Source organism: Mugil cephalus, chromosome 16 (genome assembly GCF_022458985.1).
Source record: "Mugil cephalus isolate CIBA_MC_2020 chromosome 16, CIBA_Mcephalus_1.1, whole genome shotgun sequence".
Classification (NCBI taxonomy): Eukaryota; Metazoa; Chordata; class Actinopteri; order Mugiliformes; family Mugilidae; genus Mugil; species Mugil cephalus.
This window is the reverse complement of record NC_061785.1, coordinates 8,794,737-8,865,974: the sequence shown is the minus strand read 5'-3', so window position 1 is coordinate 8,865,974 and position 71,238 is coordinate 8,794,737. Positions and strand designations below refer to the sequence as shown.

The window sequence follows — 71,238 nt, the reverse complement described above, 5'->3', positions numbered from 1 at the left end:
TCATTTACAAAAGAAAGGGGTTTTATTTCTTAAACTTGGAACACCTGATTTAACAATTCAATTTATTTATATAGCCAATAATAATACAAATTGTCTCAAGACGCTTTACAAAACCCGACCTGAAACCTCCAGAGCAAGGAAAAACTCCCTTTTAATGGGATGAAACCTTAAGCAGAACCCAGCTCATATGGAGGGAGCATCTGCTGACAGAGAAGCTAGAGAGAGGAAAAAAAGAAGAGGAGAAGAAGAAGGAAGATGAACTCACTTCTGTCATAGATAGAAACATCGAGCTGGAGGAAACACGTAGAATCTAATAATACAACATTTAGCTGATGATCTCAGGTGGATTCATGGGCAGGTTGGAGGATTATTCGTCCAGACAGGACAAGGGTGGTGATGTTAAAGGCTTACAAATAAGCCTTTAACATCACCACCCTGGTTCACCACCCTTGTTTCCAACTAAGACAAGTACATCACTTGTTGGTACCTTATTGTGAAAATCGTTTGCAACACACAGTGATTCATCTGCAGCTTCCCCTAAAGTGGACAACAAACATGAGAAACTTAAGTCTTGGCATGTGCACATTCTTATTACGAAACGAGTCCCCAGTGTTGCAGTGGCATTGGCATCTCAAAACAGCTTAGGCTTTCAAATTGTGAAAAAAAAAAAAAAAAAAGATTGCTACCATTTCAAAACACCGCCGCTGCAACGTTCTTGTGCCACGTCCGGTAAACAGCTTTGTTTTGTTTTGAGCTCAACTGAGCGACTGAAACGGACGCATCACGTGTCCATGTAGTTTTGCAGAGGAGGATAAAGTCAACGACCTTTTACGTTCATAATCGCTCATAATCTGCTCCTTTGAAGCCGCTCGTTAATTTCGTCCTGTTGCTCCGCTCCAAAAATAATCTGTTAATAATAACGGCAGCGATAATGTTATTTCCTCTGGTTGCTTCACAATGAAAGCTCCTCTGTGTTAAACCAGCTAAACCAGCTTTTAAGTGTTGTGTTTGTTGAATTAATTAAGCTTTGCCAGATTAGATGGTGAGGCTGATACCAATCAGTTATACTTCATTGTTTTCCAGTGAAGTCTTTGTGAGGGTAACCTGAGAGCGACGCATGATTTCATTAAAGTAACAAGGTTTTAATAGCATTCTTTTGGCAGCAACGCTGCATTTAAAAAATAAATGATCGTGTTAAAGGACCGATATCGATTCATAAAACGCACATCGGCTCCAGCGTCCTCTCTTTAGAAACCTCTCGCGAGGTGACAAGTTCAGGCCACGTGTGAGGGAGGGAGGAGATCCAAAACATGACGGAGGCCACAACTCTGAGATCATCGGCATCAGACCTGAAAGATGACTGAATTTCTAAAGCATTATGATGGAAAAGAGCTACTGGAAAGCAAAACCATACGAAAGATGTGAAACCAGTTATCAGAAAAATCTCTGGAACCAAGACGAGATTTGTTTTAGTGTTAACATGGTTCCCGAGCAAGTATGGGAAAAATACTCATGTCCCTCTGTTACCACTGCACTAAAACATGAAATTACAAATATGTAGAGAAAATATAAATGGATAGATCTGTTTTTGTTAAGGCGGCAACGCTAAAACATTTGCGTGAGAACACACAGTAGCTCACATAGATGATCATAGATTGATCATAGGTGGATGATTCATGTGCAACTTAGAATACAAAAACGTAATCTCCTCGAAACTATTTGGTGACATAACCGCATCTATATTCAGATTTATGAAAACACATGATGAATTCCTAAATTTATTCACTCAGACGTCATAAATTAGATTTTTTTTTTCTGGAAACGAGGGTGTGGGAAGAAGTATGTAATTTTGAATGTGTGTCCTTGTAATGCCACTGGTATTTTAAATTGTGGGACCTGGAACCAAGTTGTGACAGTACAGGTGAAACTGTTTTGTGTGTCCCCCCCTCACAGATTGTGCGCTGCCCCTCTCTGCCCTGTGAGATCTCCGCCCCCGAAGAGTGCCTGTGGACGGACCTGATGATCGAGAAGCAGGTGCACGGACGCCAGGCCAACCACTACGCCTGCGTCAAGAGGGCGGACGGCTCCTGCTCCTGGTACCGCGGCGTCGCACCGCCCAAGAAGGAGTTCCTGGATGCCGAGGACCCTTAGTCATGTGACTCGCGCGCGTGACTGCCCACTGCACAGCCTGACGGAGATAAATGTAAACGGTTCCATTGAGAGAGAAAAAAAACAAAAAAAACAAAAAACAAAACCATCATCAGGCAAAGTGATTTTGAAAAATAAAATAAATGATAATGTGACTGAAATGACCTGCTGCGTCTGAAAACAACCTTTAGCCTCTCTTTGTGTCGGTCGTCCGATTGTTTTCCCGGCGTCGCTCTGCAGAGGCTCAGATGTCGTTCTCACACACAGCATCTCTGTAAAATAAAAATAAAATGGCATAAAATAGCATCATGAGACATAGACTGGTCGAGTGATGGCGTAACTTCCTCCTGAGGCTGGCGTCAGGAGGACATAAATTCTCGGTGAGACGGAGCACTTCCTGCCCCACAAAGCTCTTTAACAGCTCCGCTCTCCGCCAATCAGTGTTCAGACGACCCTTCGCTAACCCGTTCTACTTTTATTACCTCATTCTCCATTTTTACTCCAAAGCCAAATTCCAAGTTGCCTTTTTTTCTTTCTTTTTTGTTTTTTTTTTGTTTTATTAAATGACTGTCTCCCTTCTCTCCGAACACTTATTATTAGTTGACGCTTTTCTCATTTTTTTTTTTTTTTTCCCTCTGCTGGGAACTATTTAGCTCAACCGTCCCTGACGCCCACGACATGCTTTCTTTAAAAAGAACATGATTCATCCTGTGCGGCCGATGATTGTTTTCTGGTTTCATTCGGTGAAAATCTTAACTGAGGCTAAGCTCACTGGACCAGTCTATGCTGTGTGAATAAGAGCACACTAAATTTAAACGACACCGCTTCACTGCCCTAGAGTCCAATCAGAAATACCCAAAATTTATCCTCCTCCTTCCACCACCTCCTCCTACGTCTTCTCATCTTTCATCAAATCTTCACCCCTCTCCCTTTGTTATGTAGCTGTACAGTACCTATGCATATACTTCTTTTTGTTGTTACTTGATGATTATTATTATTATTTTACTGCATTAGAACTAGATTTGCACTTTTCGAGGATGAGTTCCAGTAAAGACAAGAGCCTGAATACTCTGATGTGACAGTTATTACCGCCCAGACCGACAGATCCACCTCAGGTGCAGATTTCGCCTATTTTCCAGCGTTTTGGTTTTAATCCATACTCGCAAAAAACGAAAGATTACTCTTGCTATGTTTGTCACAAGAAATAAAGAAATAGTACTCGCAGTGGAAGAAAACAAGAAAAACGGATGCGTGAGAGGTTTGGACATAAAGGGATCTATTTTTTTTTTTTTTTTTTGATTTAACGTGTGAAAGAGAAACAAAAAGAGCTCGTGGGACGTTCTTTCAGTGTCTTTGTATTTACCTGTTGATTGTAAATGCCAACAGCGGTTTCATGATTTGCCAATATATCCTCGCAGACGGTTCATTTCATGAGGTCTTTACACGCTTCGCTTTCGACTCGTCTTTCCCGCTCCTTCCAGTTATTAACGAAAAAAAGCTTTATCGCCGTCCTAGAAAGCAAGTTACTCAATCAAAAGTTTACAGTGCTGTTTTATACACCTCAAGCTACATTAACAAAACAAAAATATATATATGATGGAGTATTAGAGGCATAATTTAAAAGTAAACTCTTTCCAGTTTCCATTACTTTGTATTTTTTCAGTGTTATTATTATACCTGTCATGATTTTTGTGTGTTTTCGCTGTCTTTGTCTACGATGTCTTTAGCTGTAGTGTCGAGTTGGGAAGGTCCTCTTGCGCTGGAGTAACGTGAGAGTGAGAGCGATTTAATCCTTTTTGGAGACGGGGTAGAGAAATGAGAAATGGGTACTTTGTGTGAATAGAGGACTGTGCATGTGTTTGATGCTTTGTGTAAGTCCGAGCGAAGGACAAAAATATTCAGTATTATCAAATAAAAAAAAATACAAGTTTGAAAGAGTACACGCAGCCGAGGTGTTGTCATTTCTCCTGGAACCTGGGGCCAAGTGTGAAAGTAGGACACAGGTTTTTGTTAAATGTAGTTGCAGATCATATTTAGAAGCTGCAGCTGGGGCTGGGCGGTGTGACCGACAATCTATATGGCAGTATTTTTTTTTTAATTCTGGCGGTATCATAGTATTTTTTTCATGCATAATCAAGTGCTCACAACATTTTTTACTGGTTAGGAATGAAGTAATACAGTAGACTGACTAAGGATGGACTGTTTTACTGTGATGATGAGTAAATATTGTAGAATAATACCGCACTAGTAGCAGCCTTAAGACAGGTTTGCATGGCCCCGTGTTAGCACTGCCTGCTGATGTGGAGATCTGGGGATAATTACAGGTCGGATATTAAAAATAATTAAACATTATCAAGATGAAATTAAGAAACACGGACAATAACTGTTTTGTTTATTTTTACATATTTACTCTTTTAAAAACCTATTTAAACTGCTCATGTCTGTAAGGTCAATAGCAGCGCGACTGGCTACCGTAATAGTTGTAGTAATTTTTTTATCTCATTCATAAAAAGCTAAAATTGGGGACATTTTCGGGGACAACTTTAGCCGTCATCTAAAACAGGGACTGTTCCCAGAACAGAACAAAAAAACAAACAACAACAACAAAAAAACAACCAATACAAACCTTTTTTATTTTTTGGCACAAGTCGTCTCGTTCTGCTGCTTTATTTTTCCGACCTTTCCATCTTCAACACCTCGTAGTGACACAGTCGCACCATGCGTGTTTAGAAGCGCCACATTAAAAATCGTCCGGTCTGAAACAGCGTCTCGCGGTGCACCGTTCTGAACGCCATGTAATCAAGTACACCGGTATATTAAATATTCGTATCATAACAGGAAATAAATACGGTTCGGTTTGAACCGGGATACCGGCCAGCCCTACCTGCAGGGATAGAAAAGTCCACACCTTCGTCGTCCCCTGAGGATAAATCCTAATGGCCTTTATAATCCCCCGACGTTTCCAATAGTGCCACCATGAGGTCAACATTTCTGGCTCTGAGGGGAACATCTCAAAACGAACTGGATCAACTCTTTTATGATGAGTTTCCGATCAAACATGCCAATATTCCTGACGCGTGTTTTCTCTGAGTTTTCTGTATCTTTGGGGAAAAATAAAACCTAGTTCTCCTTCGATGTTCTACAAAATGACTTAAAGGAATGTTCCTGGAACTTGTTTTTACTATAAAGTGTGACTAGGACACGATGTGAGTAGATACCTTTTAAATTTATTCCACTGGAGATTATGTGCCTTATCTTATCCTGCTTGTGTTCTCCTAGATTACGTGTGCAAGGAGACGTAATCTTAAATAATCTTTTTTTTGTCATCTTTGATTAAACCAAAAAAGGGAGAAGACATTTTGACGCTACAGGGACACGCGTCAAATAAATGATAATAAAACATGATCTTAAAAATGCCTGGATACCCAACTGAACTAAACTCAGCTTTAAGCCATCCACCACCACCTCCACCCTGCTGAGAGTTGGGTCGTCCCCCTCAGTGGAGTTTTTTCACTGTACATTGGTATTTTCTTTTAAAATGGAGAGTGTGAGAACGAGAGTGGCTAGATTACAGCAGGAAGCCTGAGGTCAATGTTTATTCACCCCTAAAAATAAATGACCATCATAAGAATCTGATTAAATCAATCACCGTGGACTATTAACAGCATAAGATCTGAGCCAACACCATCATTATCAACCCTCAGTCGTCACCAAATCCATAACACAGCTCTAAATAAATTACAAACCTGTTACTATTATGACATTTACCACTTCATGAATAATTTAATCCAACATCACAGTCGATCCTACCAAACTGCTGTTTAACATCTAAACACGTGCTGCCTCCCCCCTCTTCAATCAAACACTTGGTTTCTTCTGGAAATTTTAAAAAAGCATTCAGGACCAAGGAGACACAGCGAGAGGAGGTAAGAAAGAAGCTCTAGATATCGTCCCAACACAGTAATCTTTACTCATTACAGTGTTTAAACTATCAGTTTACTGGAGGTTGCTCCTTACAAATATTTAGACATTCTCTTAAAACATTTGATCTTTTAAAGTAATTTCTTTATGCTTTATTATATTACCAAAGAAATAATGTGATAGATTTTAAACCTTTTTTGTAAACCCTTAAATATTTACTGCGATTCCCCCTTAAGTTCAGGAATCATTTGAGTTGTTGTCTTGCTGCAGCTTGAGGTTGATATGATTTATTTTGTTTTGCTCTAGTGCGGCTTCTTGACATCTTTTATATGCAGTGCAATGAAATATGATGCAGGCATCAGTGAATTAACTTCATTAACCAGTTCAGTTACACTTAAAGGTTTTTTTTTTTTTTTTTTTTTTTAAAAAGTTAGTGTCCTAATTTATTTCTTTGGTACAAACTGTTCTCAGTTACTCCAAGAACAAATTTCACTGATTAAACTGAGGCAAGATATTCATGATGACAACAAGGCCTCCGTGTAAATACATTTATCATGACTCAGAACAGAGAAGAACTGGGTCTAGTTTTCTCGCCGAGGGACATTTTAATCACTTGTTGTGATGTGCACATCTGATTGCATGGTTTGTGTCTCTTCTTTTTCTTTTTTTAATTAGACATTTTAGGGCCACGAATGAGTTCAAATCCCTATTTTAAAGACAAAGTATATACAGAGAGGGGTGCTGTTAGTTTTCATAGTTTGTCAACATTTAGCTTTTGTCTGACCTTCTGTGCTAGCATGCTGACATTTAACCTTTTACAGGAAACTGCACTGAAATACTAAGAAATTAAAAATTTAAACTCTTACTGTACAGCGTCATGAGGCTTTTATACTTTATATTAAAATTTCAACTTCCATTTTTTAAATTTTCATGTAGAAAATCAAAATGAATTAATTTAATTTATGTGTTCTATATTAAACTAGTGCTATTTTATAAACCTACCTTACTATTATAATCATTTTGCATTCAATATTAAGCTATTCAAATAATGCACTGGTTCACTGTTTTTTTTTTTGTGGCCATACAACTACCGTAAACATAAGCATACCCGACATAAACATACATACATACATGGGATTTCACTGCGATTTGAATACTGAATAGGCTCTCTTTAAACTGGTGGGGGAAAATAAAAAAAATATATGTATAAAAAATGTCTAATCAACAAAAGATTTTGCAACCCCCTTGCAGTACTTCCGCGGACCCCTTAGGGGTCACGGGCCCCCTCTTGAAAACCTATGTTTCTGACCATTAGAACATAAGTGCTGATTCAGACACTTATAAACATACACACTCAGCGTTCATGCAGAGACGGACCTTGAAGACCACAAGATTGTCTGGGTGAAAACCTTTTACTTCTTTTTTTAGCATGTTAGCATGATCTCTGTGTACGCCTCAGGAGAAAAGTTTGGTTAATGTGAGTGGTTTGGGTGATCAGTAAACGTCAGTAAACTTCCTCTCTCTCTCTGGTATTTTCAACCATCAGCTCCACTTGGTGTGAAGGCCTAGATAGCAAACGTTCACATGCTAACACGCTAAACTCGAATCAGGAACAGTAAACACGTAAAACACAGCACGTTAGCATGCTGCAGCATTAGCACTTGGCTGAGACCTGCTGTGCCAGAGCTACTTGCGTGCTTCTTGACGGTTCAGTCAATCTGCTGGTTTGTTTTTCATTTCATAATACCACTTTTCGTCGAGTCTTTTATCTATGAGTAAAGCCAGCTGGACCCATTTGGTCTGAATTACAAAGATGTAGTGTTGCAAAATACAACAGAGTTCGGGGGGAAAGAAACTAAGGGTAATTTAATTTCCTAATTGTGAGCTTGGTTATAACAACTTTGTTTGGATTACTGTCAAAGTGTTTTATTATTCATTCAAGGTCGTGGTCAAAAAAGAACAACAACACAAGAACAGAAAGTTACCGTCCAAAAAACAAGGAGGGAGAGACATTCATGCGAACCACCTTCCGGATATTTGTGATGTCGGTATGCTAAGCAGCCTGACTTGGCCTTCGTTTGACTGCTGCTAATTTCCCACTGAGGTCGTCGGTGAGCGAGAGACAGAGAGTGGAGTAATGAGGCTGGACGGGGAAAAGGGCAAGTAGATGTGGTAATCGACTCAACTAGGAAAATATTCGAGAAATGTGCAGGCAGAGCCCAGATCGGGCGGTTTTGTCATCTCAAACAGGATTGTGAGAGTCATCGTGTGTCAGATGAGATTTCGCTTCTTCCTGCACCGAGCTTCGGCTCTGAGGTTGTTGTATCTCGGCAAAGGGTGCAAATTCAGCGTTTGAGTGAAGTGTTCTGGCACAACTTGTCGCCCGTCACGTAAATATACACTTGCAAAACGTCGTGCAGTTTCCCAACACAGAGAGGACAGAGGAAGAGGAACAGAAGCAACACAGCGGTTATCGCGCAAACAACAGTGATAGATATATAGTTCAGACACCCAGACTGGTTTAATCTTATGACAAGTTTGTGATTACTCTCGACAATCCGTTAGTGGGTGTCGACACTCCCCATGAACCAAGCCTGCATGGACCAAAGAAAAGAACATGACAAATTTAACTATTTAAGAGCTTTAAGGAAACAAAAGCTGACTCATAATTGTTTGTTTTAAAGACAATGTTAAGGTAGGACTGTCTGCTCTGGTCAATATGTTTTTCAAAATACTGGTACTTAGAATTTAATGATCCACATGGGAATATGCTTAGTCACAGTAGCTTAGCTGCACATAAAAAAAACACAAGAAAGCATGAAAATAAACTAAACTAAAGGTGTTATCTAGTAAAATAAACTAGAAAATGGTGTAAGCAAAATATGTAGAGAATTATTATCAGGAAAAAATTTACAAAAACAGCGACCAAGGGGGATCTGGTTATTTGGACTGTTAAATTGGATGTTTAAATACATTATTAGAGACATTAGTCTTCCAAGAAATGTGTTGAATTATTCCAATGTATTAAATTCAGGCCAATAAATGTCAAAAACCCGATGATTTTCATCACAGTTGATTATAAAGCTGCAGGTACCAGCTGCACATAATCCATGTTTCCACCCGAATGCTCTCCTCTGTAGTTGTGATGCCACCCAGTGGCCACCAACACACACAGCAGGCTCTTCAAAAGACACCCGGGAAGCTGAATATTATATTTGTTATTATTGAATGCAGTAATGCTGTGAGGGGTAACTCATACGGAAGGGTGGATCAACTCTTTTTCATACAGAAATATATTTCTATCAATAACCAGGGACACATGAACAGTAGTAAACCTGACAAATAATATGGAGACAGATCTAATGTTATTGGTTAGTTCAAGAGAGTCAAACTACAAATGAGGGTTAGGTTATTTTGTTTTGTTTTGTTTTTTGTTTTTTTGGGGGACTGTGATTGTTCAACGTAGTTTCTGTGATATTTTATTAAAATAAAACTTAAAAAGACGAAAAGTCAGAGCATGAACAAAATGACACAAGTGCTTCAATATCCTGATGGTGCTAGATTAAAAAAAATATATAAATACAAATAATCTTCTGAGGTCCAGGACTCAAATTTGACAGTGAAATAATCAATAGTGTTTAAAAAATTACCGAAACACACCAGGTACTTTGAAAACTTTGACCAATTCAGCTCCCAGTGGAGCCAGAGTACAAATACACCCATCAGAGTAAAAATAATTATTGTGGGAAATGATTGTACATGGTAATAATGACCTTTTTTAAGAATATTTATTCCTGTTGTTTTCATTTTGTTCCTTTAAATAGTGTTCAATAAAAAAAAGAGAGAGAATTTTTCAGGTCAATTTACAGCTAGAGTACAACTTAGGGTGACTAAAGTTGCTCCAGTTCATCCTGTGAGGACCATGAATGTCTGGTAATAAAGGTTGTTGAGATATTTCACTTTGGATCAAATGTAAGAACCAGACCAACATCTGTGGCTCCATGTACAACCTGTATTATTCATCATACCAGTCTCATATTTTTCAAGTTTTCCAGATAATTGTCCATGAAATTGTCTGCCTTACTTCCCCCAGAAAACTCAGTAATGGTCAGTAATATTTAATGGAAAGAAACACAAATTGGGTCGTTTTGTTCTTCGCTGGTTTAAATAATGTCGAGCCGGTGTGTTGCCAAGGAACTGAATATTTTCCGAAAATAATTTTCTTTCTGTCTGCACCATAATGAGGCTCATCCTGAGAGTGTGGGCACAATTTAAGGAGGTTTTTCTCTCACAGTCCCTTTTCATCCTGTCCCTGAAAGATGAAACATGACAGAACTGGCTCAGAAAACACCTATGATCTACACTAAACGAATTCAGTCCTGGTTGCTTTGCTTTTTCATTAAATTATCTGCAATGTTTCGTCTACAAAAAGGTAAATTTGATGTGTTGAGGTCATGGTATTTTACAACAACTTGTCCTGATCATTGACATGTTTATCTTCTGCACAAAACCTACATATCCAAAGCCAGTTTATCTAAAGTATATCCTCATATTAACCCAGAAAAATATAACAGTTGTGAATCTTAAGGTCAAAAGTTATCATTCAGCATCATCAGCGTATTTTGAAGGGAAAGTTTTTATTTATTTATTTATTTTATCTGAGAAACAATGAGACGGCGCCATTCGTTCAGACCTCTAGAAATCCAATGTGTTATCTTGAAATTGAGAATATTCAGATAATGTTGAACTTTGTGTCCTCGCTGAAGCTTTGGCCTTGTTTTTTTTTTTTTTTGTCTGATATTTTCTGTTTATACTCTGCAGAGGACACCTTCCCTGTTATCTTATTTGTTTTTTTTTTTGTTTTTTTTATCAAAACCAGCAGCTTAAACTGACATTGACACTCGTGGCTTTGAGTGAAAAAACCACCTCCCATGTTACTGTGAAGTCTGCCGCAGACGAAGAAGAGTGTTCTTTTATGTGCAAGTAAGCACTTCTGTCGATATCATAGTGTTTTTATCGTGTGAGAACTGTGTAACACTTTTTAATGAAGAGTTCTTTATAAATAAAACGTATTATTATTATTATTATATCTCTGCTTTCCATTTAGGTCAGATATTCCCAGGCAAACATGCTAATCAAAGACAGTTAACACTTTAAACATTAGCATAGCTGTTTGTAGCATGCTGTAGCTCGCTGAAGTTAGCAAAGCTAGCAGTCATGGCTGTAAAGGTAAATTATTTTGCATTTTTGAACAATTTTGTATGATAATATACTAATAGTTCATCTTAGGAATAGTTGTAGCTAGGCAGAAACTAAGAATTGTAAGTGTTGTTGTATTTGGTTTTCGAAATTAGCTTAAAGCTAAATCTGTACAAACCTTCATGGACAAAATAGTTAGCTAAATGAATTAATGTATTTCAGAGAAGTACTGCCAGTAAAGGCCGACTGTGATGTCACCTGTAACCGGAACAAAAACTACACCGCAAAGACTACAACCACTGGCCAACTATCCCATAACCTGTTCTTCCTTGTTACAAAATGACTCTTCATAACAACAGTATCTGTAGCTAGGAAGCTAGGAAGAGCTACAATCCGTCAAACAGGGCTGGTTTCTCTCAGTTTGACAGTTTATTCTTTCTATATGGTCGAGTCATTGTTAAAATATTTGAGTATTAAAATGAGAAGAGTTTTCTGTGTTCACCACCTACATTGTGTTTCTCATGAGCTGGTTTTTGCTTTCCCAATCAGTCGGACTTCTCTCTTCCTCAAATAGGTTTTGATTTTCTTTTGGGTGTTTTTTTTTTTCTTCCAGCTTCTGCTTTTGCCGTTTAACAACAGCTCAAAATGCGATCATTTGTTGTGTTCACCTGACATACAGTATGTCTCTCATGTTTGCTTTCTTTTCTTTTTCTTTTTGCTCTATTTTTGGTCTCCACCATCTCTTTAGCTGCTGAATGCTACGTCGTCTTCACCGGATGAGCAGGTATGAAGTGTGGTATTTATGACTCTGAACCGAAACAGAAAAGTTGAGGACAGAAAACCAACAGAAACTCATTATAAAGCCGAGAAGATGATGATGACAGTTCTCTGTAGGTTCATCACGGGCGGCTACTTCACTATACTTGTTAAAGTATGATAGCAGCTTTAAATAGTTTTTTAAAGGCGGGGAGGGGACATGTCAGAAGAAAAAGTCTATAGCATGAAGTGAAATGTCTTTCTTTGGAGGAGGAGGAAGAGGAGGAGAAGGAGAGATTGTTATTTAACTTTGTCGCCCTCTCATTCCCTGCTCTTTTTTTTCTTGGTTGTCATGGCAACCCAATGCATTTAAGAGGCTGAAGGAGTGAAACATAAAACGACTACATCTGAGAGTGGTCCATTCAAGGAATATGTTAGATTCATATTTAACATGGACTTAAATAACACTGTAATAGTTCTGTGACCCTGATACTGAAACATCTGCATATATATATATATGAGGACAGCATGTTTATGATTGGCTTCACTGAAAATAAAAGGGTTAATTACTACTATCTAGATACAGATATATCATTAAAAAACTAAAACAGTGTATGGTACATATAGATATAAATTACAGTTTCACAACTGTAGTTTATTTGACGTCTTAAATATATTTCGTACATGATTTTTAGGCGCAAAGGAGGGATGTCTGTTGAAGATATACACTATGTATATGTACAGTATATGTATATGTAACTTTTTGCTGATAATACTTGTAGACTCTTGCTTGTAATATGAGTATTTATACACTGTGCTTCCTGTACTTTTACTGCTACTCTGTACTTTAGTTTTGAGGCATCATATCATATGCAAAACTGAATTAAAAAGGAACGCTGCTGTGATTTTTCCACCGATATGACGCTGTTGAATATGCGTTGTACCATAAGTACACGGTTTAAATGATTAGCAGCAGCAGGCGGTGCAACACAAGTAACTTTAACCCGACTGCATTTATCGGCTATATATAGAAAAGGTCCAATTTGCTCTCAGTTCGTCAGCTCTCACTGAGTGACAAAGCCTGATGCAGTGGAAACAGACTCTGTAATTTTAAAATTTTGTATGCAAATCACCTAAATGTTCACTGGGGCTACTTACATCATACCACCTACTCTTTCTCTGCTTTTCAGTGCCACCTGTGACGTCTGGTTTCTGTAGCTACATACATATAAACTAATATATATATATATATACCGTGAGTCTGAAGCCAAATGACGTCGTCGTTAACATAGCTGAACAGTTATTCCTGGAGTGAACAGAGAGAGGGACGGAAGTGGCAGAAAAAGTTCAAGTGTGGATGAGGTCAAGTGCAACAGAAAGAGGTCAGCTCTACAGAGAGAGAGAGAGAGAGCAGAGGATGAAACAGATTTAATGAGCGACTGTAGTGTGAATGAGGGTACGGGAACATTTGACAACATCAAAGACTGCAGAGAGATGTGAAAGCAAACCAAACCATCTGACCTACTCACACATTGGTCTTCAGAGTAGTGTGGTTTATATACAGCTGTGGTAAATGGTCCATATAAAGGAGTTTCTAACACATGACAACTGCTGACATTTTTCCACACGTTATTATACAAACATTTTCATTGAACTGTGAAGCAATGTATGATTAGCTTCTACTGCTGACAACATCACTACTCACATCTCACACGTCACACACTACTTCTCCATTAGATAATTTTCCTTCATAATTGTCATCAAGAGAGAATTTTAATGGTAATCTTTTGGAAATGTGTTCAAACTGAGAAAGTTCAGATGGGGTGGTTGTTCTGACCTTGTGTTTTTTCGCTCTGAATTCCTCTCAGCAGACTTCAGGGCGGACAGCTTCCCTGTTGTTGAGGTTGTTTTATCAAAGCTGCAGCTAAAACTGACACTGACATGCTGACAAGTTTAGTATTACAGTATTTTTAACTCATCTGTTGATATCCCATCTTTCCATCTAGGTCAAACATTAGCATGCTAACGTGCTCAAACAAGACGGTTAAAACTATAAACATTGACATTGGTAGCATGTTAGCATGTGGAAGTTTGCAAAGCTAAGCAGTGCTCTGACTCAGAATAGCCGTACTGCTAACACGTGTCATGTGTTATATTACATTACATTTTCTTTGGAAAATTAGCTCACTGTTGATCAAGGTCAAACATTAGCACGATAATGTGCTAATACAAGAAATTTAACAAACATTGGCAGCAAATTATCAGCTTCTTTTTGTCATTTGTTATTGTAGATGGATTATCTTTGTAGTTCCCAATCGAGGTCAAATATTAGCATGCTAGCTTGCTATTCCAAGATTTCTAACACTGTAAACACTAGCATTGCCACTGATAGCATTTTAGCATGCACAATACAACAAAACTAATCATTTCACCCTTTTTTATAGAAAAGTGACAAACTCTCGAGGACACGATGCTTTTTTTTTTGTCTTGGGATCGTAAACACGATGTCTCTGCTAATGCTAACTTGCTAAGTCAAGACTTTTAAACATTAGCTTTGTTGTGTGTGACATTTTTTAGGGTTAGTTGGACAAATTCAGATAGTGTCCATTAGATAATTAGATCTTTATTATAAGTTTACTTCAAATAGGCCATTTATTAAAAATATAATGCATATGGGGGAAGAAAACTATAAGAAAACCGTAAATACACAATATACAAGTACAATAAATGATACACAATACAATATTCTGTATTACATATATATTTTCATCTTAAGCCACTAAAAGAAAACTGCTTTAAACAACACAGTGAGCTGCTAGAAACAAGGCTTGTTGAACCTGCTACCCAGCCGAAAGGCAAAATGATTATTATTCTTTATTCTGACTAATAGTTTGGTGATTCATTTCTATTATAGCTTTAAAAACGGTGCCACGAGAACTCCAGTGAATGCAGCACTTGTAAGGGAGTGAGTACCCCGCAGCAATAGATGGTATTAAGTATTTCTTCCACCTCTGATGTTGTGTGTGTGTGTGTGTGTGTGTGTGTGTGTGCGTTTGTCCATCTCTGACTAAACTAAACTGGACTCTGATAGGTGTGTGGGTGAGTAGAACAGGATGATACGTGGTTGTGTGCATGCGTGTGCACGTTTGTCATCACTTCCAAGAATACTTTAGCAACTGTTCATAGTGACACAACAGTGGGTGTGTGCGTGTGTGCCTATAAATGGTATATGTATCCTTCTGTGTGTGTGTGTGTGTGTGTGTGTGTGTGTGCATTTATTATAAAGTGTATTTTCACTGTGAAAGTGTTGGGTGTGTGAGGCTGAATTCAAGAGTGAGGTCAAGTGTGCGAACAAGAGCGAGGAGGGAGGAGAGAGGGAGAGAGAGCGTGGAGCAGAGAGTATTTTTCTGAGAGTTCGTCAGAGTCTGGTGGCCGTCGGGAGGCAAAACACCGAAGCTCAGTTAGTCAAGGAGTGCTTTTGGTGAAATATGACGACGACTTAAGGAGGAGTGAGGCACAGAGATGCGGGGAGGATACTGTTAGCCTGTTTCCCCAGAAACTCCTGAATACAGTGTTGTGATGGGGACTGTGAGTGAGCTGTGCGCGTCCAGTTTCCAGGCATTTCTCTGTCCTACAGTGCGACCACCTGCTGCATCCACAGGTAGGAGCTTCTCACGAAACACCTGCCTCTGTCTTATTAGAGGACAGAAATATTCAGTTTTAAAACGAAGGAAAGTGCGCTACAAGTCAAATTTCTTCCTTTTTTTATTATTATTCCTGGTCTTTGGTTGGGTTTGTGTTGCTTTTGTGTGCGACAAACACTGCGAGACGCTGAGAGCAACACTGGCACAAAGTGCTATCAGTGTTCAGTTGCCGTGGAGATTTTCAGTTGGGTTATCAAGACATAGAGCGCTCTGTGTGAGCGTCATGCTGTGTTTTTGACATTTCTGTGTTCGTGTACACACATGAGTCAGTGTGTGTGTGTGTGTGTGCGTGTGTGTGTGTGTGAGAGAGAGATGGTGGGCTTGATTTGAGAACATGACGCACACCCATCATCGTCTGGTCCAGGAGCCTCCTCTCCAGTGGGAGCTGGAGTGACATAATCTCCATCGCTGCCCACTGCTCTCCTCTCTCTGTGCAGGTGCTTTCACGCTCGCTCAAACGGCGTCGTTACACAATGAAAAGTCGCTCAGCAGTCGCACAACAGGTTTATTTCTTTCTTTTTTTTGTTTGTGTGTGTGTGTGTATTAATGTTCTTCCTTCAGCTGCTCCTGGTGTTTTCTCTGCTTTCTTTATTTCAAGCCTCCAAGCCTCTAACAGAGAAACCATTTAGCTGTGAAACATTAAACAGATTGAACTGTAGCTTCCTGTAACAGAGATATCTTTATATTCAACTGTTTAAAAAGTATTAGCCGAGGTCCCTACACTGACTCCTGCTATACATGTTGGTTTCATGATTCCCAGGACTCCAGTTTAACTGAAAACATGCAAATTTGATAGTTGTCTATGTTATTCATTTACTTAAGGTGCAAAAATGTGCAACAGCTGAATATGTTTTCTAGAAGATGAAGCTGAACACGGATGGATTTGTGAATGTTGGTCAGACGTCAGAAGCAAATCTTTCATTTAAAGAAAATTCTTTCCACATGTATGGATAATTAGTGGCGGTTTGCTGGACTTACAGCACATCTGTCCAGGACTGTGTGGTTTTAGTCAAAGGTTTAATGAAATAAACCACAGCGTAAACATGAGGAGATTGTCAGAGCCACGTGTGACTCATGAAATGATGTACACCCAAATGATAAGAAGCGTACTCGGGGCGTTTGAGAGGCCCCGGGGCAGATGTCTGCTCTTCTAGATCGGTCATCCAGCTCTGATTAGGGATTTTTAAAGGATGAGTTTGTAACTTGTTTCTAATTGTAGTGACAGTTTGAGTTGAATTTGTCAGTTTTAATCATTTTTAGACACTTTGTTGTGCGGCGTTCACATCACTACAAAATCGGCAGCGACACCTCCTTTGTAAATAAGATGTATTTCTAACCACTTTCTTGTCAAAGAAATAGTCCTTCTGAAAGCCAAAACGTGTCTTTTAAACTCTGTTCTGTGAGCTGACGCCTTAAACTGTGAACCGCAGCAGCTCTTCCTCACCCCGCCTCAACATATCCTGTTTTTGACGTGTCCAAATGCCGAATAAAGCACCGATTCAAGCGCACAGCTGCAATCCTTTGCCCTCCTTTCCTCTGTCCTTCGCTACACCCTCTCCTCTCCCTTCCCTTTTTCTCTGGCACACAAGCCGTCCATCTCTGATACTGAACCTGCTTCCTCCGACTTCACACCCAAATACAGCGCGCCTCCCTTACTTAAGCAGGTGGGGACTGTTATTTTAAAATTAGTTTTATTATGTCTCGTCGGGTCCTGCATCCTCTTCCTGCTTTAAATGGAGAGAAGATTATGTCACTCTGCCAAGGCTTCATTGTGCGCACACTGACAACTTGATAAAAACATTTACACATACCTCGAGCCAAAAAACACTTTAGGTGATTTTCTGGGCACGCACATTCACCTATGTACACAGAAACGGATTATAGACACACTTCAAATATAGACACATGCAGATTTCATAATGTAGACACATATTTTGCTACTATCATTTCCCCTTTTCTCACCACACACACGCATGTTTTCTGCCAGATCACAGAAAAGTACCTGGAAAAGTTGGTGCTAACTGACGAAGTATATTATATATTAATATATATATAAATATACCTTTATATATATATATATATATATATATGTATACATTTTTATTGCATTGTATTTATTTATCTCTACAAGCTACAAAATACGGTTGTGGGGCATTAATAGTTTATTTAACCACTTTTCTAACCAACCTGTGTTACGGGATCTTTAAAAAAACTGTTTAGAAACTCACATAGGCGAAAAAAACATTTCCTGGATGCTCATACAAGAAAAAGGGGAAGAAACTAACTTAGAAATAGCAGTAATCGAGTCATACTAGTCACATAAAATGACTGTAAATTGCAAGTAGTTATTATTATTGTAGAGTAAAAATTAAATAAACTAAACGAGGAAACTTTGATAGATCAATAGTGGAAATACTTTCATAAACCTTAGATGGATCAAGAGATAGATAAACAGGGGGACGCCACCTACTCTCCGATTGGCTGTTGCCGCTGAGTCCGCGCCCACACCTTGCTTTTTCCTCTCTGATTGGCTGTTACCGCAGTGGTCACGCCCACATCCCGCCACTTGCTCTCTGATTGGCTGTTACCCCCCGATGGCACGCCCATACCATCTTCCCCATCACCGGCTGTCTCTCTCCAGTCAGTTGTCACTAACAACCAGCGTTACCCCAAGCGAGTGACTAAATACGCAAATAACTCGACATTTAAACTTACTCAAAGTGACAAATTCGTCTTCGGTTTTCCTCGAGGGAGCGTTTCCAAACAGCCGCGACATGGTTTTGAAGTCGGAGGACGGAGTTGGTAAGTTTCCTGGTCCGCTTTATTAGTTAAGTAGCTGCTAACCTGGAGGCTAACTAGCGACTAGTTTAACTTTGTGTGGATCCCGGTGGGTGGTAGGTTGGGCTAACCGAGGCGAGCACGTACTCAACTCATCTTACTCTTTCATTTCCTGTCAACAGAAAGGAAAGCAACAAGTCTCCAGCTCACTGTTAATTCTCTTTGGTGGTCTTTATTAAATGGCACAAGGGATCTATTATTATTAATGTGGATTGAGGCCAGACCTCTTGGGGAGGGTATGTGCTTATTGTGCAGCATGTGTCTATAAATACAATCAATGTCTCCATTTATTGGCTGGGGAAATGAATGAGTTGCCCTCAATAGTGATAATTCAACAATGATAATTCTTGAATCTTGTGCGGTTCAGACAGACACACAAACTCAGAGAATGGATTTAAAGTCGGCTTCCTCACAGCTGTGCCTCGGTTTCCTGTCACAGTTTCAGCTGCTCTGACAGGATGCATCGTCTTATTCTGCCAGGTTGTCAGCTGTGGTTGAAAAAGGTCGGAAAATATGTTAAAATAGAGAAACCTCTACCTTCTGCTTAGTCTGATTTTCACAGGTTTTGTTCCACTTGAGTGAGCGCTGTCTTATTTTTTAGGTAATTCCACTTTCTGTCATGCGAGGATCTTTTCATTTCTCTTGCAATTTGTTTTTGCCTCATTACTTATTGTACTTTGAAGCCTTAAAGGCTGTGTGAATGCAATCAGTAACCAAGGAGGATTGTATCACTGCGTTGGGCTGGTTATCCTCGAGCCGGGGGGCACTGAAGCGGACAATTATCGCCTTGTGAACACAGAAATGGACAAATATTGCCTCGTGAACGGTGCCAGACGATAAAATTCTCAGTGTACGACACTGCCTTTGCCTTGGGTCCTGGGTCATGCTTTTTTTTCTCTGTGAGCAAACACATGTGATGAGCAGGGAAAGGAAGAATTTGCCAGAACACACAGCTGTTGTGTTTGATATTAGCTGCATTTTGTTCAGGAGGAGTGAGTCAGCGCTGTGGTCTGCGGCGCCCTTCTTATTTCTTTGCCTGTTTTATTATTTTTGAGGAAGCATGCAAACCTGCCACCCTCTGTCTCTCTCTCTCGGACATCGGTGTCCACGTGGGGGAGCCTGTGTTTGACACTCGTTTCTTGGAGGGGGGGCAGGGAGGAGTCAGGATGGACAGGAGGAGGGGGAGAGAGATGAGAGTTTAAGGGTTTCCCCCCTTCACGCACGCTCTCAACCACATTTGTCCTCATCCTCATTTAGCTGTAGGCCTGCCCCCCCTCCACCCTCCACCCTCCACCACCCCCCCCCTCCTCTCATCTCCCCTCTGCTGGAATGAGCGCCTGAGGATTAGAGAGGCAGGGAGGCTGGACCGGAGGACCACAGGATTGGGACTGGGATTGGAAAGCTCGGTCAGAGCCGCTTTATCTCTGTGGAAACGCCGAAATTGGACGACAAAAAAAAAAAAAAAAAAACGGGGCGGCTATGTGCTGGAATTTGGATTCGAGTTAGAGCCGTGCACCCTTTGGCGATGGAGCGATAAACACAGCTGGAGCAAGAATCAACCCGGGGACCCATTGAGATTGGTGGCGAGGGCCACTCTCAGGCAGAATATTCTTCTGGTATGAACTTTAGAATTACGACACAAATCTGTAGAAGTGCCCTGCGTCATCATAACTCCTTGTTCCGGTTTTTGCAGAAATTTACCTGAATGAGTGTGTTTGTGTTTTTCGCGTCTTCCTGTGCAACCTCGTGTCGGCCGGAAACCCTGACAGAACGCACGGTAACGGCAGACTGATTCATGTGGCTTGTTTTTTTTTACGTACGTCAGTGCATCTGCAGGAAGACGCGATGTGCTGCATGACTTGTAAAGCAGAGAGTGGAAGTAGGATAGAGAGCAAACTTTTTGTCTGGGGTTTTTGTCGGTCGTCTCGAGCAGCTGGTCATCGGCAACGCCGCGGTGACAAGGTGTCCCATTACTCGCCAACACAAACACATTTGTGTGTGTGTCGAGACTATGTGGAACAGCTGGTTGAAGAGGGTGTTGTTGTTTACGTCGGCGTGTTTATCGTTTTATTTTGTTTTTTGCCAGGGAGAAGGATGATGTGACAGTGTTTCATTAGCTGTCATAAATCCGTCCTCTCGTTTCCTCCCTTAATGAAAAGATGGAGGGAGGAAGCGTTGAATGTCAGTTTTACTGCGTCCCTGCGCACAATGGTGCGTTATTCTCGTCCTCAGGTTTATAATAAGAGCTGCTCTGGCCCACTTAAACCTCTTTCTGGGTGATGGGCCGTTGTGTCACTGAGTTTGGAGTGTGTAAATTACACCTTCACCCGAGATATGCTTAGGTATGACTAAGCCTTACACATAGTTAGAGACGTCTGCGGGCGTGAAATTACGTTTAAGAACTTTAGTTTGTATATTTTTAAGAATAAACGTCCTAATGTTGGGTTTCTTACTACAGCTTTGCCCGTAGGAAAGTTTGAAGATTGTTTTTAAGGCTTGTCAAGTTAGAGTAGTGATGTTATGTATGTACATTATTCTAAATCTTCACGAATCTGTTTCTCTAGAGAACTGTAGACACTGAGAAACTTCATGATGGCGGAGTGAAGAGAACAGTTTACTCGAATCCCTCGGCAGGACTCCTCTAATGAGGCTGACGAACAGCAGCAGCACAGCTTGACTCGTCCTCTGTAACTGCCTGTTACTCAGAATAAAATGTGCCCTCTCTTCCCCCCTTTTTCTCCGGTTACAGCGCGTTACATGCCTCAGAAAATATCCACATCAGACGCTTTATTACGATGTACCCGGAGGAGGAAGAGCGATTTACAGGCGACCGTGCAGAGATGCAAGGTTTGAAAATCAGTAGATGTGAAACAGGAAACATGCAGATTAGCCACAAACGGTACGGTTTTACACTCCTGACTCCTGTTACTGGAATTATTTCGCCTTCTCAAGTTTTCTTGAGAAAAACCACGAGCCAGGCGGCGTCTGACATCTGCATTTCCCTCCTCTTCCCGGCTTATCGTTCCTCTGCAGATATTGTGTGTGTCTGTTCTATCAGACTCGGTCGTGTACAGTTAGGGGTGTGTTTTGTGTGAAGGGTGGAAGGAAACATTTGAGCTAAACAGATACAGGGACATGTCAAGTCAAACGTGCCAACTATCTGTTATTCATCGGATGGGTACTTTTTTTGAGGTCGAGCTGTTTTTTGTCTCAAAAATTGAACATCTCGTCTCTGTAGCTAAACTTTGAGTCACAAGAGGAGACTAGTGGAGATGAGAGAGTGACCAAGATAGACCTGTGCCACCACATTAGGTATGTTAGAGAAAATAAATGCACTGCGATGTAACAGTCGCCATTAAATCTTATCTTCAGTGTTCAGTTTGTGTTGAACCAGCATCAGAAAGGTGGTAATTCAACTATATTATCAGTATTAGTGTTGGTGGGATTAGTACTAAACAAACAACAGCCTCCATAAACACAGTGAAACAGGTCTCTATTGTTTTATGCTGAATATCACATCCTCCATAAAGCAAAACTGTTACATAAGAGTTAGTTTTCACTAGTGGATCTAATGAGCTGGCAAATGAGTTTAAAGAGTGTCTTTTCATATTATGGTGGGTATAAAGGCTGTTTTATAATACCGTGGAACATAGACGCAGTGATCACGTAGCCGATGACGGTAAAAGTCATTTGTACGTGTGTGCTCGTCAGTCAGGTTTAATTTTTTGTCACCACTTCCTGCTTCGCCACCAAAACTTCCCCGAAATTTCACCGAAAACAAGTCATACAAATGTCGGTATCTCCGAACCTCCTGAGTTAACTCAACCGATTCTTTGTTGATCCAGAACAGTCAATTAAAACAATCACGAAGATGGAGAAGCAGCCGGAAATACTGAAGAGGAAACACGCTGCTACCTCCCAATAAATTCCCAAGAGCTCAAGAGCTGTGATTGGTTCATTTGGTAGTAGCTTGTTTCTGCTTTAGTGTATCCAGCTGCTTCTCCATCTTCGTGATTTTTTTAATTGATTCTCTAGGATCGATAAGGATCGGTCAGATTAACCGAGGAGGTTTGGAGTTACAGACATTTATATGACTCGTGTTCCTGTTGAAGCTACAGCAGAACGTCTCAGCCACCGTTGTTTAAACTGAAGCAGGAAGCAGAAACAAACATCAACCCGATCGGCAAAAAAGATACAGCGAGTCACAGAGTGAGCCAGACTGATGAGCACACAACTATAAATGTCTCACACCGGAGGACGTTCTGTGCGCAAAGGTCCCTGTGCATTTGGACAAGTTACCCATTAGCAAACACAATCTTTTACTTTGTTTCAGTAAACTCAGTCAGTTTTATTAAATCCGTTCCAATCTGCAGAGGAGTTCAGTCTCTCCGTGCCCTACACGACGCCTACGAGGTTTCTATCATTAATGTAGCACAAAAACAGCATATGTCGCCAGAAATGTAACACTCAGAAACTGTGAGAGCGTATTTGATTCATACAAAACAAGTCTGTCAAAAAAAAGTGTCAACTAAATTGGAGAACATGTTTATTGTGTGACATTTGTAGCTTGTTTAATAATTCTCAGATTGTGTGTGTTTAAGACAAAGGGGTTTGATTTCATCCTCTAGCCGTGTGGCAGGGGGGTTGTAATGTGATGGATCAAAGATTGGGTTGCCATAGTGACCCAGACCAGTGGGACTCTCAGGTCTCTCTTTTGTTCTTCTGTACGTTGTAACGTGTGTGTGTGCGTGTGTATGTACAGTTATTTTGTGTTGCGTTTGTGGGGACGGTAGAATATTCGATGTCTGAGTGCTTTGTGTACTTGTGTTGTCTCCTCAGTGCCTGATGACCTCAGTCCAGAGGAGCGACAGGAGCTGGAGAGCATCCGCCGCAGAAAAGAAGAGCTCCTGCAGGACATACAAGTAAGAATACACTCACACACCATATCATTGGTTCATTAGTCCATTAGTTTCCTAAAAATTATAAATACAAAATGGTCTGTAGCCTAATGTGCACAGCTAACTTCAATAATTCACCCTCCGTTGCTGACAGCCAACCAGAGGACTCCTGTCCTTTGTGAAGTCCTGACTTCCTGTGTTACTGTTGCTAGGTTAGACAAACACTGGTGATGTAGTGGGCTGTTTCCGTGGAAGGACCGGTAATCTGGAGTCTGGAGGCTAACATTAGCAGCCTGGCTAAAGTCTGGTTTCAGTTCTACCAAAATCTCCCTCCTGCGTTGCTGTCGTTTGTCTAACGTAGCAACGGTAGCACGGGAAGTTTGGGACTAGACAAGACTTGAGAAGTCTCTGGAGACTGATCAGACGAACCAACGGGATCAAACCTGGAACTTGAACCATGTGCACAAGGCAGAAAGGCCCCGAATCCCTTGTTTTGCCTCTTTGGGCCTGTCAACAATGCATTACTGTTACCTATAGCTGTGGATACAAAAAAAAAAGCAAAGCTAAAATAAAGTCTTCTTTCGTTTCTAAATGACTTGTGGGCAGTTGAGGTTTTTATTAGAAACATCTGAGGGCGGTGCCCATCTTAAACTGGCATGATGTGGGCCTGTTAACAACCACATACTTGCCTGCAAAACCTAAACATCCCCATTTGTCTGTCTGTGAAAGGTTCTCAGTCATCCAGGTCACGGTATATCAAAAAAAAAAAAAAAAATGGACTCGTTGACCTTTTCTAAGAAGACGTTTCATCTGAGTAGCTTCTTCAGATCTAAGAGGCTGGTGGGAGGTTGAGGTTTCTGATGGGTTATACCCACAGTTTCCTATTTAAACTTCAATGACCCACCAGTCCCTTAGATCTGAAGAAGAGTGGCCAAACGTCTCCTCCGAAAAACTCTACGTCTAAGTCCAGCTGCCTGTTTTTTTGGATCCCCATTTAGCTCTGAAGATGCCACTTAGATGGTGGTGAAGCGTCTTCAAGAAAACTCATCAAGTCCAGCTGCTTTTGTTTTAGCAAATTTTGTTTGTTTTTTAATATACAATGACCTGGACGACTGAGAATCTTCTCAGACATGCTTTACAGCTGTGCATGATTTATTTATGAGATGCTGTCTGGACTGAAATATACCAGCACAATCAAGTAAACTTGCTTTTAGATTGGTTGCCACTTTTATGTGCATTTACCATCATGTGCTGTTGTTTTGACTGTACATTACATTAAAGAAAGTAGATTAGAGAAAATGATTTTTTTAAGTATTTTCCAGAAGTTACAGGAAGCGTAACGATGCCCTGGATACAGCGAGTAACACGCTGGGCTGCAACACGACCCCATTTATTCGTCCTATTATTAGTGTTAAATATTAATTGGCTTTTTACAGTTTCTATTCATCATGTGCCACAGATTGAACTTACAACTATCACTGACCTCGACCTGTTACGAAACCGTTTTCTTCTTCCTAATCACATCACCCACAGCTAATCCAGTTTTCTGATCTGAAGTTTGCGTGAGATGCACATTTTCCCCACATTCTTCTTCTTCTTCTTCTTCTTCATAAATACCAGTATATGTTCAGGCCCTTCTTCTGTCCTCCGTCTGTCTTCTAACTAAACCTTGACTAAACACTTTATGAAAGGGAGTTTCTTTGTGTCCTCGCCGTGAACCGTGTGGTTTCCCCGGACTCTCTCGCATTTTATTTTTCCAAACCATTTCGCATAGTTTCAGACCAGAGAAGAGCAGGAATTACAAACAAACAAACCGGTCTGTTTTGCTTTGTAGTTTTCTCCCTCTTTGTCTGAATCGTTTCCTCTTTTCGTCCGTGTCCTTGAGTATTTTTCATGTCTAGACCGATGTGCCTGGGGAGGTGTGTTGGAGGTAGGACCATTGGAGCGTTACTGTACACATTCAAGACAGATGATCGTCTTTGGGTTGGGGGGTGGACCTCTCGTGAATGTACAGGCTCTTTCTGCCTGGAGGGAAAGGTTAACCCCCCCACACACAACCTTTAATAAATTAACAGGATCGCCTCTGTCAGCTCTTTTATTCGGGTGCACTGGTTTTGCAGGATGAGGGACACAATTCGCCCTTAAGTATCTCGATATACGCTCACTTGCCAGTTCATTAGGTACACGAGTGAAAGCAAATGCAGCTTCACGCTAGTGTACCTAATGTTTTGGCAAGTGTTTTGACTCAAATCAGCCCTCAACTTATTTTTTTTTTCCCCAGTGTGTCAGCTGTGAGGATTTAATTGTCTTATTTGACTCGGTAATTATTTAGTAAATGGATTAATAATCATTAATTCTCGTCTATTCACTCTACACTTCCGTTTATGATTTAAATACCAAGCAATTAAATTATCTAACGATACGCAACAGAGACCGGAGTTTCCTGTATGATCAGTCAGAGCTTGGAAACTCACCAGGAATGTGTCTGAGTTATCTGGAGAGAGGTGTGGTCCGGGGTTACCGATTCAAACATGTGCTAATCTGTACAGTATACATATTACTCCGCTTTGTGATCCTTTAATCACCGTCTCACAATAGTCCCCGGAGGCGAAGGTCTGCGGAGTAGAATCTTGGCACCAGCCTTTATGAACCTGTAACACTCGCTCCCTCGTTTGCGGTTTTATTTTTGAAGTCAGCTGAAGTTAGATGCCTTTAAATAAATGTCTGGGGGCGGGTTCTGGTGGCAGGTTTGACTTCGGATCCAGTTTCATGTCTTAATATCACCAGCAAAAATAAACTGACGCTTTTAGCATGTTGATTCTAGCCGGTGATATATCAACAAAACGACTACAAAATGCAGTTTTTGAAGGAGGATGTTCATGTTCATCGACTGTATGAAATGAAGACAAAGATTATGAGACAAAAACTAAAATAAAGTCCCCTCACGTCCTCTCACAACCTTCATACCAGCGTGGGGCGAAAATGGGAAACAGGAAGAGCTACTATTAGCTAGGAAGCTAAAATTCGATGACTAAAGAAGAACGAGGGCTCTGCTATTATTAAAAAGTTTAATTTCAGTTGCATTAATGGCTAGAGATGTAGACAGTTAAAAAACGGAAGAAATGTGTGTTGATTTAAATCAGCTGAGATGAAAAATGAATCGCTATGCGTTTTTTTAAACAGCGTAATCTAGTTTTCAGTTCATTTGATCGACATCATACATCACTACATAAAAAAAACGATTTAATTTCATTTGTTTAAGAGAAAATATAATATAAAATATATATATGTTTTTTAAATATGCATTCATTGCATAGTTTGTGTGTTGAAGTTGTGTTGAAGAAATGTGTTAAATAGAAACAAGAAATAATTAAACAAAACTTTTCTAGTCATAATCGAAACAAAAATGTGTCATCAATCAAGTATCGAACATCGTATCGAATCGTGAGTTGTTTGTATCGTTACGTCCCTATTAATGACACAAAAGAGCAATTTCTTTATTTCCCTTCTCACGCTGCTGCTACGGTGTCCAACACGGATCAAACAAGCTCAAACAACTCGAGGAAAAGTTGAATTATTTGCACAAATGTCACAGACATCTACGTCCTTCTTCACGTTTATATGACCCTATCAGCTAAATGTGCATCCACAAGGCACACAAAGACACACGTGTACACACACACAGACACACATGGACACACACACAGACACACATGGACACACACCGCCTCCGGCCGGCGACGCTGTATAAACTGACTGATGGGAGTTTATTGCCAAGGTTGATTTACTTTGGCGGCGGCCCTCTCCTCTAAGCCCCGCCCCCCCCATCTTACCCTCGGGGCCCCGGCGGCTAATGAGCCGCGACATATTCCAGTAACGGAGACAAAGGATGCAGTTTGTTTACGAAGGCACGTAACTAGGAAAATGCACATGGAGGAGTTTTATTTACCTTAGTTTGAGGGTGATTACAGCTCTAATCTAAGACGCCGGTCTCCTCTTCTATAATTATCTCCGTCCATTATCTTTTCTGCTGTGCTCAGTGTTTCTCCATCTGTTTCTCTCCTCTTCCTCTCCCCCCCCCCCCTCTAGCCTCTGTTTCTCCCTCCGCTAAGCCAGTCAGAGTCTTTGATCCTGCACATTCCCTGTGTCCCACACCAACGGGACACCCAAACAGACCGGGGGGGGGGGGGAGTGGTGCAGGGCTGATAAATCTGGGTCAGCACAAGGGAGGGGAGGGGAGGACGAGGGGAACGAGGGGAAAGGGTGGCGGGTTCCGACCCCAGAACAGGTGCTACGGATCCCAGAGAGGATTTTAAAGTAGCGAGTCTCCGGGCCGAGAGGCAGACAGAATGTGTCTGAGAGCGCGTGACTCACGTCTGCACTTTTTAGGGGTTTTAGTTGGTCCTCGACATGTCTGGATGTGTGCGATGCCGCTGGAAAACAGACAAACTATGTGTGATTAACTTGGGACAGCGTGATCGTTGCCTCCCCGGAGGTTCATGTCAGATACGTTGTAAAAATCACATGTTTACAGTACGATTGTCGTTTTGTAACGTCTTTCTGTGTGTGTGTGTCTGGTTTCAGAGGCTGAAGGATGAGATAGCCGACGTGACCAATGAGATTGAAAGCCTGGGCCTGACTGAAGAGAGGTAGAGTGTCTCTCTGTGTTGCCGTGTTTGTGCGTAGGCAGCGCCGCTCCGCTCGGCCTTTGTTTTGGTGGGAGCGCGCTCATAGTCGCACAAAATGGTCATAGTCGCACAAAAATTCAGCCTCCTGCTTCATGGTATTGTTTAATTATTGATTATCAACTTATCTTGTTTAACGTGCATCAGTGTTACAAAATGGGTTTTAAAATCACATTTTATCACAACATGAAGTCCTTAAACTGGTTATTTTGTTTCCCAACAATATCTTTATTTATTTTAACACAGTTTAACAATCACACAAAAACACATCATAACAACACACCGTCCCCCAACATGTTCACTTTAAATACTAACAAGAGTTAAATAATAAACAAAATAAATGGAAATCCTGGTCTAAATAGACAAAAACACGACACAGACAAAAGTGACAGTCATTTAAAATGAAAGGAAACATTTCAAAATTAAAAATCTTGGACCAAATAAGTAAATAACTTGACACAAAAGGAAAGTAAAATGAATGTAAAAACGTAAAATTTGATGCAAAACGGTTCATTTAAAGTCAGTCTTTTAAGTTTCCATACAAGTAGAAAGTTTTAAATATATATATATATCAGACATATCAATATTTGTGTAATGTGGTCAGAAAAAAAACTATACTAATATACTCAATGTAGTGGTTCAACACTTAAAGCTTAGTTATTTATTTACTTTACGTCAATGATAGAAATGACATAAAATAGAGAAAAGCAGCAAATATTTGGTGTTTTGTTTTTGTTCGATAAATAACATAAAGTACTGACACTGTATTTGTTTTGTCTTTCTTTTATATCTGTCTCCAGGAAAAGTATGCAGAGGAACAAACAAATGGCCATGGGCCGGAAAAAATTCAACATGGACCCTTCCAAGGTAAATAAATTTCACTTCCTTCTTTCACGTAACCGAGAAAAATGAAACTGCAGCTATTTCTGTTCATCGTGTCAACCTCAACATGAAAAAAAACAACTAAATGTTCACCTGTAGTTAAAGACTCTTTGTAAAGACTTTTTGTTTTTCTCCATCAGGGGATTCGTTTCTTGATCGACAGCTCGCTGCTGAAAAACACCAGCGACGACATCGCCCAGTTTCTCTACAAGGGGGAGGGGCTGAATAAAACGGCCATCGGCGACTACCTGGGGGAGAGGTCAGTGACGCCGAAGACGTCCTCTGTGAGACGAAGGACACGACTTTAAAATAAATAAATAAATGAATGAGGCCTTGTTCATGTAGAGTAATAGATGACGTGATGGTGGATCAGTAGATCTAACACATCATCCACGAATCAGCTTTTAGTCACGCAGCTCTTAAAGTCAAAGATCTTTTCGTGTCGCGCAGAGACGACTTCAACATCGAGGTCCTTCACGCCTTCCTGGACCTGCACGAGTTCACCGACCTCAACCTGGTGCAGGCGCTCAGGCAGTTCCTGTGGAGCTTCAGGCTGCCCGGCGAGGCCCAGAAGATCGACCGCATGATGGAGGCGTTCGCCCAGCGCTACTGTCACTGCAACCCGGGCGTGTTTCAGAGCACAGGTACACGAGAGTGTGTTCAAAGGGGCAGAATATGGAGAATATAAAGTAGAAAAACACATCAGACGAACAATTTCTTTCTGCTTTCAGACACCTGTTACGTGTTGTCGTTCGCCGTGATCATGTTGAACACCAGTCTACACAACCCCAACGTGAAGGACAAGCCCACGGTTCAGAGATTCACGGCCATGAACCGAGGAATCAACGACGGAGGAGACCTGCCGGAGGATCTGCTCAGGGTGAGGAGCAGCTGATGCACCGACATCCATAAAAAGAGAGTCTGACCAGGTGTTAGCTGTGCTCGTAGAGCTGATGACGTAAGATTCAACCGACCGCGACGTCTAATTTAGATGGAAAACAGCAAAGTGTTCAGTGACGGGGACGAAAATCCACAGTCGTAGTGTGAAAATAACGTTTAATCCGTCAAATGTCCCGATTTATTTTTATTTCACTGCAGCTCAACAGGGAAACGCAAAGAGATTAGATGTGTGCGATGAAAGACATTAACAGTGTCTGACTCCAAATGTGTTTCTGAAGACGTTTAACCATCATTTAAATGTTTTATTTCTAACAACTTTTACACTTTAAACTCACACGACTCTGGTCGTGTCACTTCCTGTGTTTCCATTTCCCCGAGAAATGAGCGAAAGTATAAATAAGTGTTAATGGAAACGGCTGCATTTAAAAGAAGCCTCAAATACTAGTAAAACATTTTTACACTCTCATGAGGTGGTTTTTCAAAAATGTAGCGCAAAAAGTGCAATGGAAACACATTTTTTCACACTTTTTTTTCACACTTTTCTTTTTCACAGACGGGGTCACGTGACCAGTTCATTTAAAATCCATCTTCCTCAAAGCGACGTCTCAAGTGATGAGAATTTAAGAGAATTATGGTCAATCGTGATACGAGACTTTACGAGAATTGCAGCTCATTTGCGAAACGCACACAAAGAGCAACTGTACGTTTCCAAGTTACAGTAATTTCACTTTTATTTAGAGAAAAACTGCAGTGGCACAATATTTACCTTCAATTAGAGGATTTTTTTTCTTTTAGATTAACCTGGATGTTTCCTCTTTCTGCACAGAGACCAGTAACAATCCATTAGCAGCCAAAAACTCAAGACTCAGGGTGTGAAAGACACAAAACTTTTCTCAAAGAACCACCTGGACGATGGTGAAGCATCTTCAGTGAAACCCAAACAATCCAGATGTATAGTATAAACAGTGTTGCCACAGTAACCCTGTAAAGTAATCTGATTACCGATTACTCCTTTAAAAAGTAACTTAGAAATCAGTTACATTCAGCATCTGCCAACCCCCTTCAAAGACACACGCACACACACACACACATATATATATATATATATGGTTTCATTGTTTTACTTTGCATCAAAATAACCATGATTATTATATAAAGAGTAACTTATCAGAAGACACTTTACTTTAAATATCAGGTATTTGAATTTTCTTTATTGCTTAGACTTTGTTTTAACAACAGCATGACATCTACGTGGCATTAGTTCCTCAAGGGATATTTGCATGAAACTCTCAAAAGCCAGAGTTAAAGTGAATAAGTAAACTGTGATTTGTTTTTTTTTTGTTTTTTTTTTTCACTTTCGCACTGAAGTTGTGACTCTTGCAAAACTTCTCGACCCTAAAACTAAGCCCCTTTTTTTTTCTTTAGCCGACATTTATTCAGCAGTGGTCGGGTTAACGCACAGCTAAAGGTAAATTGAGGAAAGTGGTTCAATAAAAGCAAATGTAACTCATGCTGGTTTTGAAGAGAGGAATAGTGAACATTAGACAGGAGGAACTGTTAAAGCTATTTTAAAGTCCACATCATCACATACATTGCAGGCGTTGACTCCCACTCTCTTCCTGCTACAGTCACGCTCACATCCATTGTTGTTGTTATTATTATTAATCCATGTCATCTCTGAATCCACGCTCTGTGCAGAACCTGTACGACAGCATCAAGAACGAACCCTTTAAGATCCCGGAGGACGACGGGAACGACCTCACGCACACCTTCTTCAACCCCGACAGAGAAGGATGGCTGCTGAAACTCGGTACGTGAACTACAATTGCTCCAGTATAAACAGTAACAGGTTGGCCCCCTAGTGGACGGGATGTGTAACAACACCTTTTAAGACCTCACATAAATATTGTTGGACATTTGACATTTATTTTATGTGACACTCTTTATTGATGTTCTTCTCGTTTGTTTTGTGTTTCATGGTTTTGACTCCAGGAGGTATGTACCCTCAGCTTTAACGCACTGCTTTGCTTCCGAGCTGCCCCCCCCCCCCTCCCCCTTTTCTGACCTTCCACCGGCCCTCACCAGCTGTGTGCATTCACCTTTACATCTACGGCTTCAGCCAAAAAGACGGCAGATCATTTTCATATCCGACTTCACCCTCTGCTGCGCGCTGCTGCTGTGCCCCCCCGATGTGAAAAAGTGTCTGGTTTCACATCCGCTTCTAACCGCTGGTCACGACCCACGTTTTAACCTCAGCTTTTTGCAGGCTTCTATTAACCTGCCCATGTGTGTCGTCCGTGTGCTTCAAAGTGTCGCCATCGATAATAAAGTTTTTATTTTTTTATTTCATTGAGTTCCCACCTGTGATCTGTCTCCAGGTGGACGAGTGAAGACCTGGAAGAGACGCTGGTTCATTCTCACAGATAACTGCCTCTACTACTTCGAGTACACGACTGTAAGCGACGGCTGTGAGAGGAGAGATGTCTGCTCAGATAAGTTATACTTAGAGCCTTCACTCTGTAATTTATCTTCTCTCTCTCTCTGTGTTTACAAGGATAAGGAACCCAGGGGGATTATTCCACTGGAAAATCTGAGCATCAGAGAAGTTGATGACTCCAAGAAACCGGTAAACTGCCGAGCTCTCGGCTCGTTCTCACACTTTTTGTTGTGTGGTTGAAGGCTGCTAGATGTCTGGAAGTTTGGTTGCATGTCAGGGAAAAGGAGAGAACGAGACAGAACTGATTTCTGTTAAGAAATTAATCAATTATTAAATATGTAGTGATGTCTGTAAAGGAACAGGACACATGAATATGACGTCCAACGGACAAACGGCACATAACTCCTGTCCTTTGTTGTGTCTGTGTGAAAAGATGTAACTCTTTATGCCACCAGGTGGCAGTGATGAGCATCCGACGTTTAAAAAAGGAAAAAATAAAAAGAAACGGCTACGAACTTTGATACAGAGCTGTTTGTGTTGACCAGTCACAGACGAACACACAGGACTTCAAACATCTAGTCATCACTTTAACAAAGACTCTTTTTCTAGGTTAAACAGATAAATAAATATAATTTGCTAATTTCAGATCTGGTCTAAATACACTCCAGTTTATTACATCGTATAAAACATACAGTAAATCTTCAGATTTTATGATTTTTATTTTATTATTTTTTAATACTGAAACCATTTTAGAGACGTGTTGATTCGACTGTTGACCTGTAGTGGAGTTAAACTTACACTTGAGTTTATCTGCTGCAGTTTATCTCAAGTGTTTGGACAAAATAATAGAAACACACATTTAAAAATGGCTTCAATAAACCTTCACAGAAGTTTAATTTCCTGTATTAGTTCATAAGACGTGTATCTAATAAACCAGAACACCTGAGTGTAAATCAGCTTTAGCCTCCGTTAATCACTGATGCATTAACTATTTATCTCGTGGATTAAGCAGTTGATTGTCAACGACTTGTTTCTGGCCGTTTTCCCTGACGTCTGTCTTTGCTTCGTTCCTTCTCCCAGAACTGCTTCGAGCTCTTCATCCCCAACCACAAAGATCAGGTGATCAAGGCCTGCAAGACGGAGGCGGACGGCCGCGTCGTCGAGGGCAACCACACTTTCTACAGAATCTCTGCCCCGACCGCGGAGGAGAAGGACGAGTGGATCAACAGCATCAAGTGAGTCACACGGCGTCTGCTGTGGAGTCAAAACGACGACGGCGACGACGATGATGATGATGATGAGGGATGGGCATCGAGGTTCAATCCATTAGCTTCACGCTTATCGATTCTTTTCATGTCGAATCTTTTCGTTGAAGCGTGTCACTCAATAGTCCGTCCTTAGTCAATCTACTGCATTGATTCCTCCCTCAACCGGTAGAAAATACCGTGATTATGCATGAAAAATAATACTGTGATGTAGATTCGTGGTCACACCAGCAGCTCTAAATGCAACGTGCAATTTAAGCAGCACTGTAATCTTAACCAAGGGCGTCAACACGTCAACATGCTGAATCATGTGCTCCACAGTCTCAGCAGAGCAGCGCCGGTGACGACCCACTGCCCAGATCTGTTTACTTACACGAGCTCTTATCTCTTGTTTAGAAACTCCGTGTAATTCCTGCCGTTTTTCTAAACTTCTACTTTTTTCCAAAACTGAAAAATTCACAGGAGGAATTGATAAGGGGATTTGATAATGACATCGGTATCAGTAAAATCTTATGATGATGATGATGGAGGAGTTTAACCGCGCTTCCTCTCGTCTTCCTGCAGAGCGGCCATCAGCAAAGACCCGTTCTACGAGATGCTGGCGGCTCGTAAGAAGAAGGTCTCGTCTCTGAAGGGGATGTAGAGCCGCTGGGGATGGAAACACGTCGTCCTGCTGAGGTGATATTCACCCGGACCTGGCAACTCAGAGGACTCGGCTCCTCTTTAGTTTTTCTCAACCGCTGGACTCTCAGATCCCTCCGTTACAGGTTTGACCTCCTGTTCACGCTTTCACTTCTCATCTCAGGCCAAACCTCTTGAAACCCCCTCCCGCCCCCGTGTTCGACGGTCACGCGTCTCCACCGCGACTCAAAACAGGACAAAAGAAATGTGGATGTTAAATTATGACTAAAAAAAATAAAATAAAAAGGTTCCTGCGAAAGGACACGTGACTGGAGGAGAAGTGGGATTAAATGCTGGAAAGTTACAGGATGAGTCAAACTGCACAAACATTTCAAGTCTAATCTATTTCAGGACTCGTTAATCGTCCTCTGACCTTCATTTCCTTTAGTTTGTTGCCATGTAAAAGCTTTTTTTTTTGTTGTTTTTCTACGTCTGTTTTCTCTTTGTCAGCGCGCCGTCATGAAAATGAAGGTAATGCCTAAATATTTATTTATCCAGATTTCTTGTAATTTATTGTTTTCTTTCTTATTTTTTTGTCTCATTAAAAGTTTGCAAACCAACCAACTCCTTTGATTGTGCGTTGATGAAATTCTTGCCCTGAGATTCAGGCTTAAAGGAGGTTGACGCTGTGATGACAATTAGTTCACGTACGACTTAAAGACGCCACGAATATTAATCATCACTTAAATATTTATTTAAAAAACCTCAGTTGACGCTTCTTATCTCCGTCTCGCATACTTTACACAAACATTCACGCGTCACCTGAATGGCCTTATCTACTCCATCTACATTTTTTCGCCTCCATTACTTCCTGCTTCCTGCTTGTGTTTATCTGAGCAGATTGTTTCGCGTCTTTCTAGTTCTGCCACGCGGCCGTCGGATTTGAAAACGACGATCGGGAGATGAAAGAGCGAGTGGCGAGGCAGAGCGGGGAGATTCTCCGCGGCCGTGGCCTGAATAAACAATAAAAACGTGTCACGAGTAAAAGCAGATGATCAGAAAAGATTTAAAGAACCTGAGAGAGAACTCCTCGGTTTTTTTTGGTCCTTAATTTAAAGTGGGCGGAGTCAAATGAGGCACCTGTTAATTTGATCAAACCACGCCCACATTAGCCTGAAGTCATAAATAATTAATTAATGGTTCTGAAGCTTCATTTAATTGTAAATATATAATGAAGTTTACGGGGAGTTTTACTTTGGATGCAACAGGAAGCTGCGTTGCCTTTAATTTAATCTCTCGATGAGAAGATTTAAAAGCGACTTTAAAATTACTGCTTCATTTGTTTTGTCGACTTGAAACCTGCTCAGTGAGTATTTCTCTAAACCAGTAATGACCGTTTTTTATGGCTAAAATTGAGAAATTATCATTTCATGTTGGTTTATTTAACATTTAGTCAAAGTTGAGACACATTAAGCCTCATACCAGATTTTAAAATTGTTACATTGTAACTATTAAGAGACAAAAGTGTCGTCTTCGCCCCAAAAATAACTTTTATTCTTTTTTTTTTTTACATCAATCTTTTAATCCACTTCAGTCCTAATCACAAATACCAAAAGTTTGATAATATTCTGACTTTTAACCCTTTATATGCCAGTGCTTGTGATGGCACCAAAAATTTCGGGGAAAAAAAGACAAAATTTGAAATATTACGATGTAAATACAAAGTGGATTTAATAGCATCATTGATTTTGATCGATTTTTTTAATTTTTTTTTGTAGTGCCTGATTTACAAAAATATACATTGTTGCCATTAAGGGACAAACGTGTCCTCTACAAAAATGCCCTAAAAACAGCATGTTAATAATTTTCTTCTTTTTTTTTTTTTTTTTTTTTTTTTACATAAATCTTTTAATCCACTTCAGTCCTTATCACAAATACCAAAGATTTAATTGATTTCTGACTTTTTCACCGTTTGTGTTTATATGATGGAAACAAAAACAAAAAAAAAAACACTGGAATATAAAGGCTTAAAAGTCAGAATATTATCAAACTTTTGGTTTTGGTGATTAGTAATGAAGTGGATTAAAAGTTTTATGTAAAAAGAAAAATTAAAAAATATTAATATAAGTTATTTTTAGAGCATTTTTGAAGGAGACACTTTTGTCCCTTCGTGGTAACAACATCAACAATCAGCAATTTAGGTTACACAGTGTGAAATGTCAAAATTTGCTTAAAAATACATGCTTTTGCTAAATATGATAGCAAAAAGCAGAACTATCACTAAGTTATTAAAAAAAAAAAAATCTGTTGTCATATCAAGCCATTGATACAGAAAACCAAAACAAAGACCTGAAAGAGCCTAAAAAACTCAGACTCCTGAGATCTTGTTGTGGTTTAAATAAAATGTCAAACACTGGAAGTCGCTTTAAAAACAAACCACATCGTCCTTTAATTTACAAAGATAATAACGGAGACTGTAGAGTTTGCTGTAATCACATTGTAAGAGCTTATAAATCTGTTATTAAAGCTCCTCCAGGGATCGAAATGCTTCACCACACCTCTGTTTACCCTCGTTACATCAGAGGCGCCTCTATTTATTACTCATGCACCAGCACCGGTTCACGTGCAAGTACAGCAAAAGTAGCTTCCGTGAAACGCTGATAGCTGATAACACTACAAAACCAGAAATCCACGGTATGATAACTTCGCGTGTTCGTTTATAAACAGTGCTACGGAGTAAACCAGGAGCCAGAGTTTAGATGCAGAAGAGGATTTTTTTCCTCCCGAGTTCAACACATGCTCCTGTGTGTATATGTGTGTATATGTGTGTATATGTGTGTGTGTTTGTGTTTGAGAGTCACTTCCTGGGACAAACTGGGTTTTTATCCGAGGAAAAGACGCTGAAGACGCCGCTGATGATGCTCCAGTGTTTCGCCTGCAGGAGTCGACCTTCGGCCCAGAACCGACGGAAAACAAAAAACGTCTTCCTCCTGTTCCACAAACACACAGAGAACAATGTTCAGTTATTCTATGTTTAGTCTCTGTCACGAGGGACGGGACATGAAATCTGTTTAGTCCGTTAACGTCACTTATTATTATTATTAGTATTATTTCCAGAATCCTAAAAGTCTTGAAAGGCACAAAGTTTTTAAATTACTCCGTCTCCGTGCTCGAGTGTTTCTAGCGCTTTTGATTTAGATGGAAAGTGCTTTTTTTTGTGGACTTTATTTTAAAAAACAACTTTTTTAAAAAAAAGTCCTGAAAATGACAAACCCAGGACACGTTTAACGATAAAAATAAAAACTATAGTGTAGTTTTTCACCTACATTTAACAACAGACACCCTGATATAAACAATTCTGAATAAAAGCTACTTATATAAACATTAAACGTATCATTTATTATGCTATATTTCATATATACATATTTTTGTATTATATTCTAATAGAATAAGTAAAATATTCGTCAAAATCCAATTTTTAGACAAAAATATTTCACCTTTTATCTACAAACACAAACAGAAAAAAGGTGCACAAACACTTATTTATGAGTTTTTAGAACAATTAATTGTTGCACCTCCACCACAGACGAACCCCAAACCAAAAACGTTTGCAGAATATTCCCCTGGATTCACCAGCCCTGCGTCACCTCCCACCACTAGAGGGCGTCCAGGTCCGTGTCAAACCACCGGGGGCAGCTCATCATCGCGATGCTGCGCGAACACCAGCTCCAACAGTTGGAGACGCTCCAACCTGTTGTCACCAGCGTCTAACAATAGACAGCCGGTGCTGCCGATAAGAACTTTTCATCCTTTTAACCGGCACGGCTATTGTTGGACGGTCACGTTTTGTTTTTTCCTCTGTCAGGAATTGAACAAAAAAAAAAAAAGGAGGAGGAGATAAGCAGTAAAGCACACGCACCCTAGTCCCAGAGGACACAAAACAACTGCGAGTGAACTACTGCTGTTTCAACTGTTGATGAACTCAACAACAACACTGATTATTTAGAGAGTTTAGGAAAAAGGTGAAAAATTTGAACGAAAAACTTGTAAATTAGCTTTTATTAACCTCTAATTTTAAAAGTTTAACCGAACCCAGCGCTTTATTAGATCACACTTTCTTGCATTTTATTTATGACTTGCAGCCAAAGAAACAACCTAAAGATGAGATTATCTGGGGCCGCATCTTTTGTGCAGAATTGCGTAAAATGTTTAAAAAGAAAACACGAAGATGAAATAAAAACTTACTGATTCAGATAAAAACGTATTTTACGTCAACACTGAACTTTTAAAACTCTCACTGCCACAAACAAAGATTAGAGTTCAAAACGTTACTCAGAAAGGAATAAAAGTTTAAAGCTGTGGTGATTTACGACATGTTTATGTAGCTTATTTTGAGATGAGAACACACTTCTGTGGAAAACATTTCACTTTTTCAAGACAACAATGATCACATTTTGTATATCTACGTTCAACATGGACAGTTTATCTTTAATAGCAGATCAATTTATTGTCAGCTTGTTTTTTTTTGTGTGTAATTAAACGTGTACAGAACTTAATCTACTCAGAATAACTTCTGCAACATTTTCCAGGAAAAGTGGAGATAAGGACGCACATTTTTCCGACAGCTGCAATACTTTGCGTTTTCGTGACAGATATAGTTGCATCGTGTCTCTCTCATCTCTGCGCAGCTGAATCGTGAGAGGATTTAAACACAGATGTAATCTGCAGATTGACTGCGAAGGAGAAGCTGAAACTTTCTGAAACATATTGCAACGCAGAGACTTGACACTTGACACCAGCCGGGACGGCGAACGGACGCCGTCCGTCCCGTCAGAGCGTGCGTCACGGAGGTCGGTAACGTGAGGATTTCCTCCCGGTGTTGCACCTTGTTCCAGCAACATCTGATCTGACATCATTGTTAGGAGCATATTTGTGAATGACACCCGAGGGCTGAAAGGTGAGCTGTTCTCAGAGAAGCTTCCTTCTGGCACCAGATCACTCAACTTGTTTTTTTTTTTTTTTGTTCTTTTTCAAGCTCCCTTGACTGTTCAGGTGGCGATACGACGCCACCCATTTACCGTCACCATCCAGCAACACTTCCTGTTCTCAGAAACGTAAAAAAAAAACAAAAAAACAAAAAAAAAAAACAGCTGCTGTGTGACTTTTAGTCCTCAGCTGTGATCTTCTCATTTTTCAACATTTCTCGTTTTCTCGCGGCATCAGAAGCTGGCCCCGATTCAGGGTCCGCGAACCTTTTTGACTTGGCCCCGTCAAGTCCTGACAGGATTCCCAGCGACCGCAGTGTCAAATCATCACCATAACACAACGCTGACTCACTTCTTAACAGGAGTGAATCAGCCGACACGCCGTCCCTGCTCTCGCTTTGGTGATCTGGGCTGCTGGGAAGACGAGGTCTGGACCTGCGATCTAGGACTCACCACAATGACTGCAGACATTTCAAAGAAACCACAGCCCCGCTTCGCGCACAATATGGTCGGGGCTGTATTTTGTCTACTCGGCAGAAATCACAGACTGAGACCTGAATAAAAAAAAAAAAAAAAAAACTGTGCATGTCGAGCATAAATGTGAGAGTGGTGAAAGGAAAATCAGGGTCGCCGTTTGATTTCTATCATGCAAATAAGAGTAAAATCTCCCCCAGTCGGTTTGCTTTGATTCACATCACTATGAGCTGAACGTGTTCACCTCCCAGCGCAAAGAAAAGAGACAAAATGAATCAAGAAATGATCTAAAACACAGTTCGACCTCAGGCTTCGAGCTAAATAATAAGAATATTTGATACCTTCTTTCTTTGTGCGATTGCTTGTGACATGTATTTATTGTGTTTAGGAGCCTGACTGAATAAAGATAAAAGTCTGTAGCAGGTCTCACGAACCAGCTCGGAGACTTTGAGCTGGTTCACTGAACTGAACGCGGAGTCTAAAAGGAATCACAACCTGGAGACAACTGCTGCTTTTTTTAGTCGGAACTGGTGAATCAGCCTCTACAGTAACACTCGAGGTAAGATGACACCGTGACCTTGTTACAGGAACAAAACAGTCAGACAATAAGACGGTTGGAAACAGTTTGAATGATCCACTGTTGCTTCACATCGTTTCCTCTGGGTTGAGATTTGTTTAAGTCCAACTTTTAAGCGAGCTGTGCGCACACCGACTTCCTCGTCTTCCTAATTTCTTGTTCTTATTTATTTAATTGACAAATTGAATTATCACTTTTCTCTCTATTTTTGGTCTCCACCAGCCAGATACGAACTCTCCCAAAGGTTTTTGGAAATGAGATCGATAAAAGTCAGAGACTGTGCTGCAAAAAAACAACAACTAAATACTTAAAACAGTTTCTGACATTTACAGTAGTTCAACTTGTGTCATGTTTCACGCAACTGTAAAACTTTTTTTGGACTGAATCACTGCGACGAGTCACTCACTTCCCGTGAAGACGCCACTTATTTGTTCAGTGACTGTAAGCGGCATTAACAAACAGCGCTGACACACGATCATCCGGATTCTGGATAATCGGAGCTAAAAATTGCCATTTACTTGTAGTTTTCCGCCAACTCTCACAAAGGTGATTGAAATAAAATCGATGGAGGTCAGAGACTGTGCTGTAAAAAAAAAACTAAATACTAAAAACTGTTTCTGTAAACATTTACAAAAGTTCAGGGGACTTGTACTTACATCATTAACTGTATCAGTTACCGTTTAAGGTGTGACATATGATTTTATTTGATAACTGGACTTCAAAAGAATATTATGATTTATCGATTGTGTCAGTTCCCCTTAACTTCATTCATTTAGGCCGCTTTTATTGCTTTTATCGCTTTTATCTCCGTTTTTGGGCTCCACCGCTTGTGATTTGTTGCTGATTTGTTCTTAAAAAACTTTTTGAAACAAAGAAGATTAAAACCAGTGACAGTCAATTAGGATATTTAACGTTGATGCTTTAAAAACTAAAACAATGAGATGAAAAAAAAAATAAAAACACTTTTAACTGGAACTTTGTGTCATGTTTCATTCAGCTGTAAAGATTTTTTTCGTCTGAATCACTGCGACGAGTCACTCACTTCCCGTGTAGATGCCACTTATTCATTGACTGACTATCAGCAGTGTTAACAAATTGCATTTACATCCGATAATTTTTTTATATGCTTTTTGCTTGATAACTGGAGCCAAATATTGACATGTGTTTGTAGTTTTCCATCCAACATTCAGTTTTAGCTCCACTTTTGGTCTCCACCACCTGTTGTTCGCTTCAAAACACTTTAAACTTCAGAGTTTGGTGAGAATTTTTGCTTCCTTTCAATAAAAATGTAACAATTTCAGGATAAAAATACCGTTTAAGGTGTTTTTTTGTTTTTTTTCTTGTCAAATTTGCTACTAAAAAAAGAAGATTTGACTCATTTTCATGCATTGTGAGTTCGTGCACGTGTATGTGTGTGTCTTTGCACCTGATGCGGTTTCAGAAGAAATTCTTGATGAGGGGAGTGACCAGCTTCACCCACAGCTTGACGTGGCGGTCGGGCCGCTCAAACGTGGAGCTGGACACCTCCGTGGAGAGTCTGTACAACGTCTCCTGCTCCTGGGAGTTCAACAAAAACACAGGTGTGCGTTCAGTAACGAGCAACGCGCTCATTCATCACCATCAGGAAACGCAGGGGCCGACCTCCTGCAGCTGGCTCTGCAGCTCCTCGTTCTCCGTTACTATGGCGATCTGGGCCTCCAGGTCACGGTGAACCGAGCGGTAACCGAAATTAGGGGAGCCAATTAGAGTGAGGCAAGGCCGATCCTGCCCCTGGAGGTAATACCACAGACCTGTAGGAGAGGGAAAAGCGGAGTGAGCCAGCGAGGGAGGTAATGCTTCAGAGAGCAGTTTCCAGCAGAGATTTCTGTCGGCCCCAAAACCACAACTAAAAGGAAGCACATGCAGAAATCCCCAGCGTGGATCCAAAACCCCAAAATATGAGAGAGTGAGTGTGCATCCTTGTCCTGAGGCTACAACGGAGTGACTGTACAAGCCTTCGCCTCTCACGCTACATACCACCGCCGCCGCAAGAAGAACAGCAGAGCAGGCAGAGGAGCAGCGAGAGTGATGTGTTTTATTATTTTCACCGAAGCCAAACAAAGCTCATCTGGACGTCTCGGTCATGCGTGCGCGGTGATAATGTGGGTTTGAGCGAGAGCCGGGTAAATATTAACTAGTTTTTAAAACAACAAATATTCCTGCAGAAACACACAAGCCCCCCCCAATACATGTGCTCCCGTTTCACCCACCCTTGGCGTGGAAGGTCCACTCGGACCTGTGGTACTCGTGCAGGTGGACCCGCTCCTGCTGGCCCAGGCGACACACCTGGTTGTAAAACTGCCGGGCGATGTGGATGTAGGCGGCCGGGATGGCCCCGGCGACGCCCTTGGCCCCGAAGAACCCGTTGACCTCGGGGGAGGCGGTGAGGATGCGGTAGCTGGCCCCGGCCCCGAGCACCAGACGCATGTACGCCGTGGTCAGGTTGAAGTAGCCCGACGTCAGGAACACGGACGAGTCCGACCCGGCGTCCGTCAGCAGGCGCTGTGGAGGTTCAGGGAGAGACGGGAAGACGGCGAGTTAGAGCCGCGTTTCCCTTCGTTTTATTTCTCGGATGGCAAGTAACAGCTGTTTATTGAATATAGAAAACATTACTTTTAATACATCGGGGTGTTAAGTTTCCTTCCTCGTGCCGTGTTACTGAGTTTTTCTCCGACTGGAGTCGACGCACAGGCTCAACAAGTTTTTCCTCAGTTAAATCGGATCAGATTCAGACAAGTTATTGATTGCGGTTGGGAATTTGATGAAATTCAGTTCATAGTTGAGGGCACGTTTCATATTTTTTTTTTTTTTTTTTTTGATTGACGCCGATCAGGCCACAACATAATGACCACCTTCCTGATATTGCGCAGGTCTCGCTTGCGCCTCCAGAACTGTTGTCACTCATCAGAGAGTGGAGCATCCGGTGATGCTTTATGACATTTATACAAAAAAAAAAAACAAATAAATAAATAAATAAAAAAAAAAAACAGAAGTAATTAAAACGCAACAAATAAGTGCAACTAAAAACAAGACTCCACTAGTGCCCCTTCATATATCTCTGAGCTTCTCAGCCCTTACACCACCACCAGATCCTCAGACCGTGGTATGTTGGCTGTGCCACGTTTGGAGAAAATAAATAAATAAATAAAGGCCCCAAGCTGTTCAGAGCTCTGACCCATCTTTACTCCTTGTCTTTAAATAGCACTTGATCTGTTTTTATTTCCTCATCTCGTCACCCTGCGTGTTAACAGCTTCTCGTTTGTTGATACATTAATGTTGATCTTTGTTTTAAATGTTTTATATGATAAATGCTCTTTGCTTTTATTAGTTGCCATATAAATGCAATAAACTTACAACTTAAAAAACGTGGATCTTCAGCCTTGATTTTAAAAAAAATAATAGGAAAAAAAGGCCGAGATCAGCAGTGGTGCAAATGTCGGGGGACAGTTTGTCCCACAGTTTGTCCCACAGTTTGTCCCACAGTTTGTCCCACAGTCTGGGAGCAGTGGGCCTGGTATGATCACAGACAGGTAGGAAACCGTTTTTGCTGCTGTCATTAAGGAGTGTCGTTGCTGTGGGTTGGGAAGTGTCTGGTCCGGTCTAGGTGGGTGCTACACGTCTAAGTAACATCCGTACAAGTGAATATCAGGTCCAAAAGTTTCCCAGCAGAACACTACACTGTCACAAGATCTCCTGTCAGTGGTCATAATGATGTGACTGATCGGTGCATAAGCACAATAGATAAAATAATCGCGAGACATGTTGGTGCCGTTGTCGTGTTAAATTGCAGTTAGTCATCGTTTTATGGGGTTCACTCCCAGGACACGTGACTAATAAATCAATTGAAATGCTCAAATATTGACCTGTGGGTTTGTTAGCGCTTATAATTAGTCATTTCATCAGTCACATGTTTCGAGGGCGAAGACTCACCTGTGTCACCTGCTCGTCCACCCGGATGCCCAGAGGTTTCATCTGCACCAGGGGGAACACCCAGGTGTCCTCCTCGCCACCCTCGCTCGCGCCCTCGTCCTCCGAGTCGTCCGGGCCGTTCAGGAGCCGCTGCCGCACCTGCGCCGTGTTCACCACCTCCATGATGCGCTTCCTCGCCGCCGCGGAGAAGTCCTGCCGGTTGCCTGGTCGCCATGGAGACACACTGAGTGAGTGGAGTGAGTGGGAGACGGGTCACGGTGTCCCGGGCTCCGGGTTAGCTGTGTGTGTTTGTCATGTTGTGAGGACTTTATCTTTGTAAATAAATCGACGTTACAGGAAGGTTCAAATAAATTAGGATTAAAAGGGTCCGTTCATCCAAATTACAAAAAAATTTAGTTTCCTGTTTCCCGTTCAGAGACCAAACTGTTCTTAATCACCACAGTCACTGGACTCCTGTTTTATTTTGTAAGATTTTTATTAGTTGTTTATTTATTTGTCATACTATATCTGCTGTTTTTTAGTTTTTTTTTTTTTTTTTTTTTTCATATTGGTCTTGATATTATTTTCCACAATCCATCTCTCTTCTGTTACTGGCAGCAGGTCTGCCATTGAACATAATATGCTGTTTTGTTTGTTTTTTCTTTTTTTTTTTGCCCACTTTTGCAATTTTTATTCTTTTGTTATCTTATTCTCTTGCTCTTATTTTATGTACCGCTCTTCGCCCTCCTAATTGCCCTTCAGGGATAAATAAAGTTTTTTCTGATTGTGATTCTGATGTTGGCAAAGACTCCACCACATGTTTGTGGAGCCACGATACGATGCATTATTGCAATATCCTGCAACATTCTACATAGTTCACTGAGAAATATTAAATGCAGCTTAAAATACACGCTGTGCACACTCACTGGCCACTTTATTAGGTACGCCTGCTCAATCGCTACTTAACACAAATGGCTCATCAGCCAATCACATGGCTGCAGTTCAATGCACACAGTCGTGCAGAGGTGATTAAGGAAACTTGCCTAAGTTCAAACCGAGCATCAGAAGGAGGAAGAAAGGAGATTTAAGTGACTTTGAACTTGGTATGGTTAGAAAAATTAGAAAACCTTTATTTGAAAAGGTGTAAAGTATCTTCATACCTAGAGAACATTCCTGACTCTGAGTGCAAGCAAATCATAAAAAATATGATGCTAGTGTACGAACGGAGCTAGCTAAAAAAAACAATAATAAAATAAAATGAAAAAAGTCAAAGACCGTGTGGGTTCACATGGTGGCGATACGAACCAAAGCTGTGGACGGTGTTTCCTTGAGATAAACATTTGAGGAACACGTGTTTGTTTTGGCCCAACTTTCCTACAGCTGCTACACCCTTTAAGAGTCGGGACCTCAACTTCCCACTTCCTATAAAAATAGCAGAATAGTAGATACACCGCGACCTGGAGTAACCCACAACCTTCACAGACGGCAGCTTATTAATATTGTTTTTGGTTTTTTTTGGGCAATTTAAGCTTTTTCTTCCGTGACAACAAGCGGGCATATTTCTTTCACCAAATATGACGCTAATGGGACAGATCCGTCAAACGCCGTTGCTCACTTAGAGCAGGGGATGATTTAACAGTAACACAACAAAGCGGAGACAAAAAAGGGAGAGCGTGTCAGATTTACAGGCTGCACACTCCCACAGGTGAGTGAGGAAATCTGTCTTGTGCTGTGGGAGGTGACTCCTCAAAGCGCAGGTAACTGCAGCGCAGCAACAACTCAGGATAACTCAGAGTGAGTCAGACTGGGAGCCGTGTCTCCACCTCGTCTGTTACTACTAATCGTCAGGACGCTTGTTCTGTTATCGGCTTTAGTCATTCTCACAAAACGTCTTCACTTGAATTTTTTACCACCGCTCATAACTGTGTGTGCGTTTCTGAATTAGCCCTGTGTGTGTGTGTGTGTGTGTGTGTATCGGTTCCCACATCATATCTTCTTCCAGCAACACTATGACATCACAACTCTATTCCTGGTGTTCGTTTCCATGGCGGTCCGATCCAGCAGACATGATGTCATTCATCCCTCAAACTAACATCCTGGCAGTCTGCTCTCCAGTTACGGACACACTGTTCGAGTGCGTCTACGTGTGTGTGTGTGTGTGTAGTCGAAAACCTGACAATTTCACATCCGGCTGCACGGCTAGCCAACCGCAAGAGCTCTCTGCATCGTTCTCACTGCGCTATCGCACTCGGGCTCGGTCCGCCGCTCTCCACCCTGTCTCTCTTTGACCAGCATATCTTCTCCTGTCTAAGCTTTCAAGCTCCATTAGCGTAATCCATCGGCTCGACCGGTGCTGAAGCGCGGGGGGCCGTAGCCGAGCGTGAAGTGTCACACGCTGTCAAAACATGTTGGAGGGTAAACACGTGTCTGTGTGCACACAGCGGCGTGTCTGGTTTCTACCTTTGTACGGGTGCACCATGCCCTCCATCATGGTGACCGAGTCGTCGGGCTGCAGCTGCAGGGAGACGTCGCCCACGGCGTCCACCAGGTCCGAGAAGAAGTCGGCGACCTCCCTGCAGTTCTCCAGCAGCACGTAGCGGTCCTGTCTGTTGGTGAAGTAGGAGTCGCTCAGGTTGGCCCTGCAGCGCGGGAAACAGGTTTAATAAAAAGCAGGGAGAAAAGAGTCAATTATCTTGGTTAGAGGCCGTAAAATATACAGAGGTACGACACAGATAAAAGCTTCTTAAGGCGAGGTTATTCTTGTTTTTCTGTTTCTTTATGCTGCTAATACAGGTGGCCGCCCTTTAATTCAATGGTTTTGTCAAACCCATTTGTCAGCTGAAGTCGATGTTGGTTTTGTGTTGAATTGCAGACGTTGGGTGAGAGAAACCATCCTGACCGGCCGATCTGTCAGCGAATCAGAGGCCAACCCTCAACGACAGTTTGCACATCCGCTCTCTTAGCGCTTCCTGTTTCCATTTTTTCAATGTAGACCACAGACGGTATAAAGATGGATGGTGGAACTGCTGCTCTAAGGTGAAATCAAAGCAAGTAGAGCTCCCCCTAGTGACTGGCTGCAGTACAGGTCATAAGCTCCATGTTAGCGGCTGGTTCAAAGTTAAAAATACACTTCAAATAATTTGTATGTGTCGCTGCTATTGACATTACAGACACAGCAGTTAAATATGAATAACTATGTCAACATGAATGACACTCTAATCGTTCCCGTGTCTTCATTTCATCTTATGATAACATTTAATTATTTATTTTTAAATGCGCCCAGATTTGCACACCAGCAGGCAACGCTAATAGAGGGCCGTCCAAACCAGTTTTACTACTACTGTGCGATTACTACTTAATCACGGTGCAACAGTTCATCCGTAGTTAATCTACTGCATTAATTCCTTTCTCAACCAGTAGAAACTGTTGTGAACATGTAATTATGCATGAAAAAAAAAAAATACCGTGATATAGATTTTTGGTCATACCGTCCAGCCCTAATAGAATAATAATAATAATAATAATAATAATAGAGTTGAATAGAATAGAAAAATTCCAGTAGCTTGTACACAAACATGCTCAGACATCAACGTAATGCACCAACGACAATCAACAGAATCAACAGTGCAAAAGGAGAAGGAAGGCTGGAAATATGTACTAACATGTTAATATGAATTACAGTGTAAAACGTTTTACAGTCTGATGGCTGTGGGGACAAAGGACTGCCCCTCCAGGATGACATGAAGGGGGTGCCTGATGTCTGATAGTCCACCAGTGAGTCCAGCTTCCTGCCAATCAGAGACCCCACCTTCTTAACCAGTCTGTCCACTCTCTAATAGCCTGTTAGCAGATTCTAATTCCAGCGTTACGAGACTAACAATTGACTTCCGTGCCTCCTCCTGGTTGTATTCACAGGTGTCTGGGTGTCCCTATTGGTTACTCTACATGAGCTGATGTTTATAGTGAAGGCTTCGTGGTGGACTTCTCCATGTCTTTTCATTTTATACACGTTACGGCGACGAAGTCAGACAGACTCTGTACCGGTCTCATCGACCAAAAACAAACAAAAAGAAAAAAAGATGTATGGACGTGTGGGTTTAAGCGTGTTCACGGGGAGGAGGAGGGAGCGCAACTGTAAACGACTGCTTTTAATGTAATGCTGGCACACGTTCAAGTGTCAATTTTTTGCATGAGTTTCCTTTTTAGTTAGATATGTGACGCTACAGAACCAGGATGTGACCTACTGAAACTTTTTGGCCCCAACCCCCGGTGTGTTCTTAAATACTGGTTTGGTGTTTTCCCAACTTCCTTAAACAACAAATGTCTTCCAGTAACGCGCAGCCTGATGAAGGCGAAAGCATCCACTTGTGGCTAATTTTATCTTCCGATTTTTGAGAAAATTGCGTTGGTATTACTTTCAGGACTAGACCAGACAACTACGCACTCATTACACCAGAAATATTTTTGAAAGCCGATGATTTATGGGAATACGATTAACCAGCATGTATCCTCTGGTCCCTCATATGTTAAGTGTTAATCATCCCTGAAGATGTTTTGTTATTCCAGTTTAACCTGAAGGCTTGTGTAACATGTTTTATTGCCAAGACAAAAAAAAAAAAAAAAAAAAATGAATGTGAGCTCCAAGCGTGTCCTGACGTCTTTACCGCAGAAATGTTAGCGTTGGAACACGCCCAATGCTCTCCCAACTTGACCGCACCAGGCCTAATGTATACACGACCAATTCCTAGGAATGGTGGTAAACATCTTGAGTTGAGTGTTTGAGGAAACTGATCAAATATCAGCTGTTATGAGAAGAGAAGAAGAATACGAAGAAGAGGAAGAGGAAGAAGAGGAGACTTAAATGATTTGTCAAGCAGCCAAGAATCTCCACTATCACAGATAAGGTATAATTACAAGCCTCAACCGTCCTCCTTGGATTAATCACGTCTCAGGGAGATCTTCCCCGTAGGACTTCTGCATACTTGTCTTTATTGTTTGCTACATGTGGTTTTTTGTTCACTTTTCCCACAAGCAAAGTCAGCGTGTCATTTTGTGTGCTGAACTGAAATGGGGTGGAAACCACATCGGCATCGTGCCCGCTGGCCTCAGCGCACACCCACACTGATCTCCATTTTCCCTGCATATGTCAAAATTTGAGGACATTTCCCAGCAGCGGTGGTAAACACCTGCAGGCTGATTAGGACGAGCTGATCGGAACGAGGTGAACTCCAGCCTGAAGCGAAACGAACAAAGTGTGTCATGTTGATAGAAAAGGTGAGCAGGTCGCCTCAGAGTCAACATACCCGCTGATAATGACGCTGTCGTCAAACAGGTAGACTTTGATGTGCTGGACTCCGATGGTCTCGTTGAAGCGCTGAGGGACCAGCAGTCGCAGGAGCCCCCTCAGGTCCGGCGTGTGGTACAGAGACACCCGCATCTGAGACGGGAAGCGCTGCAGCAGAGGCAGCAGCATGGTCCTCGAGTTTATCTGTCCTGCACGGGGAAACGGAACAGGATACCGTCAGGACGATGAGCGTGGAGGTCTGCAGCGGGCAATCGTGAGATAAACGGACCCGCTACGACCTCTGGATCCGCGCGTGTAGTCCAACAGTATGGAGACTTTTAGGTCGGGAGAGCGGCTGCTGTCCTGTGAACGCTGGAGCACTTCTTCCATGCAGTCCACCTTAAAAAAAAAAAAAGATTAGCAGAACAATTCAGCATCGGTTGAGCATTTTATTCAATGCACATTTTACATCAGTCATGGCCGATATTGAGGAAATTACAAACTTTAACCAGCATTTTCTTCATGGAATTGGCTTGTTGTATATGCAATATGTGTCCAACCCCAACCTGCAGAAGTGGACTGCACTTCGTCAGGCCTTTAGCTTCAGACCTGTCCAACTTCACACCTGTCACACCTGCTCCTGCTGGTAGAGCTCTTAAGGTCACTGAGGCACGCCAACCCCCCGACCACAATAAAGTGGCGATAAAAAAAAAATAAACAACAAACAAATGAGACACTCTGCTGGTGGGTCATGGGCAATGTATGGGCTGCACCGCAGTGTATCCAGCAGCATGGGGCTGCCTCTGGATGTGTCTGTCTGTAAATCTTGCCGGGGAAAAAAAATAAATAAAGTATCGGCGATATATCGGTCGATCTCCATTAACTATATTAAAACCCTTGATGCAAATGGTTCAGTGAAATATGTTCTGTTCGCTGCAGCTAATTTAGCCTCAAGCTGAGGAGAGGAGCTGTCACACGGCTGTATGATTCACTTATTAATGTTGTGGAGGCCGGGACAGAAGGTGTTTATTAGGCGTGGGAAAAAATATCAATATGGCGATACATATCGCGATACTTTTTCTTCCGATACAATAACGATTGTATTGTACTGTAGTTTCCCACAGTGGTGAGCGAGGCGGTCGAAGAAGTGGGCAGCCAAGTAGCAGAAGCGAACATGGAGGTGGCGGCAAAACTTGACACGCCGTCAAAATTTAAAGCTGACGGAGGCACTTTGGCTTTCAAATGGAAGAAGGAACCAATAAGCTGGACAAAGAGTACACATTTTACAAACTCTATTTTAACATTTAAGTGGTGGGAAACTTGATCCACTTTTTCTGTACAAGAGCGATAAATTGGAAATGGATAATTTGAATTAATTCAATGAATTACCACTGTCATCTGATGTACATATGCACAGCTTGTATGTAAATTTTCTCTGTAAACTATGTAGCATAATATTCTTAGCAAAGACAGCCAAGACGCTAAATACATAACTAACAACATTGGCAGCTTTGAGCGCTCCTCAAACTGTGTGTTGTCCAACAAAACAAAATAGAAGACTTGTCGGTCCAAGTATTTCATTCCCAGGATGACTTCACTTCACAATCTTGGCACCAGATTAGGGGAAATTACGAATCTTCAACCACTCAGCTCTTGACAAGAACACAAGAACATTTTCCCCTTTGAGCGCTCGGAGAGAATAAGGCTTCCTGTGGTCTGTAATCATGTTTTAATTTGTCACTACATTTGTATCATTTATTTATTTATTTTTTTTGGTAAATCTGATGGTGCCTGAGAAATTCAAACATGATAGGAAAAGTCATCAGCACTGTGCTGATTGCTGGTATAAGAGCAAAATTAGAGGTTGGGATAATGTACAACCATACAGCAATCTTATCTTCAATGTTCCTTAGTGGAAATGCAAAACAAAAGGACAGATTAATGATTATTAATCAACTGGCAGCAAACAGTACCTATCAAACACTAGCGTTTTTTCATGTTTCACCGAGCGTGGGAAAGAGAATGAGTCAGTACAGAGCACAGAGAGGAAACTGCTGCTCGACATACAGAGGGCACAACTGGTGGCCAGCCTGGCATTTGGATCCCTCCTGATATCTAAACTGTGCATCTGGTGCCCAAACATGTGCATGATACATCACCCGAGAGTGGCTGTTTACGTGCCAGTAAAACATTTCTCCTTTCCAGTAGAAAGCTCTTAGGGGACATCTGTGCCAGCAACGCTTCCAGCTCTGGAAGTTTCCTGTGGGGCGAATCTCACAATGAGTGGGATCTCTGAGGAAAAATGATTCTGCAGTTGAGGATTTGGCCAAACCTCAACCACCAAAAATAATTCTGTTTTTTGTTTTTAACAAATTTATTCTTTTGTCGTCAACCGAAAACCACGTTTTCAGCATTTCTGATTAAACCCACTCATTTTATTTTAAACTTAGGTTTTTCTCCTCTTTACACTCAATATTTAGCAAAACCTTGAAATAAAACTTCTCATTGTGTCAATATGTGTTTAGTTGCTCATGTTTCATGTTTTTCCAGTTAAAATATTTTTGTAATACAGTAGACGTAACTTGTACCTAATATTATTGGGTTAATTCATTTGGCACTAGCTACTGTTTGAACTTCTGGTTTGGTGTCACACAGCGGCTTTGGCTCAGTAGGTAGAGCGGGTTGTCCATGAACCCGAGTGTGCCATATGCCGAAGTGTCCTTGAGCAAGACACTAAACCCCCATTTGCTCCCTGTGCAACTGGCACTGATGTGTGAATGTGTGTGTGCTTGTGTGAGCGAATGGGTGAATGTGTCTCTGACTGTAAAAGCGCTCTGAGTACCTTTGAGTAGGTAGAAAAGCGCTATATAAGAGCAAGACCATATTTCACTGTGAATGTTATCATGCTATGTGCAATAACAATTAAGTTGAATCTAATCTGACCACAAAATGAGTTCCAGTAAACTGTATTAATATCCGGTTCTGAGCTAGCACAACAAGCTAGCAGCGTGCTATAAAAGCCTCCATTACACATAGAGACGGTCAAGATGGTGGCAACTGGGCTACTTGGAAGATTAAAGAAAATTAAGATCACCATCGACTGCGACATTACCTGTAGGATTCCTGAGGACCAGTTTAGAAGCTCGGTGTAGGTCAAGGCTAATTTAAAAATGGTCAAACCAAGACAGCTAGCAACACGCCGAGACATTTATGCATAACTTTAAGCCTTGATTTAATTAAAATTGTATAAAAATTGTATTTGCCACCGTACAGTTGTTACAAATGGAGAAAACAGCTACAGAGACCGTAACGTAACACGTTTACTTCTGCTGAAAAGTTTGACATTTTAACGTCTAGCCTCAAGTGGACATTTGAGGAACTGCAGTTCAGTGTTGGTTTAATTTTTTTTTATTCACTACGTCTCTAAGATGGTGGGGCCAATTTCCACAATATTTTGGATTCACTTTTACACGGATTCACTTTTTACTACTTCACGGTGTCATGTCGTCCATCTTTATTTGCAGCTTAAGCAACAGGAAAAGACAAATGAGATCTCGTCATATTATAGTTTATCCATCGGAGAACTGATACTTTAATTTGTTAATGTATCCTGGTAGTGATGAGATTCTTTATGTTGTAAATGTATATGCTATCAAACCATTTCCAATTTCTTAACTTACAAATATGGACACATTACAAAGCAAAATTTGAACCTGCACTGTTTACATCCGCAAATATACAATCTATATACCAGTGGAGAAGGTGCAACTGTGCACGCAACCACGTGCACGCACATGACACTAATTACTACTGACTAACAAACCCTACAAGTACCCAAAAGTAGGTTATTAAGGTTGATATAAAACCATTTGAATAACCTTCGCATATAGTTTGCTGAAGATAAACAAGCCTCCACCACTTGAGTAAATACCCAGCGCAGGTGTGACTGAAAATATCTTTTTGTTTTAGCTGAGCCTGGATGTGAACGTTGAAATCGCACCTGCAGTTTGCATTCTTCAGTCTGAGCCACAGACCGTTTTTGTGCTGAATTAAGTTCACTGCGTTCAATTTCAAAGGAAAACGCAGGCCTAAAACAAGAGTCACATGGACCCGCTGCAGCTTATTGACTCACGTTTCTAGTAATCCATCATCCTGTGAGGTTACAGAGTTTGGCGGCGATCACAGCTGATTCCAATGCTTTTAACTGTAATTAAGCCTGTTTCTGCACTTAATTTTTTTTTTCTTCTTTTTTCTTTTTTTTTGCATTTCACCCGCTCTGCTGCTGCTGTTGCTGCTGCTGGTACCATTTTGAAAAAGAAAAACACGAAAAAGAGCTGAATACGAGCATCCGTCCAGACTGTGGTTTGCTTTCGGTTAATGTTGTTATGCAAGGCTTTCCAAGCATGAAGAACAGCAGGCTGTCACATGCCAGCACTGGTCTCCTTATTCCAATAAACCCTTGCAGTTTGGGGTCACTCCTTGTTGTTGGCCTGGAGTTCATTTTCATTCTGTACAAACCACACTGTGGTCATCTTGGAAGAGAACTCTGACTCATATTTTCTGGCATCTCTGACCAGCTATTTGGAGAAGGCCCCATGTTTGGATGGCATTGTTCTCACCTGCCCTCAACCAAAGAATCTAAATTCTCCAGAGTTGTAACAATCACTCAGAGTCCACTTTTCTCACCAGCTCCTGCTCCAGTTGACCCGTTCCCAAATACAACGAGGCCATCACCACTCGCCTCTGCGCGGTCTTGATACGGGCCTGAAACGAAAGGAAAAGACAAAAGAAGAATCACAACAGAGAAGGAGAGAGCAGTGGAGTAGGTATGGGTGGTGCTACGTGTGATAGTACGAAATGACAACCTTTTCAAAAGCTATGTTTCCTGGCAGCCACTTGCACATAGTTGGCAAAGGAACAAAAGTAGATTTACTGGTGATCAAACATCCGTAAAAAAACAAAGTAGTGTACTGTAAACTTTTTAATGGGGGTTAAGGTTAAACTCTACCCAGGATAGTTGTTGTGAATGGGGACATAAATGGGTATAAAGACAAAAGCATTCAACTCATACGCTGATTGACTCACTTTTGGAGCCATAACCCCATGACCCCAGTAGCAAAAGATGGCACCAATGCAAGATGGCGTCGCCCATTTCCGCAATATTTTGGATTCATTTCCACACTCCCATCAGTGCACGGTGACATGTCGTCCATTTTTATTTGCACCGAACGTATCTCGGTCGCATAGACAAATGAAACTGCAGAGAATCGTTTCCTCTAAATGCAGCTCTTCCTTTAACAGAATTTATAATCCAGCTGTGTCCAACCGTCACAAGTCAAACGTCATGTAAATAGATCGATTTGCATGGAGCAGGTCCGCGTCATGCCTATTTATGGCAGCTGAAGATGGGACTTTATCGGAAAAACCCAATCATAAAAAGCGCGTGAATGCTTTACATAGATGCATAATAAAATAAAACGTGTCGGTGGAGAAGCTGCTCAGCTACAAACCAGAGCCAGAGGCGATTACATTTGAAAAAGGACTGATCACAGTGCTTTGTGAATCATCCATGTGTTCATGAAAGACAGTTTATTTATGTCACAGGTTTTATTGCATCCCTCAAGTCAAAAAGTGGTTAGAGACTCCGTTAAGCCACGATAAATTTGTTGGTATGTAAATATGTAAATATGTTTACATATGGATCGCTGTGGTTCAGGGTGCAAACAGAGTCGAATTTTTTTTTTCTTTTTCTTAAGTTGCACATTTAAAAACCAGGGATGATCAAACAGCTTTGTCCATCTACAGACTATTAACGTATTACCTCATTAATACTGTAAATTTTTCAGACTTTCCAGAAGCTACAAACTTCATAAACTGACAGATTTGTTAACAAGAACAACTGAAAAAGTAAAAGCCTTTGTAACTTGTGAACCCTAAAAGGAATTTCCATCCTAATCTGAGGTTTCTCATCTATCATGCCGCGGGTTTTTCAAATACCTGCTATGAGTCAGAAAATAAACACATTTTGCTTGAGGCACTACAAATGTTTTCCCTGATAGATAAAGTGGCAAACAGCCTATGCCAACCACAATCTATTAATATAACAATACACTTTCAATCAGATGAAAACTTCCCAGCCCTCAGTGTAACGAGGAAGTGGTAATGAAGCGGTAAAACATTCCAATTCACACCCGCTTGGACCCACATTACAGGTTTTGATAAAAAAAACATTTTTCATGCAACTCATCCTGACAAACGTTAAGACACCGTAGATTAACTTAACAACAGACGCGGTAGCATCGGCGTGTTACTGTAACCGAGCACAATTCGCGCTTCTTTGTCCCTGGAGTGGTTGACTAGATAAAGATAATAAAAGTAGAGGTAACACAAAAGAATTCCAGAGACGTGACACAGAGCAGGTGTGAGAAACTGAAAATAACCTCAAAGAAAACCAGTGTGCCAGTCTGCTATTGTTCTAACTGAAACCGTCAAGTTGGTTTTAAGGAAGCATTCGCAAAGCACCTGATTTTACCGACAGGAAAGAAGACAGGAAGACAGATGCGCATTTTTCCTGTCTTTCATGATTGTTTTAACTGATAAACTGATAACTTATTTCTTTTTTCATTGCGTTTAATACACATTAACAGGCAATGAACACGACAAAATGAAACAAATAAGAAACCCTCATGAGGTTGGATCGCATCTGTCATGCAGGGATATTTAGAACAATAATCAAATCAAATAAAATTTCATTTGTATAACCCTTTACAAGAACCAAAAGGTACCCAAAGTGCTTTACAATAAATCCATAAAAGAATGCAAATATCAAAACATAAAAACAAGACATAAAAACACAGTTGGAAAGTGTTACAGCGCTGCGGGGAATTAAAAGTCTTCCAGACGAGCATAAAACGGAAGATAAGAATAATAAAATACGACTATAAACACGGCTGCCCTAGTTGGAATTAAACGTCAGTCTGATAAAGCAGGACTTCAATTCAATTTCGATTTTAAAAAAATGTAGGCGCAATAAGTAAATAAAGACAAGAAATCAGTTAAAAATAAAACGATTTTAAACTTTCATGAGGCGGTTTTTCGCACGCATCGATATATAAGAGTTTACAATGGAAACACTTATTTCCCATTTCCCCGTCACTGTACTCAGGGGGTCATGTGACCACTTCATGTCACATCCCCAAATTGAAATCTCACAAGACGAAAGAGCCACCGAAAGAGCAATTGTACTTGTGTATGGAAATTTCAGACATGTCACTTTTATTTTGAGAAAAACTGTAATGGAAACGCTAACAGTCAATAACTGGCGTCCACCTGCTCATGTAAACAAGTACTTTAGCTGTAACTGGGCGGGGTTGTATACTCCATCATAATATCACTTTCTTTAAGCAGCCAGTATGTCTGAAGACTTAACGTTTGCCAGCTGCTGCTCAGGAAAGACAGATGATGCAGAGCAAACAAGGAAGAGTTTGTGGAGGAATCAAGTCCCTGTTTAAACCTGGTGTTTACGTGCACCAGACTGTACCTGGCCAGTTCACACCTGGTATTAAAACATTAAAAAACATTAAAACGTGCGTCTCGAATCACCGCGTGACCTCAATTTCACGCAAACAGCTGCTGTAACAAAACCTCATTCATTCTGAAAAATAAATAAATAACAAACGCCATGATCATCAAGAAAAGACAAAAACTTGAAGTTCATCGAGTGGCCACTTGAGGCTCCAAATGGGAGCAAATTCCCATGGACCGCCATGTTAAAAAGCCCAACTTTACAGCATTATTAAACACGTTTACAGCCTGGTACAAAAAAACTAAAGATTTTGGTCTCAATAGTTTATTTCACTATTTGTGACAACTGTACGCGGGATGATTGTTTTTCTATCTCATTCGTTCATTTTTGTTTTTATTAAGGTTTAAAACTCTGCATAGTTAAGGTTGTTCCCGTTTGAACAGGTTAAAACAGGAAGGGGGGAGTTGGGTGGGCGGTCTCAATGTCCAGGACGGCTTTAGCCCCGCCCCAACACAACTCCATATTTGGAGTATCTGAGTGTGGGCGGAGTAAAGCCCATCCAACATGGCGACCGCCAACTTCAGGCTTTATTTTTGCGGTTCAGGATCCAATGGGTGACATCACAATGAGTTCGTCCATAGTATTTTCAGTCAATGGAACCACATAGGCCCCTCCCCCTCAACCCATAGGACCCAAACCCCACCCCCCTCACTAACAACAACCTGTTTCCAAACACAACAGGGCACCCTCAGAACACCCATGTCCATTCTCTGAATGAGTCACAACTGTTCTGGATGCACAAGGGGGACCTACACAATATTAGGAAGGTGGTCATAATGTTATGGCATGATCGAGGCTAGGTGTGCTCTGGTGGACGTCGTGACACTGACCTTCATGGCCTGGTAGAACTGCTCAGGTGAGGTGAGGATGTGGATGTGGGCGCCCGGCACCCGGAAGGCAGGCACGTGCTCGGCCATCCACCTGAAGTGGGTGGAGAGGCCGTCTGTGCCCTGAGCTCCGGCCGAACCCATGGGCCTGGAGACGCGGCGCGGGGCCGGGTCGGTTTCAGCCAGCAGGGGGGCCAGCAGCAGCACGGAGGACCTGCAGGGGAGACACAGGGAGCCGGAAATTGATTTTACGCTGCTGAAAATGTAATAAAAGAGCAATCTTCCATTGACGTATTTGTTCCTGGTCTCATCCTTTGGTATGAGTCAACCGATTGTTGGACTTTTATTGCGTTTGTTTTCCTTCTCATTTTGCCTTCATTGTCATGCGTCTTCGTCCTGAACTAATCACAGGTTACCAGGTGACGTGTACAGAAAGGTAAATATTAACTGCTTTTTTTTCCTCCCCCAGTTGAAATTACAAACTTAAAACATCTCACATAGAGTCGTTGAAGTCATGGAAAGAAAACACTTTGTGTAGTTTTAAATGGTCCACTCAACAGTAATAATGACGGGAAAAGATATGACAGATATTTTTTTATTAATTATATCACAAGAGTAACAAAAATAAACACATGTTTCTATCTCATAATACGTCAGTAGCTTGTGCGAGCTCCATTTGTATAACAGAGAACAACTGAGGGCTCTTAAATAGCAGCCATCTCAATTAACATCTCAATCAGCTGATTGTTAATAGATGAGCTAAAATTAATCAATACGCCTCCAACAATAATACATGTATAATTAATAATAATAATAATAACATCCCCATTTCAAACTAGCAACGTCTCCTAATTAATCATAGTTTTATGAGACTTCCAGCACAGAGCTCTTCAATTATGGGATTAAGGGGTTATTGATCGGACACCCACATGAAGACTCTCCCGGTAGTTTAGGAGCCAGACAGAAAAAGACACCAAACCGAGTACTGCCTTTACATCTGCAATAACTCATGGAACATGAACCGGGCCCAGAAATGCTCAACATTTGAAAAGCAGGAACAAGCAAATGCTCCATCTTAATTCTTTTAGACCTCGGCGCAGCTGTCAACACTGTCGACCACAAAATTCTCCTCCGCCGCCTGTCACACTGGGTTGGCATCTCCGGTCCTGCCCTTGATTTGTTCTGCTCTTACATCTCAAACAGACAATTCACCGTTTCTATTGGTAGCTCCTCCTCCACACCAGCAAATATTGCACATGGGGTTCCTCAAGGCTCCGTTTTAGGCCCATTTCTCTTCTCTCTATACATACTCCCACTAGGAAAAATCACCCAAAAACAACATCTCCTTCCATTGCTACGCCGATGAAACGCAGACTAAAGACTAAAGATTTACTCTTTAGTCCCCCAGATCATACTACTGCTACCTAGCATTAGCACAAGCTCCTGTATCATTTGAACGACGCTTCACTATGGCTTGTGAAGCCAGTTCAGGCATCTGAACAGGCCAGACAACATCAGCACACTGACAGATCCACTCATCATTCATCCACTCGCTTCTTTCCTCAGCATGTGTAGTCCACATGCTCACACACACTCAAACGTGTAAGGGAAATCACATTTTTGGATTCCCTACATAGGGGTTAACTCGAGCAGCAGCAAGATCAGGTTTCTCAGCTTCAAAAGAACCCAAATAAGGCCATTCATCTTTTGTCCACACATTCATCAAGGCTGTAAAAGGATGCACATAATACCACCCTGTAGCACGTCCAAGTTCTCCTGCGGGTGTTTGTGGAGCAAAAAAAGTTCTCGAAAATATTAGATTTAGGCACCGAGTCAGGTACTTTACCAACAGGTGCGCTAATCTCTTCCTTCTGTGTTTTTGGTCTTAAATTCGCTTTGGGAGAACTTTATCTGTCGTTAATGTGGACTGATGATTATCCATGGTTATTTCATTCACTCAACACTCATTCAATAAGAACAAACAACACATTACGGTATTTTAAATCATCAAAGGGGCCTTTGCCTCAAATGCACCATGAGTTCTCTGTAGTGTCAAATTACATCGCAGTCATTTTATTATTCATGTTTGCATATGAAAAAAAAAAATGTATGTACAATTGTATTCCACTAATTTTGGATATTCTAACAACCTCTAATTTCTAGTCAATTGCTTTGTGCATGCACCACTTGGATCTCGGTCTGAGATGCCCCTCTGGACCGGGACCACACAGCCGGTCTTGCGAAACACCAATAAATACTTAAATTCATCCAGAACGTCTTCTCAAGGTGAAATGCTCACACACTGCTTCTCCCAGTCGAGTCCGAACCCCCTTCTTACGGGTGGTCAAACCCAGGCCCATCAGCGGCTTCCTCGCGCTTACACTGCGACTGTTCAGAGCAGCCAGCTATTTCCACACAGCGCTTTCATAGAGTCTCACCAAACGCAGACAAGAAATACAACTTACCAGTCCTTGTTCTGTCGAGATCCTGTTCGAATTGAAGCCAATTTGTTGTGGAAATGTGAGGGTTGGTGGAAATGACACAGAAGATTCAGGTGACTCGTAGTGAAATAAGGTTTACTGATCAGGAGAAGTGGTAACAGCTGTTCATGCATTCAGAGCCAGAATCATTCTGACCTCCCCCCCGTGCCAGGAGGTATATAAGATGAAAATTTAGGTGGGAGGTCAACCACACTGGCTATCACCGTCCGTGGCGTCAGTCAGTATCTCCAGCCAACCTTGTAGACCCTGTTTTGTCTATGGAAGGAACACAAACAAGACTAGGCCAAAGAGACATGTTTAACATAATATGATAAGGACGTTTTTCCTTCGCACCATATAAATGAAATAAACTAAGGGTTTGTCAGCTTTGCTCGGAGAATTTACATTTTTAATGGAATAATTGATATTTGTTTTTATGAAGACTTTTGAACTTTTCTGGCTAAATTTAGTTTAAAGATCTCCTCCGTTAAAAAGCCATAATTATTACTCTTACTTATTAATATTAATTACATTTAAATACAACATTTTCACAATATTCTTCCGTTTATTCTGAATGTAACTTTCCATCTACCAACAAAAATATAAACTACAACATAAACTTCTCTGGCTTTGAGAGGCTTCGACTTCAAAATCAGGAAGATGCAACTTAATTGGTGATACATTCAATCAGATTTGTTCCTTTTTGGAGAGCTGTTTACACTTTTTTTCAGTTTTTATTTCCTCTCTCTTTCAAAGCACGAAGCTGGACGCGAGTGTTTCCAGGATTATTCGTGAGAAACCGTCACCGTTGCTGCGTCTTTCTTCAGAGTCCCCTGGATAAACCGGTTCCTCTGTGCTTTATATCACAGGAAGCAATAGTTTTGCAGGTATCATGTTTTTCTTCCATCTTTCTGTCACTTATTAATATTAATAGTATCGCATGTATTCGTTAGTTTTGCTTGTTTAATTCCTTTTGTTTATTTTTAAATAATTATCTATGGATGCTTTGTAACTATCATTACTATTAATATTATTGCAGTTACAGCCGTCTCTACTATCACCATAGTCGTAATGAGCTTTATAATAATTTAATTGCATTTATACTTCACACACACGCATGCACACATTTGGTTCACATCTTGTTTGTCTGTTCACATCACTGTATTATCTAATTTCACAATAATACACAAAAACAATACACACACACAACAACAAAAAGCGAGTGGGCGTCATCTTCCAGCCAAGTTTCCAGTTCTCTGCCTCTACAGCCTTGTTGGCCTAATTTGATACTCAGCTAATTTAGCAAAGGTCACGCATGTCTCCACCAAATTACTAAGTTGCAGCTATAAACTCGTGGGTCTTTTGGTCCTGTCCCTTTGTCCCTCTGTCCCACCCATACAATCACACAGTACTGCCTGACAATAAATGAGCTGGGTGGAGTATCAGAAGTCCTCCTATTGTGTGGATTACATCTAAAAATCTGTTTATATGGAGCTGACCCACATAAAAACCCCTGAGAGATTTCCTTGTTATGGGTCCAAGAGCCATAAAAACGCTTCGCGAACGATAACTTCCTTGTGCACGAACAGCTTACGCTAAATTATCTCGCAATTTTTTTTACAACAGTGCAAACTACACAACGTATCTGACAGGGAACATCCAGGTCTGTGCTGAGGTTATGTAATGACTCATAGGGGCCGGATAATTTTCTGTAAGTTGTAAAAGATAAGGCGGTCTGACGGGAGATAAGACTACACTTTCAATCTAATGTGATCACTGTTTCCGATATATAATAATTATATAAAAATCATGCATTACCACAGTATTTCCCAGCATAAAACTAAATAGACCCAAACATGGAAGTAAACAAGACCGACCTACTGTAATATGGCATCTCTAGATGTTATCAAAGTAAAGTTATTTAACAGGTCATGACTGTGACAGAGAGGGAGTTAACCTCATTAGATTCAACAAAGTTAGATGCTATGTTAAACATGCAAGACTTTAACTCAATGAACAGAGGAGCCCTTTACTCTGGTATGTGACTGCATGACATCCCTCCTGAGTTGAAGCATGTGATAAAAAAAAAAAGAAAAAGAAAAAATTCAAAACAACCCTACGGGGAAGATTGGATTTACATCCTCATACTTCTCAACTTATCTGAAGTGGATTAGTTTAGCAAACAGGAAAGGATGCTTTTTCAATTCTGTGGCTCTTGAGAAAATATTACTATAATCCTCTTGTAATACTAGTGCTGATGCAATAAGAGTTTAAAGTTGAAGCGCGGGACTTTTACGAATAAACGAGTGTCTGTGGCATTCCAGTCCTCGCCAAAGAAATTCAAGATCAGGTTAATCTGAGTCACGCGTGTTTGTTTTTATTTCATAGTGTACCAGAGTTTGTGGTGACATTTCTGTGCTGGTGCACTGGCAGCGGCGTGCTTCACATTAACCACAAATACTCAGGAAGAAGAGCAACAGCACCAGCAAAGACTTAAGCCAAACGTATGGTTCTGCGTGGCCTGAAGTCAACTTCCCTAGAACCGATACTACTCATTGTAACAACACAGACCGCTGCAGCTGTGATTGGCCTGAACTATATTTTCTCGTCCATGTGACTCAGTAGCCAGACGACCACAGACAATTAATTCATCCTCCTTAAGCCTCCTACACGCACTATCTATTCAGACTTTTCCTCTCTTTCCTGTTGCAGCGTTTCCAGTAAAAGTCACTGTTAGTGGCGGCAACTATTGTATCCGTGTTGTTGGGCACTGTTAAAGCGATGGGATCAGATCTTTTGTCGTCGTCATTTACTGTGCGTTTTAATCGTTTTTGTTTTATTTGTCTGTTTACTGCAATTTTATATGTTTGTATAGCACTTTATAATCTCGTTAAGTATTATTATTATTATTGCTGCAAGTACAGAGGGAGTTGTCCACATAATTTGTGACTTGTGTTTACGACTGCATGCACAGTATGGCAAGATAAACACACAAAACGCATTCACGATGACAAGTCTGTTTTCTTCTGGGTAAATCACCTTTTTTTCCTGCTTTGCTGGGACACTTCAAACAAAGCCGTCATTTATGATGGACTTCCAAAGATGCATTATCATAGGAGGAAACACACAGGAGAAAGTAGGCCCGGCTCCAAGAGGTCTTCCAGTAAGTCATGACTTTGAGCCAACACCAACACCAGGAGCACACGGACACCTGCTCACCCTCCACATGCGCTCTTTAACTCTATGACAAAGACTAGACGCTGTCAGTGAAATGGTCTATTGTTAAAAAAACGACAGTCATCTCACATGTTTCCAGAGAACTCAGAGGTGTGTCACTCCACCTGATTAGAAACCTTTTCTATAAGTTAGGTGTGTCGATCACGGTCGACTGCAAGAAGGAATGAAACTGTGGATGGTAAATGTGAGGACGACGTCAGGTTTCAGTCTCGGTAAGACCCCAGCCAATGTTTAGAGGACAAGAACATGGTGTTCCGTCCAGTTGTGTTAACTTTCCTTAGAGGTTAGCCAATGGTTGAAAAGTCTCATGAGGTTTATTAACGGCTGAAAACGCGCTAGACTTGAGTTTAAAAACGCTTCATGTTCACCGAAAACGCGGTAATTCAGCCGATAATTGCTTAAGCAGAATTTTCTATGCGTATTGAAATGTTGGGGGTTTGACGTCTGCGGGAAACAGCAGCACCAAAACACAACGTGTCCGATAATGGAAACCATTAGCGACAACATTAGCAAGGCATGCTAGCAGCAGGCTAAGGAGGTGCAGGCAGGAGCGAAAACGCAGCGACGCTCATTTATCCTCGTGTCTGAGTCTCTTACCCTCCTCTTCTGTCCCGTGCTCGGAACAGTCGGTCCGATATTCGGGTAAAAACCCCGGCGATGGCCGGTGAGTACACGGAGTGCACCAGCCTCCTCCAGGACATGGGGGCCGCCATTGCTGCAGCGCAGCGTGTTTGAACAAACTTTATTGATACTTTTATGAATTTACAATTACAATGTTCTTTCCGTGGTCTGTGATAGAAAATGGCAGTTTGGGCTGCAGTATCAAGTGTGTTGGATTAATATTAGTATAATTAGTATGATTATAATCACAACAACAAATTAAAATGCATTTTAAAATGTTTCTACGTTTCTGGACTTACATAGTTCAGATAATTAAACGCATTCAAGAGACCTCCAGTGGTCGCCCTGCAAACCACCTCATAACTTCATTTATGTTAATTCTTACATTTATTTATCTATAATAAAATGTACATTTGAAATAGACAAACGCGTGTAGATTTAAGTCCTGCATGCTGACTTTCAAATATATTCCTTTCTGGTGCCCCACCTGCTCTAAGGTGGTGACTATTACACGTTTCCAGTCAAGCAGCAGAGTGTATTGTTTACAGGTGTGGAAGATTCCTGTGGCCTCTGCAGCATGTGATAACTGTTAACATGTTACACCCAGTGGATCCACATTGTTATTGTCCTGTAATCCTACAGTGAACAGAATGGTAGTTTACTGAGAAACAAGCGTTAATCATTGCCTAGGTACACTGAATACCGCAGTGAGCTAGGTACACACTATAGGTAACACTATAAAAAATAAAGTTAAATTCAAATGTACCTTTTTGACTATTTTCTGTTTCTACTTCAATTCTACTGCATTTTATGTGAGTCAAATACTGTCTTTTCCACAATGCTTTGGTTTCTTTGTAGGTTAAGATCCTAAAACCCTATAAAAGTGTCCTCATAATATTTAACTACAAAAACAGGATATGCACCACTAAACTATAACCTGGAACCAATAATCATCAAAGCATATAACAGCTGGAGAGATAAAAATATTAAAAATGATCTTACATGTAAATATGATAATCAAAAAAAAAATATATATATAAAACACTAATGCAGTGCGTTGTGTGCAATAATGCAGAATAAGTCTATTTTTCTTGCATATTTTCGGTGCATTTTTCGATTAAGGCGTGCACAGCAGTCTGCAAATTCTCCAAGAGAATATTCCAGGTCACGGCTCAGCGATAGAGCAGCGTAGCTGTTTGGGTTGCTCAAGAGCACTTACGGTACGTCGGGCGCTTCCTGACATGGAGCGATGGCAAGAAAGACCTTTTCTTTAAACATTAGCCAGATCGTAGTAGTTTAGATGTTAGTCATGTTGTGCAGAGATGGAGAGGAAAACGCAATGCAAGCGCTGACGTCTGTTTTAAGGTAACTAAAACTGTTTGAATAACAGTTACAGTTATTGGAAAAAATTGTAGTTAATGTCTGCAATGTAATTTTTCTACTTTAGGGATTTAGGGATTGTGCGCATAATAACGCCTTTACTTCTGTCAAATCTCGTGACACGATTCGCAAGTTTATTATTTCATGTATTGTGCCATATGTGGAGCTTTTAACTTTTTCACCTTTCGAGAAGGGAACCCGCCAGTACCAGGAAACCGCGCGGCAAAGGTCACGCTGATTATTTATTGGCAATCTGCCACACAAAAAAAAAAAGTGGAGAGAGGCAGAGGGGAGGCAGAGCGCGTGCACAGGCGCCTGTTCTGCGTGTGCGTGTACGTACCGTACGTGCGTGCGCGTGCGTGTGTTTACTGGAAGGACCTCTGAGCGGAGGGGGCGGAGCCTTACGAACAGCGGAGGGGGCGGGGCCTTACGAACATGGGCTTTACTGAGTGGAAACAACCTCCAGTAACCTTCTTCCACACGGTATCATCACCACCAGCACTGCATTCCTCCGCTCCGAAAGAAAAAGAACCCACATACATACACATACCCTCATTTTTTTACATTTTTTTTGGATACTTTTTTTGTTGTGTTTTTCGGATTTTAATGCCTGAGTTAATAATTCATCTAGCACTACTTTCGGGTAGTTTGCCTGTTTTTCCCTACGGCGACGAGCGGCTGCGGTGCGGGGATCAACATATCCGCAAGGTAAGTTACAGACCGTGGAAAGACTGGGAAGCGGTTCGCTAAAATGTCAGATAAGTGGATAAAAATCATAGGGGAAAAGAAGGTGCATTGTTTGGCTACAGCGGAGCAGTTGTCACGTCGTTGTTCGGCTCCCGGAGGTGCAATTTTCGGGTTATTTTTTTTTTTTTTTGGTGTATTAACGATAGTGGACCGACCTCTGTTGTCTCCGTCCTGCACTGTCCGCTGAAGCCGACACTAATTCCCGTATTGCTGCAAAGGGATCACAGCCAGACCAGACCAGACTAGACGGGACACCTCCTCAGTCACAGTGAAACCGGAGAGCGGGGCCTCCGAGAAGGGATAAGGACTTATTTTGTGAAAGAGGGGGAGGACTCTTTCACAGTGACCCCGATTCAGAAATCCCTTGTTGCGGTGCGCCCGATCGAAGACAATTGAAAGCAATCAGGATCCAGTTGCTGTCTGGCTGCACGGTGCAGCAGCAGCAGCAGCAGGCTGCATTCATTTAAACTAAATATAACCTGCCTACTCTCGCTGCCCGGTCTTGTCTTATGCATTTGTCACAGTCGCCATAACTGCATTTTATGGGGGTAAACCGAGAGCTCCAGTGTGGCAAAGTGGTCATTTATTTAAGTCATGCTGCTCATGGAGCAGTTTCAAATGTTGCCTCAGCGTAGCCTGCCTGTGCACGTCCTCTCTCCCTCCCTACATAGACTAGGCTAACCTGTGCTCCATCTCTCCTTCCAGCTGTGTTTAGGTGCTCTCTACCAGCCCCTCTCTGGATGCATCAGACTCCCCTGCCCCGGGGCCCTGGACCCGGTGTGTGACCCTGCCGCCTTCACCCCATTCCCCCTCTTACCCCTCGGCCCCGAACTCCCTTCCCCCTGTCCGCCTCAACACTCCCACTGTGGGCCCCCTGCCTCTCGACCTGCAGGCGGAGGCAGGGGGCCATGGCACCATGGTAACCTTCAACGGACCGAGCCCCCTCGCCATGAACAGTGTGACGCCTGCAGAGGGCAGGGTTCAGGGGTCGAGCTTTACCCCACATCATTACAAAACCTTCAGCTCGCATGAACACTACCATCAGGTCCGTCACAGCCGAGCTTTTACAGTAACCGCTCTGTGTGTAAATTGAAAAATTCACTTTAGCTGACATGTTTTTTTTTACTGTTTCAGGTGATGGATGCACTGCGTAAGCTCCAGGAGAGTGGGTTCTACTGGGGGGCCGTTGGGGGTCGGGAGGCCAGCTCCCTGCTGCGCTCTCACCCCCCGGGAACGTTCCTGATCCGGGACTCCTCGGACCACCACCACTTCTTCACCCTCTCCGTGCAGACGGCTCGAGGAACCAAGAACCTGCGCATCCACAGCGAGGAGGGGGGCTTCTTCTTACAGCCGGACCCCCAAAACACCCTGGAGCTCCCTCAGTTTGATTGTGTGCTGAAACTCATCGCGCACTACATGGGCAAAGGACCAGATACTGGAAGGACCAGAGGAGGGGCAAGCGGGGGCAATTCGGGGGAGGCGAAAATGAAGGGACGTAACGTTTACCTGATCCACACCGGTGGAGAGAAAATCCCCCTGGAGCTGCGGCAACCCCTCTCGAATTCTCTCTCGTCCCTGCAGCACATGTGCAGGAGGACACTGAACAACCGAGGCCTGAGGGAGCCGGAGCAAACTGAGCAGCTCCCGCACACACTTAAAGACTTCATGGAGAAGTACGACGCTCCTATATGACTGACAGGAACCGCAGGAGGTTCAGATGCGCGGACCAGGCGCCGGGGGTGGACGGCCCACCAGTTCTCATACGCATACGAGAATATTCACAGAGACTGACCAGACTGAGCCTTATCTGCAAATACGAGGTCAGTTTCTTCACAGTGGCCGGAATCAGCTGGTCCCAGATCTGATTAATCACTGATGAGACCACCAAGAGTCTCGGGGCTGACCTGGGCTCTGGGAGGAGGAGTGTGGTTTGGGTAACCAACGATTACCTCGTCCATCCTGCCTTGCAAAACAAACAAAAAAAAAAAACTGAAAAAAACAAACAAAAAAAAAAGAATAAAGAAAAACTGACCACTGGTGAGAGTGGCAGATAAAGCCAGGGGTCAAAGGTCAACGTTTCCTATGACTGACTCAGACGCAGAGCAGTGCCTCGTAGAAGATTAACACGATTGGTCGATATTAACGATGATGGCAACCGCATGATCAATGCGCCCGCCGAGACGACCCCGGTGGGTTTAATATGCTTTAGGGAGAAACCTGACATTTACAGCGCTTTTGGATCACAGGACACAGAGAAAAGACGGCAAAGGGCAGAGAGCGGGTGAATGAAGGGGGGGGTGGGGGGGGGGCGTTACGGAGAATGGGGCAAAGTCCAAACAGGGGGCTTCACACAGAGAACGCACACTATTTGTTTGTTCGAGTGTGTGTGTGTTTGTGTGTTGTGGTGGCGCACACATTTCCATCGCTGCTGCTTCCCGCAAATGTTGCCTCACAGGAGGGAGTGGGGTGGTCATGCACGCTAGCTCCACACACACACACACACACACACACACACACACACACATGCAGGTACAGGCCCACATGAAGGTTTTTTTTTGTTAGCGTGGGACAAAAAAAAAAAAACACATTACAAAGCATTTTCTCCTTCTCCTGTTTGTTTCTCGTCCTCATCCACTCCCTGCCCGGCTCCTTCTTCTTCTCTCTCTTTTTTTTTTTTTTTTTTCTGTTTCGGGAGATGCATGTGTGCTCTGACAGTGACAAAAAACAGACATCTGTAGCCGAGACAAAAGCTCGTCACAGAGACAAAAGCATTGGCCGGGGACCAAACAAAACAGCAGAACTTATTTTTATCCAGACTGGCTGGAAAAATGTCAGCGACACTGTAAAGCTCCTTGGGGAATGACGACGATGATCCCAGAGATAGAGGGGGGGGGGGGGCTGTGGAGGGTGAGAAGAGGGATTGAGCGGAGGAGAGAGGAGAAGAGCTGGAAATGGGATTAGGAAACTGGGGAAGGGGGCTAGGCTTGTGGAGAAGTGGGAGGAGACATACTGGTATACAGCTAAACAAAAACATTGAAGTGATTGATGGCTCAGATTAGAGGAAATGAAAGAGCTCAACGGGACACGGCTCCTGTAAATACAACAAAAAAAAAAAGTAAAGTTTTGGCTGGGTCTTAATTCTGTCTTTTAGACCCTCTTAGATTATCATCTTATTTCTTACTGCGGGGGTCTGGCCAGCGGAGGAGTGGGAGGAAACATACTGGTATACAGCTAAGCAGAAATACTGATGTGATGGATATCCTGGACATGGAGGAAATTAAAGAGCTCAACAGGACGCCGTTCCTGTAAATATAACCAGAAGAAAGTTTTTGGTTGAGTCTTAATTCTGTCTTTTAGACCCTCTTAGAGTATCACCTTTCTTTTTCTTTTTTTTGTACTAAAAATGCCTCGTTGTGTTTGAGCGTGTTCAGCTCTCCCTCTTTGTTTGCTTACCATTCATGAAGGAGAATACGAGAGGAAACGAGCTGTTATGTAGATGGTTTCATGCCTGTACCTTTTTTAAAATTTTACTTTGCCTTCATGTATCTTCCAGTCTTTGCCTCTGGAGCTGTTTGTTATTCTGAATGTCAAGGGAGCAACAAGACGTCCCCTTAAGTGAGTCTTTAAAAAAAGCCTTTTTCTAAACGTGCAAGACCCGGATTTGATCAAAAGTTTTCTGCGTCCGACCCGTGCTCGTACCTTACCCGTCATCCATATTGGAGTGGAAGCCTTTTTCACATCATTAAAAAATTTTTTGTGGCCACTTGAGACAAGGGCGCTGAATTTCTAGCATAGCAAACGCACATCTTTGTTTCAAATCCGGGTTTCTCTCTTGCATCGACACCAAGTTGTTGTTGTTGTTGTTGTTTTTGTTTTTGTTTTTGTTTTTGTTTTTTGGACATGCGTTGCACCATGTGAATCATTTTGTCTTTTATAAAGACTCTCTTGCAAAAAGGCTGGCCACTAGTCTGGCAAAATACAAGCTGTAATATCTGAAATGACAAAAGCATTACAAAAAATAAATGAAAAAGGAACGTTGCACATATTTATATTTCTAAAATATTTCAATAATTTATATTAAAGAGCACTATTTTTACAAAACTCAATGCATTTGTGCCCTGTGTGTTACTTCTCCTTTTGTGTCTCTTGCCTCACTGAGTCAATATTGACTGGAAACACTCTTAACTTACTGTAATGTATTGTAAAACAGCCCAGCGATTCCTGGCCTCGCAACAACATCATTCACTGACAAAACGGGATTTCCTAGTTAAACAAAGCCGTGTTTATTCAGTCGGCCCAGCTTTGAAAGCTCCAGTGCAGGGTTAAAATTACTGCAATCCTCACTTCTCATTTTCTTTGCTGGGGCATTGTGGGTAAATTCCATAGGCATAAGAGCATAGAGTATGGGCAAGTGGGCTGGGTCTGATGAACACAATAACAAAGGGATTCCCAGAAGAAGCACGGCGTTGGCCTTACACCGTCTTACACCACGCACTGCGGCGCACACTTTGACACAGCACTTACTGTTGTAGGAAGCTCGGTTTGGGCTGGACCTAACTGGAAAGGAATGCAGCTGGGTTTTATACATCCTGCCCGAGGGGCTGAGAGAGGATGGCGTCCTCTGGGGGGGTGGGGGGTTGGGGGGGCTGGGAGGGCCGTGTGCGGACAGACGCACATACGAGGTCAAACAGGTGAAAGGGTCCACGTGGACGAGATTTACGGCGGCCTGTGGTTTTAGTGTGCAGCCGATGCGTGAGTGTAAGTGGTCGGTCGGGCTAGATTGATGTTGGTAAAATTAAGCAGGAGGTTTCTTCATCTATAACCCCCCCCCCCACTCCA

At 41.7% G+C, this 71,238-nt stretch overlaps 4 protein-coding genes across 9 annotated transcripts in view; 3 read left to right on the top strand and 1 right to left on the bottom strand.

Moving 5' to 3' along the window:
• timp2a (TIMP metallopeptidase inhibitor 2a) overlaps positions 1-4,088 on the top strand; it is a 14,722-nt gene extending 10,634 nt beyond the window's left edge. Inside the window, exon 5 of the mRNA XM_047608531.1 lies at positions 1,954-4,088. Within this exon, the coding sequence (XP_047464487.1) occupies positions 1,954-2,151 (198 nt within the window). The 3' untranslated portion in view covers positions 2,152-4,088. The remainder of the gene's footprint in view (positions 1-1,953) is intronic.
• Positions 4,089-11,912: 7,824 nt separating this feature from the next.
• On the top strand, positions 11,913-34,874 carry cyth1b (cytohesin 1b). Of its 4 annotated transcripts, none has more exons than XM_047609688.1 (12): positions 11,913-12,052; positions 23,406-23,488; positions 28,049-28,113; positions 28,950-29,016; positions 29,172-29,290; positions 29,482-29,675; positions 29,763-29,911; positions 31,630-31,742; positions 32,308-32,386; positions 32,486-32,557; positions 33,449-33,603; positions 34,198-34,874. In XM_047609688.1, the coding sequence occupies exons 4-12, from the start codon at positions 28,957-28,959 to the stop codon at positions 34,274-34,276; spliced, it is 1,020 nt and encodes a 339-aa protein (XP_047465644.1). In that variant the 5' UTR covers positions 11,913-12,052; positions 23,406-23,488; positions 28,049-28,113; positions 28,950-28,956; the 3' UTR covers positions 34,277-34,874. The 4 variants fall into 4 exon arrangements, with proteins under 4 accessions (XP_047465644.1, XP_047465641.1, XP_047465642.1 ...); XM_047609685.1 differs by lacking the exon at positions 11,913-12,052 and adding an exon at positions 15,453-15,685 and having other exon boundaries at positions 31,630-31,741; positions 32,310-32,386; XM_047609686.1 differs by lacking the exon at positions 11,913-12,052 and adding an exon at positions 18,362-18,530 and having other exon boundaries at positions 31,630-31,741; positions 32,310-32,386.
• A 1,800-nt stretch (positions 34,875-36,674) lies between these two features.
• LOC125022760 (CDP-diacylglycerol--glycerol-3-phosphate 3-phosphatidyltransferase, mitochondrial) lies at positions 36,675-64,401 on the bottom strand. 2 transcript variants are annotated; one of them, XM_047609684.1, is made up of 11 exons: positions 64,249-64,401; positions 57,938-58,148; positions 54,209-54,286; positions 49,822-49,921; positions 49,542-49,731; positions 46,699-46,877; positions 44,260-44,462; positions 42,540-42,831; positions 41,932-42,080; positions 41,717-41,847; positions 36,675-37,244 (listed from the first exon to the last, which is right to left on the bottom strand). In XM_047609684.1, the coding sequence occupies exons 1-10, from the start codon at positions 64,362-64,364 to the stop codon at positions 41,728-41,730; spliced, it is 1,638 nt and encodes a 545-aa protein (XP_047465640.1). In that variant the 5' UTR covers positions 64,365-64,401; the 3' UTR covers positions 36,675-37,244; positions 41,717-41,727. The 2 variants fall into 2 exon arrangements, with proteins under 2 accessions (XP_047465640.1, XP_047465639.1); XM_047609683.1 differs by lacking the exon at positions 64,249-64,401 and adding an exon at positions 60,400-60,574.
• socs3b (suppressor of cytokine signaling 3b) lies at positions 63,736-70,505 on the top strand. Of its 2 annotated transcripts, none has more exons than XM_047609690.1 (3): positions 63,736-63,863; positions 67,105-67,444; positions 67,534-70,505. In XM_047609690.1, exons 2-3 carry the CDS (start codon positions 67,316-67,318, stop codon positions 68,089-68,091), a joined length of 687 nt encoding a protein of 228 aa, XP_047465646.1. In that variant the 5' UTR covers positions 63,736-63,863; positions 67,105-67,315; the 3' UTR covers positions 68,092-70,505. The 2 variants fall into 2 exon arrangements, with proteins under 2 accessions (XP_047465646.1, XP_047465645.1); XM_047609689.1 differs by lacking the exon at positions 63,736-63,863 and adding an exon at positions 66,116-66,360.
• The last annotated feature ends 733 nt before the right edge of the window (positions 70,506-71,238 follow it).

Bases quoted from the DNA above. Each gene is read 5' to 3' on its own strand.
- cyth1b (XM_047609685.1), top strand. From the start codon at position 15,604: ATGGGGACTGTGAGTGAGCTGTGCGCGTCCAGTTTCCAGGCATTTCTC. The intron at 32,387-32,485 runs GTAAGCGACGGC...TGTGTTTACAAG, and splicing joins ACTACTTCGAGTACACGACT to GATAAGGAACCCAGGGGGAT. The intron at 33,604-34,197 runs GTGAGTCACACG...GTCTTCCTGCAG, and splicing joins GAGTGGATCAACAGCATCAA to AGCGGCCATCAGCAAAGACC.
- LOC125022760 (XM_047609683.1), bottom strand. From the start codon at position 60,548: ATGCATGAACAGCTGTTACCACTTCTCCTGATCAGTAAACCTTATTTC. The intron at 44,463-46,698 runs GTAGAAACCAGA...CATGGCGACCAG, and splicing joins CATGGTGCACCCGTACAAAG to GCAACCGGCAGGACTTCTCC. The intron at 42,081-42,539 runs GTGGGTGAAACG...CCTCTCCTACAG, and splicing joins GTGGACCTTCCACGCCAAGG to GTCTGTGGTATTACCTCCAG.
- socs3b (XM_047609690.1), top strand. From the start codon at position 67,316: ATGGTAACCTTCAACGGACCGAGCCCCCTCGCCATGAACAGTGTGACG. The intron at 67,445-67,533 runs GTCCGTCACAGC...TTACTGTTTCAG, and splicing joins CGCATGAACACTACCATCAG to GTGATGGATGCACTGCGTAA.